This window comes from Erythranthe guttata, chromosome 6 (assembly GCF_056151865.1).
Source record: "Erythranthe guttata isolate IM_541 chromosome 6, IM_541, whole genome shotgun sequence".
Taxonomy (NCBI): domain Eukaryota; kingdom Viridiplantae; phylum Streptophyta; class Magnoliopsida; order Lamiales; family Phrymaceae; genus Erythranthe; species Erythranthe guttata.
In genome coordinates this window covers 17,888,077-17,960,165 of record NC_142538.1, presented here as the reverse complement: position 1 = coordinate 17,960,165, position 72,089 = coordinate 17,888,077, and the positions used below count along the sequence as shown (strand labels likewise).

Here is a 72,089-nt window from a genome sequence, read left to right as displayed (position 1 = left end):
AAGGTAAAAAGGGAAATCTCTACTTCTAAACCTCTTGAATTATTGCATCTTGATTTATTTGGTCCTACGAAAACAAGCACTATGGCAGGTGAAAAATATGTGCTTCTAATTGTTGAGGACTATTCTAGATTTACATGGACATTATTTCTTGCAAACAAAAACGATGCTTTAAACGCTTTTATCCCACTGTCTAAGAAGATTCAAAATACAAAGGGATATTTTATTTCATCTATCTGTAGTGATCATGGAACTGAATTTGATGAAAAAGAATTTGCTGCTTTTGTGATGAAAATGGATATGTGCATAATTTCCAGCTCCTTGGACTCCCCAACAAAACGGAGTTGTTGAACGTAAAAATCGTATACTGCAAGAAATGGCTAGAACCATGTTACATGAATATAACTTGCCTAAATCATTTTGGGGAGAAGCCGTAAACACTGCATGCTATGTATCAAATAGAGTTTTTCTTAGGCCAACGCTAGATAAAACTCCTTATGAATTATGACATGGTAGAAGTCCAAATCTTGCTTATTTTAAAGTATTTGGTTGTAAATGTTTTATTTTGAATGATCGTGATTATAGAACCAAATTTGATTCCAATTATTTGATTGTAGTTATATTGAACTAATTTTTTACCAATTATTTTGTTACTTTAATAAAATTATCTTAATATAAATTTGTCATAACAAATTAGTCATAATAAATTTCTAGGTTGATATATAATCTAATATAATATGGTATATTAAGAATAAGATGTAAAATTAAATTAATAAGTGTTACAATAATGGACAAACAAATTGTATTTGAAAATAAATGACAAAAGAAAAACAAAGGCACAGTTGAAGTAAAGAAAGTAATATATTTATTATTAAATTGTCAAATAAAACTCATTTTTCAACTGACAACATAATATAATAAATATGGCCAGACTATTCTATTTTAAATGAGTAAACTGCAAATACTACCCCTGTATTATCTCGAAATAGCGGAAACCCCCCTGTGATAAATAAACTAGCAAAAACCCCCCTGTGAAATTTAGTCAAAGGCAGAATCCCCCCTAGCTGATTTTTTAGACTTGAAATGACAAAATTGTCACTCAAAATGTATTTATATATATACATATTATATGTATATTTATTCTTTTTAATTTATTTGTTTAGAAATTAAAAAAAAAATAGTAAACAACTAAATTGATTATTTTTTAAATAAAATAATTAAAATATTTATAAAATATAAGAATTTATTAATTGCAAGACTCCAGGGGTATTTGTGTCTTTTTATATCAAGTCAACCCTAAAATAGTTCCATAGGGGGTTTTTGCTATTTAAATAATTTCACAGGGGAGGTTTTTGCTAGTTTATTTATTATAGGGGGGTTTTTGCTATTTCGTGATTACACAGGGGTATTTTTTGCAGTTTACTCTACTTTAAATTGGGTTCATCGTTCATGGGTGGCAAATGGGCTAGTGGGCCGTTGCTACTCTATTTCATGCTAAATATGGACACGTGTACGAATTTAAGTGGAGTCCGTCTCTCACCTATTAACGGAGCGTCCGTCTCAAATTCACACCCGAATTGAATTTGATGAGATTGCCTTTTCTTTTCCATAGATATCGAATAATTTTAATTCGTTAATATAATTTTGAATAAATAGAGCAAATTCCGTTTCTAGTGTATGATTGATTATCCATGTAATAATAAATTAAAGAAAAAATAAATTAATCTACAAAAGAATATGGCACTCTGTATCTAGAGTGTAGAAACTAATTTGTAACACAAGATTTGAATTTCTTAAAAAAAAAAAAAAAAAAAAAAAGGACTTAAATTTGAATTTCATGTACACCAAAATCTAAAATAACAACTTCATAAACACAAGAACTTTTACAGCAATTAGATACTTCACACGCATGCTCTAAATTGCATCCATGAACTAACCGTTTAGGAGTACGATAATCGGGCTTATAGCTGAGATTTAATTCATCAAAATCGTAATTAAAAATTTCTATCGACAGAGAGCTTTTTTATGTATAATTAGTATAGTTATTTTAGAAATATGAAGAATACTTTTAAAAAATATCAGTCTTTTCCTGGGACATTAACTATTTATATTTCAAGACACCACAACTGTTATATTAATCAAGGGCAAAATTAGAATAATTTTCCATTATAACAAAAATTAAAACTTAAAAATAACAAAAAATCATATCATCTTCATTTATATTTCTTCAAATTAACGCGCTCAAATATTAGAAAATTAAAACACAAACGGACTAGTGTTGCCAATCATACTTCTTCTGTCCTGCGAAATAAATACCATCTTGCCGTACTTCATAATAACACGAACGATCCGAACATTGGTCATTAGTCTGCGATGTATACACGTCGAAAGAGATGTGGTTATTTTTCCACGCAAGACTGCAAAAGAAGAGAGTATTGGACCAAAAACTGTCGCAAAAACTCCAATTAAAATCGTAGTTTTCGCTCGTAGTATGATATCCAAGATCGTCATTTTTAGACGCGCAGTGCAGGTTTAGTTGTGGAGATGGAAGCCTATTCACCACGTGAACGGTATACTTTTTTGTGACAAAACAACCCGTTGTGGTTGGCGACATCGTTAGGAAAACACATGCTAACAAAGTGACAAAATTGACGAGATTTTTCATTGTGGAAATGTTCGAGATTGAAAATTTTCGTGATATTTTTGTTTGAGGTCTCGTTGAATTCAATTTATAGAGCCACGTGTGGTAAGCACTTTAGATTTATCGATTTGACCGAAAGAAATATCGATTTCATTTGAGTCAATTTTGAGGGCAGGATTTCGAATCCTATTTTATGAATTTAGAAACTTTTTTGTAGACTGGTTTCATTCAAACAAGTTCAAATAATTCGTAATATGAATTTGCAATCCTCAAGATCGATTTCCATAATCGTCCATCCAACGCGTAGTAATTAAATATCACCTACTTAATGTGAACGAAAAATCGAATAATTTTGGCAATTTCAATTTGATTTAGGATATAGTCTTGTTTCTTCTTCAAATGGTCTGGTCCAAACTAAATTTGGAAACTCATTTTTAGTAGTCGCCATATATTTTTAATGGTTAATAGCATTTTTCCGTTGAATTTTGGACGTTTTTGCACTTTTACCCTTAAACATAAAAAAGTTGTACTGGCATACCTCTCAACTATATTAGTTTTAGCACCGGCGCGAATTTGTTTATTTTCAGCAAAAAAAAAAAAAGACCGAAAGCTACCACACGTGAGAAGCACGTGACTTGAACCGACATAAATTAGTTATTTCCTCATACACTTATTTTTCCCTTTACTGTACTAAATATAAATAAAACAAAATAAAAGCGAAAATCATCTTCCCCTCACTACCAGTCCACCACCACTAGGCCCTAACGAACGGCTTCCAACGAAATTCTTTCCGAACATTGCGCCGCCATAGTGGTGGTTGATTTGGTGTAACTATGGCCACTAGCGGAGACAAGATTTTAAGTTTGTAGGGGCTAAATGCATTAAAATTTTTATGAGAGGGGGTGATAATAATGCTAATTATACACGATTTTTTTTAGATCCTTATAAAAATGTAGGGATTCGAGAACTGTTGGGGGGCCATGGCCCCCTCTGGCCCTATGTTGGCTCCGCCACTGGCTATGGCAAGTGATCGGAGTTCTTTAAGAGATGGAACAGGGGAAAGGGGGCGCTTACCTTTGGCCTTATGGAATTTGTGAGATTTTGGCTAGTTGAGGGTGGTCGTAGATGGCGGGAGAGGTGACGAGGCGGGTGGCGAAGTGGAGGTGGTGGCAAAGCTGGGCGGCTAGTTCGGAGTTTTTTGAGTTAGCGGGCAATGGTGGTTTTGAGTGTGGTATAGGAGATGACTTTTTTTGAAACTCTAAGGGACCAAAATAAAAAAAAAAAAAATAAATAAATAAAAATAAATAAAAAAATAAAATTGAAAAGTTCATTTTGGTGCTTATAAAAAATTTAGGGTGAATATGCAATTTTTAGATTTGTGATGAAGGGTAATTGGGTCCTTTTAGGTAAAAAAAAAATGCACTCTCAATTGCAAAATTTGCGTGTGCGTACAAAATAACATATATTCATGTTGATTTAAAAATGGGAATGGTGCATCTGTATCAATCAAGGGAATAATTATAATTATTAAAAATATTATCTCCTAGAACATGATAATAGAGAATTAAACAATAATTTTACATGTTTATTCATTTTTATTTCTTCAAATTAACACACTCAAATATTGGAATACTAACACACGCATACGGACTACTGTTGCCAATCATACTTCTTCTGCAATATTCTCGGGGCGTCGCCTCCTGCGAAATAAATACCATCGTCCCATATTTCATAATAACACGTACCATCGAAACAGTCATCGCTCTTCTTTGATGTAAACACGTCAAATTTGACGTGATTATTTTTCCATGCAAGACTGCAAAAGAAGAGAGTATTTGACCAAAAACTTTCGCAAAACGTCCAATTATAATCATAGTTTTCGCTCGTAGTCTTATATCCAAGATCGTCATTTTTAGACGCACAATGCAGTTTTAGTTGTGGAGATGGGAGCTTATTGACCACGTGAATGGTAAACTTTGGTGTAATACAACCCGTTGTGGTTCGCGACATCGTTAGGAAAACGCATGCTAACAAAGTGAGAAAATTGATGAGATTTTTCATTGTGGAAATGTTCGAGATTGAAATTTTCGAAATATTTGGTTGAGGTCTCGTGAATTCAATTTATAGAGCTACGTGTGGCTAACGCTTTAGATTTATCGATTTGACCGAAAGAAATATCGGATTTCATTTGAGTCAATTTTGAGGGAAGGATTTCGAATCGTATTTTATGAATTAGAAACTTTTTTGTAGACTGGTTTAATTCATCCAAACAAGTTCAAAGAATTGGTAATATGAATTTGCGATCTATCTCCATAATCGCCCATCAAGTGTGTAGTAATAATTATCACCTACTAAAAGTGAACGAAAAGTCGAATAATTTTGGCAATTTCATCAATTTAATTTAGGATCTAGTCTCGTTTCTTTTTCAAATGGTCTGCTCCAAACGAAATTTGGAAATTCATTTTTAGTAGCACTCCATATATTTTTAAAGGGTAAATTACACCTACACCTCTGAAATATGCTAAATTAACTGTATGGTCCCTGTAGTATCGTTAATTACAATGACCCCCGAAACATTGTTAGAAGCATTAACGGAATAATGCATTGGATAAGTTATTTTATTAGAGTTCTAACGGACTATTAATTTTCAGGAAGTGGTCGAGACAACATAGAGCTAGGGGGTGAGATGGCTCCCCCATCATATCTTAAATCATTATTATTGTGTACATTATTTATAAATTTTCATCTATGGTATCATTAACTTCCCCGCGAAAAACAAATATAGTGCATATCGGTCCCCATGACATGAAACTTGGCTCGGATAATTGTTTCAGGGGTATGGTTATAAGTACCAATACCACAGGAACCTTAAAGTTATTTTAGTATATATCAGGGGTGTAGGTGTAATCTACCCTATTTTTAATGGTTAATAGCATTTTTCCCCTTCAACTTCAGACGTTTTTTGCACTTTACCCCTGAACAGAAAAAAGTTGTACGAGCATACCTCAACTCTATTAGTTTTAGCACCGATGCGGAATTTGTTAATTTTGAGCAAAAAAATGACCGAAAGCCACAACACATGAGAAAGCCGAGATAAATTAGTCATCTCCTCCTACACTTGTAGTGGTGGTTGATTTGGTGGAACTGTGGCATTTTCACCGGTTGAAGTGGGTCGGAGTCCATTGAGAGAGCTGGAACAAAGAAAAGGGGGCATTTGTGAGATTTTGACGTGTCGATGGTTTTGGTGATGTCGACGGTGGACAGGGTAGTCGTTGACTGCCAACGAGGTGGCGAGACGGGCGACGAACCGGAGGTGCTGGCAGAGCTAGGCGGCTAGTTCGGAGTTTTTTTAGTTGGCCGGCAATGGTGGTTTTGGGTGTGGTGTAAGAGAGAGCTTTTTTGAAAGTGTAAGGGACTGAAATAGGAAAAATAAAAAGTTCATTTTGATGCTGATAAAATTCAAGGTGAATCTGCAATTTTTAAATTTGTGATGAAGGGTAATTAGATCTCTTAAGGTAAAAAAAAAAAATACACTCTCAGTCGCAAAATTCGCGTGTGCCTGTGTAAACACAATTCGCGTGTGCATACAATATAACATATATTATTCGTGTCGATTTATAAATATGAATGGTGCATCTATTCAATCAAGGGAATAATTAAATGTGCAAATTACGGCCACCCTTGAGTTATGGTCAAATTACGAAAAACCCTCTCTTATTTGGGTAATTACAGCCACCCCTCAACTATGTATTATCTTACAAAAATACCCCTCAAGAGGTAAATTTAGGGATGTTAAATTGGGAAAACCAAACCAAAGTTTCGGTACGCAAACATTTCATACCGTTTACGGAACTGAATATACGATTTGGTTCGGTAAATAACCGAATTACATAAATTTTGTGTAAAAATATTTAAAAAGAGGGGTCGTTGTAATTACCCAAACAAAAAAGTTTTTTTCATAATTTGACCAATACTGCAGGAGTGGCCATAGTTTGCCCTAATTAAAATAATGTTCTCATATTAGGCAGGGAGAAAAGAAACAAAATAAAAATATTATCTCCTAGAACATGATTATAGAGAATTGAACAATAACACCAATAATTTTACATATTTATTTATTGATATTTCTTCCAAATAACACACTCAATTATTGGAATTAATATTACTACACGTGGACTAGTTGTTCCAATCATACTTCTTCTGCATTATTCGCTGGTTGTTGCCTCCCGCGAAATAAATACCATCTTCCCATATTTCATAATAGCATGTAGCGTCCGCACACTCATCGCTCTTCTTCGATCTAAACGCGTCGAAAGATGCTCTCTTGTTTTTCCATTGAACAGTGCAATAGAAGAGAGTATTGGACACAAAACTATCGCAGAAATGCCAAGTAAAATCCTCGTTTTCATTCATGTTATGATATCCCAGGTCGTCGTCTTTAGACGCACAGTGAAGCCTTAGCTGTGGAGATTTAAGCTTGTTGACCATGTGGACGTGGAATTTTGTTGTGATGAAACAAGCCGTTGTGGTCGACCACATCGTTATGAAAATGCACGCTAACAAAGTGAGATTTTTCATCGTGGGAATGTTGTGTGGTATTGAAATTTTCGAGATACTTTGGTCGAGCAATTGTTGCGATTCAATTTATAGAGGTGCATCGATTTGACCGAAATAAATATTCGACTTTATTTTAGGGGATTTGAGGGCGGGATTTCATATCTTATTATATGGAATTGGAAACCTTTTATCCAAACAAGTTCAGAATTCATTATCTTTTTTCATCCACGTGTAATTATCACCTACTAAATTTGAATGAAAAATAGAATAATTTTGGCCGTTAAATAATTCTTTATTACTACTTTGCCTTATATATATAAATTTGTTTTTCAGGAAATAAAAATGTATATTTCTTTAAAGGCCAAAATCACTCGAAAATTTCCTGCCAGCACGACTTCCTATTTCAGAAGGAGAATTTTGACTTAATTAAGGAGCAAAATAATCAATTATTATTGAATGTATCCACGTGTTTTAAATTCACTAGAATTAGATTTGGAAGTTCTTGTTTTATTTTTATTTTTTTCATTTTTTTTGGCCAATTTTTTTTATTATTCCATTATGGGCAAATTGCACATCACCCCCTGTAAATTTTTAATTTTCACACTTTACCCCCTATGTTTTTTAAAGTGAATGTCCCCTTCAAAATATTATTCTTGTTGCACACTACCCCGGCCAATAGCAAAACTGCGATGGATTATTCATCGGAATTGAGTATTTTTGTTGCACGTTGCCCCTTAAAAACATTATTTTTTTGCACATTGCCCCTTTAAAATGTTCTTTTTGTTGCACAATGCCCTCAAAAAATTGGCTTATGGGGCAAAGTGCATTCAATATAATATTTTGAAGAGGGAATATCCATTTTTTTTATTTTTAGGGAGGCAAGTGCGAAAAACAGAAATTTATAGGGGGCGAAGTGCATTTTGTCCTTCCATTATTGTAAAAAGTTTGGGGCCTCGTTTCACTACACAAAAGCCCCAAAATGGGGTAGAAAAGATAAAAAAAACTAAAACTGCCTACACTGTTAAGACTCTCTGAAAATGCTGTAGAGACCCCAGGCGGGGGTTAATTTGCAATTATGCAGAAATAGCAGGGTAAGCCAGCAGGATTCCATTAGAAATTTCGGACATTGCAGAAAAGACCCAAGCCAGGGGTGAAAGTGCAAATAAACACAGAAATGAGGGGCAGAAATGTAAATATCTAGAAATCATCCCATCTTCATCCCTGAACGTCTGCATCATGGACGGAAGCTAAAATTTCCCAGTTTCACTCTTCCGGTGGCAGACCCAATCTCCAGAACAAATGCGGCGATCGGCAGCGGCGATAATGCAAAGCAAGAGAAGAAACTGGAGGTGCCAGACGGCGGCAGTGTCTAGAGAGAGAGAAATTTGAAGAAGTGAGTCGGTGGCGGTGGTGTGAGACGGCGGCGGTGCTGAACTTCTTTTTCTGGTTGGGAGGTGTGCCGGCGGACTGGAACGAGGAAGAAGACGTGAATGAAAACTCGTTCTTTTCTCTCTTCTTTTTTTCATTATTTTGCAATTTTATAAATTACAGTTTGGTCCTCAAAATTTAGGTTATTCATAATTTAATCAAGCAGATTTTTTTTAAATTTATAAAGGGGTGTTTATGACATTTCAATAAAAATACATAAAAATTTGCACAACCCGCGAGTGAGTGAAATGATTTGTCTCCAGGGGTCTCGATGCACTGACTTTGTTAACATAGGAGATGTTGAAGAGTTTTTTTCTACAGGGGGTATTTGAGAATAAAGATAACACCATGGTAGTATTTGAAATTAACTCTCAAAATCTTATTTTATGGATTTGAAACCTTTATAAATTATCGCCCACAAAATTTGAATGAAAATTAACTTAATTTCCAGCAATTTGATTTTTTCTTTATTTTATTTTTTTATTAAATAAAATTGCATTAAAAAGAAATAATATAGAAAATAATATTTTTATCACCAATTATTTTCATCTATTTTTCTTCCAATTAACATTGATTAGCTTTTCCAGTCATACTTTTTCTTAAAGGGAGTTTGACCTTCCGCGAAATAAATACCATCGCTCCTCACTTCATAATAGCATACACGACCAATACACGGCTCACTCCCGAACCTCGCCTGGGAGTTAAACACGTCAAAAGCGGACTCCTTATTATTCCACCAAATATGACAAAAGAATAAAGTATTAGTAAGATAACTCTCGCAAAAGCTCCAATTAAAATCGAAGTTCTGACTCGTGTTATGATATCCAAGATCGTTATCTTTAGATGCACAGTGCAGCCTCAGTTGTGGAGATGGAAGTTTATTAGTCACGTGAACGTGAAATTTATGCGTGATGAAACAACTCGACGTCGTCGATGACATCATTAAGAAAGAAAATGATAGTAAAGTGAGAAAATGTATGATTCTTTCCATTGTTAAATTGTTAAATGTTGAGCTCTTGCCACACTCTATTATAGGGCATGCGGTATTAAACACTTCAGATTCTATTTGAACTAAATGGTTAGTGCTTAATCATATAATTTAAAGGAAATGTTTAAAATAATTTTATATAACCCCTTTTTCAATATTAGTCAAACCCCCTTTAATTATTAAATTTAATTATTTTTTTTAAAATTGCTATGAATAATATCTAATTTGCCCTTAATGCTATATTATTTCACATCTGCCCTAATTTTATTACCCCATTCAACCGCCTCCATCTTATTTTCTCTGATTTCTGTCATTCTCCATGCCCCATTCCGTCTCTTTTTCTCTCTCTTGAATAAATCCATGGTGAAGGAAAGAATCACTCCATCATAGCCTCCACCACCCACCATTGAAAAGCATAGCATGAGCCAATGACTTTAGGAACTGCCTCAAGGACGCGCTCGTATCGCTCTCCACTTCCTCAACATTGATGTCCAAGCCACCAGATCTGAAGTTCTCGTCCCGCCGCCGCTGCCATCGCCCCGATCTCGATTTAGTTGTAGAAGACGACATCAAAAACTCAAAAATCCCTCCCTACCTCCACCCCTCAACTCCACTGTACCGCCGATATAGAGACTTTGTTGCCCCCGCCTCTGCCCTGTCGTCGCCATAGTTCTGATTTTTTTCGATTTTTTTTTTATGCTTTTGATGTTAGGTATTTTTACAGCAAATAGTTGTTTTGTTATTCGGCTATTTTTTATAGTTGTTTCCGTTATCCTGCTATTTCTTTTAGTTGTTTTTGATAGTTTTAGTTGTTTTCGACTTTTTTGGTTGATTTCCAAGTTTTTGGTAGTTGATTTTAATTTTTTTTATTTTTTTCTCCAATTATATGACCTGCTGGAAAAATAAAAATCAAAAAATATGAATTAAAAAAATTAGTTGATGTATTTTTAGTTGTTTTCGACATTTTTAGTTGATTTTGTTTTTTTATAGTTATTTCAATAATATGTAGTAATTTGTCAATTTGGTAAATTAGTTGGGAAAAAAATCGTTTTGGATTCAAAATAAATGATATGAAAAAAAAACAAATCTTTTGGTTGATTTTCAGAAAAAATTTAGTTGATTTCGAAAATATTATAGTTGATTTTGGAGAAACGAAACTAAAAAAAATGTTGAAAATAATATTATTTTTTAGTTATTAAAACATATTTATAAAAATTATTTAAAAAACTATTTTTTTTAAATAAACAAAACGAAAATTAAAATAGAAAATAGAAAAGAAATAAAAAAAGGTATGTGCAACAAATAGCAGTGAAGGGTAAATTTGATAATAAATAAAAGTTGGGTTTATCACTAATAAAAAAAAAGTGACTAGATCCATCATTATTAAAAAAATGCTTGAGGGGGTTTTCACTAATAGTCCCTTTTATATTAAGTTGAATTTATATCCGTTACACTATAATTAAATTAATTCAAATATGAGATTGGAAAATGTTATAGAGTGAATTATCCACACAATTTAAAAGAATTTATTATTAATTTTCAGAATTCAGATTTCTTCAATTATTTAATATTTGTTAGTAAATGAAGCAAATTTAATTTATGGCTGAAAGTATTTAATTGATGATATTTCTTGTCGATGACGTCATTCATTTGATTGGGCTCTACCCTAGAGAAGGTTCAAACCCAAGTATATACTATTCCAAATAATCTAGGCTAGTCCAATTAGATTAACCCAAGCTTATATTGATAATTACATCGATTACTAATTAATCTCATTAAATTTGTTCAAATACATCCTCTGTCGTGCTAAATCCTACACTAAAATTTACTATATCCCACAAATAAATTAAAAAACATTCTCTCTCTACTAAAATTTTCTCTAACTTTTTTCTAAAATGATTTTATCCAAGTCACTCAAAATTTATTATTTTTTTTACGTGCATAATCATAAAAAATGAGTTATGTTTTATTTAATATTTATTCAATTTCATTAAGCATTTTTAATTATTCAAATTCATATGAATTCGATTTTTTTCCTCAAATCCAACTTTATTTTAATTTGAACATGTGAAGAGTTTTGTCAAATTGGAACTTTAAATGCTAAGAATGTTTTTAGTGTGTGATTTTGTGAAAAAATTAGGGAAAAAGAAGATGATGGGAAGAAGAAGAGAAGATTTTAGAGAAATAAATATTTTTTATTATGTGCATGATTTGGTAAAAATAGTGTGGGATTTAGCATTTCAGTAATAAAATATAGCCTTAGTGTTTTGTTTCAACTTTCAAGTCTTTAAAACATATAAAATCGGAAAAAAAAAAAAAAAAAAAAAAAAAGTCAACGCAAACCAGGCAAATGTGGACCAAATTATTGGAACGGAATTTTCAATATTTACGTCGGTCTTGATCCGACAAATTCAAATTTTGGAACAATATTTTCTTCCGATTTCCAAATTCTCCAAAACTTTTTATCGGCTTTGGAAATGTATATAAAATAAATGCAATTCTCTGTTGCCGGCCGATTATGATCCGAAAGTAATTCCGAAAAAATCTATTATTACCAAATATATTAGGAATTCGATGTCTAATCAAACCCTAAAATTAGACGGGTGACAAAAATATTTTTTTCTTTTTTGCAAAATTGTATAACACTAACCGTGATAAAGATAGAAATGAAAATTGTAATTATGATCTCTGACATTATTACCATTAAAAATAATACGAATTAACTATTATTATTACTTTTTATTTTGCCAGAATAATACTAATTAACTACCTATGCCTAAAACAAGGTAATTTAATTTAAAGTTGATATCGATAATAAGAGCAATATTAATACCCAAATTAATTCATTTTATTTTAATTCTTCTTAATTGATATGTTTATAGTACAAATTGTCCCGTATGATTCTTCCAAAAATACAACATCGTCATCGTAGGAGAAGCACCTCCAGAGAAATAGATACCATTGGTTCTCGCTTCAAAACGGCATATACCTTTAGAACATGGGTCGTTCTTTAAATGAGATGTAAATGCATTAAACGAGACTTCTTTATTACGCCATCTAAGTGTACAAAAGTATAAAGTACTTCCAGTAATATTCTCACAAAATTTCCAATTTAAATCGTAGTCTGGTTCGGCGTAGTGATATCCAAGATCGTTATCTGCAGATGCACAGTGCACTTTCATTCTGGGTAACGGCATCTTATTAACCACGTGAACCTCGTATTGCTTCGAAAGAACACAACCATATGTAGTCGTTAAAAAAATATTAGCTATTAAAATAAGATAAGGGGCAATATTATTCATGGTGAAAATACAAGTCATGATGAATTATTGCTTTTACAAAGTGAAATTGGTAAATAAATTCAAGTCATACTTATAAGGCTAAAATTATGCCCATGTAACTAATTGCAATGGGAAATAAAATGTAAATCGGCAATTTGAATTTGATGAAATGGCAAATTTCTTTGTTAGTGACACAAACTAGATATGTAATTTCATTTGTGTAATAAGATTTTTAATTGGTTGATATTTTGAAAGGTAAATGAAGCAAATTTCATTTATAGTGTTATGATTATCCTATGTATGTAATTAACCAATAGAATTTAAAAATTAATACAATAATCAATGCAATTCGTATGCATAAGTATATTTTACATCAAATTTCCAATTTTAACATAGTATTTTTAATTATTTGTTGGGATATTTTTTTCAGTCATACTTCTATTTCAAATAAATTCAACATATTGTGAAATGGAATTTTCAAGTATTTAAGTCCAATAACTTGTCATATTTAAAATGTCAAGAAAAATGTATATATAAGGGAACACATGTCCTTGATATCAATTATGGATAATTTTTTTTTTTTTTTTTTTTTTTTTTTTTTTTTTTTTGCCCGCATGGGTGTAGCTCAACTGGTTCCGGAGGTGGTAAATTGGAGCAAGGTCCTAGGATCGAATCCTGGCAGCCGCAGTGTGGGAATTTCAACTCCAATGAGATTGGTTCCTTGTGGACACCACGTCCGGGTCCGCTACCTTAACGGGCCGTTGAGTTACCATGATTTACAGGCAATTATGGATAATTTTAATGTCACATTTCTCATATTATAAGCTTTTATTGCACAAGTTGACCAAACATTTGATAATATACCTATGAACAAAAAATAAACACTAGAAGAAAGTAACTTTGAAATGGAAAATAGCTAACGATAGCACCAACACTCAAATTTTATTTATGTTATTTTATTTTTCTCACATACTAAATTTGGAATCTCACCATACCAGTACTAGACATTATTTTTCCAGTCATACATCTTCTTGAAATTTACTGGAGATACCGGAGGTATACCGCCAGCGAAATAAATACCATCTGGTCTAGCTTCCCAATTGCACATACCACGAAGACACAGCTCCCTATTTTTGGATGTATACACATCGAAAGCAACATTCTTATCACCCCACGTGAGATGGCAGAAGAATAACGTGACTCCAAGGTAACTATCACAAAATCTCCAGTGAAAATCGAAATTTTGAGTGGTGTTGTAATATCCCAGGTCGTTATCTTTGGACGCACAATGCAAAGTTAGTTCTGGAAATGGAAGATTATTTACGACGTGGACCTGAATATCGTCGGTAACAGAACATCTAGCCTTGTTGTTATAGGCATTACTTTGCAAAATGTTAATGCATAGAATGAGGCAATGTATGAGAATTATTTTCATTGTTCTATAAGTCATGAACATTGTTTATCTTTTGCTAATGAATTGAAATTCAAGATGTTTGGTTACACCTCTTATAAACTTATTTATAGGCGAAAATAATTGAACACTTGATTCTCATCTATAAAATTGGAATTGGAATTAAAGTATATTGGCAATTTAAATTTGATGCAATAGCCATGTGTCTTTGTGAGAGGTAGTAATTAGGATGTTCGTAATAATAGGGAAATTTGGGTAGGTAAATGAGGCAAATACTATATACTTAGACCTCGTTTGGTTGTCAAAATAAAATTAATCAAAATAATATTAAATAATGTAATGAAAATTCAATTATTTTATCGAACTTCGGGTCATCCAACCAAATTGTAATGAGAAATCAAATTTAAATCCGCAATTTGAGAATTTTATTAAAAAAAAAAAGCCGAAATGCTCAATCATCTGCTGCCAACTCAGCGCCAGCTCACCCATACCGCCACGTGGCGACACGTCAGCTGAGACTCTAACTTTTGAGTCACTGTTCCAAATTCGATATTGCCACGTATCGGCAGCTAAATTTGTTTCCAAATCACCCTCATTGATCCAAATCTGATTAAGCAGTAAGCCCAATGGGCTTTGGATACTCAAAACTCCTTACTAAAATAATTATTTAATTATTTAATCCCACAACTTTGTTTACTTATTTAATTTCACCTCGATGATTTTTTGTTTAATTTTTTTTGTAGGATAATTGTTTTAATGTGTTAAAAATTATACGAAGATGCAATTTATTTGTGGTGTATTTGAAACTTCCAAAAATTTCCAATTAGTTTTTTAAAAATTGTTCCAATTGTGATTTTTTGGGAATTTTTGATATTCGGAGCTGGAATCAGAAGTGTTAGATCCCAATTGAAACCAACGGCGAAAAAAATACCACTAGTTCTGCCTTCCCAATAACATATACCACCAACCGATCTGATACATTACTCTATGTTGGGATGTATAAACATCGAAAACAACTTTCCACATTACTCCACACGAAGATGGCAGAAGTATAAAGTGTTGCCGAGATATAACCATCGCAAAATCTCCAATAAGAATTCCTAATTTTAAGTAGTATTGGAATATCCAAGGTCGTCATTTTTCGATTATTTGATTGTTGAATTTTTTTTTTTTATTTATATTCGATTATTTATTATTTTTCAACAAAGGAAAACAATAAAGCAATTTATGTTTGCGTGCTAATAAAAAGGTATAATCAAACTTTAAAAAAATTAATAATAAACAAATAAATAAATAAAAAGATCCACATAATTCTCCTTTCATTCAAAACAAAAAAAAAAAGTCAACCTTGAAAATCGGCGAAAAAAAATCCAGAAGAAAAAAAAGTCAACGCCGGAGACCGGCGGTCAACGGCGGTTGACCGTCAGTCAACGGCGGTGACGAACGAAATTGTCCATAAAAATGTATTTTGGGTCAAAATTGAATAATTTGTTAAATTTGGAGTCAAATTGAGGTTAAATTAAATTAAAGGTAAACTCCACTTTACCCCCTTGTACTTTGGCTGGATATCATTTTACCCCCTTGTACTCTCAATTGCATCGATTTGCCTCCTCGTACTTTGGTTCGATACCACTTTACCCCTTTTACTCTCAATTCATTGATTTGCCCCCTTGTATTTTGGCTCAATATCACTTTACCCCCTTCTACTCTCAATTGCATCGATTTGCCCCCATGTACTTGAAAATTTATCTCAATATGGCCCTCGCCGTTAGTTTTCAGACCTTTGACCTAATTAACACCGTTTGATCTAAGTTTGAAAATTATAAAAAAACCACCCCTTCCGGTTTAAATAATTATTAATAAAAAAAAATTTGTGGCTGGCGTCGTGGACTATGTTTTCTCCTTGTCTTCAAATTTTTATTATTTTTTTTGTTGTTTTTTATTTTTTATTTTTAATAATTATTTAACCTGGAGAGGTGACATTTTAGTAATTTTCATACTTAAATCAAACGGTGTTAAAGTCAAAGGTATGAAAACTAACGGCGATGGTCACATTGAGACAATTTTTCAAGTAAGGGGGGGAAATTGAAGCAATTGAGAGTATAAGGAGGTAAAGTGATATCGAGCCAAAGTACAAGGGTGCAAATTGATAAATTGAGAATAGAAGGGGGTAAAGTGATATCGAACCAAAGTACAAGGGGGCAAATCGATGCAATTGAGAGTACAGGCGGTAAAGGGATATCCAACCAAAGTAGGAGGGGGTAAAGTGGAATTTACCTTAAATTAATGAATGAAATAGGAGCATATAAAAGTATGAGGGGCTATTTTAGTCTTTTACGAAAATCTGGACCATCTGTGGACTTATTTGTAAAGAGTTTATTGTCTGAATCTTTTTATGAATAAGTACTCATAAGGCTTATTATATTTGTAAAGAACCTTTTTTTTTTCATTTTGCCAGAATAATACTAATTAACTACCTATGCCTAAAACAAGGTAGCTTAAAGTTGATATGTGATAATAAGAGCAATATTAATACCGAACTTCAATTAATTTTATGTTAATTCTTCTTAATTGATATGTTTATAGTACAAATTGTCCCGTATGATTCTTCCAAAAATACAACATCGTCATCGTAGGAAAAGCACCTCCAAAGAAATAAATACCATTGATCCTCGCTTCAAAACGGCATATACCTTTAGAACATGGGTCGTTCTTTAAATGGGATGTAAATGCATTAAACGAGACTTCTTTATTACGCCATCTAAGAGTACAAAAGTATAAAGTATTGCCAGTAATATTCTCACAAAATTTCCAATTTAAATCGTAGTCTGGTTCAGCATAGTGATATCCAAGATCATTATCTGCAGATGCACAATGCACTTTCATTCTGGGTAACGGCATCTTATTAACCACGTGAACCTCGTATTGCTTCGAAAGAACACAACTGTATGTAGTCGTTACAAAAATATTAGCTAATAAAATAAGATAAGGGGCGATATTATTCTTGGTGATAATACAAGTCATGATGAAATATTGCTTTTGCAAAGTGAAATTGGTAAATAAAATTCAAGTCATATTTATAGGGCTAACATTATGCACATATAACTAATTACAATGGGAAATAAAATGTAAATCGGCAATTTGAATTTGATGAAATGGCAAATTTCTTTGCTAGGTGACACAAACTAGATATGTAATTTCATGTGTGTAGTGAGATTTTTAATTGGTTGAGATTTTAGAAGGTAAATGAAGAAAATTTCTTTTATAACGTTATGATTATCCTATGTATGTAATAAACCAATAGATTTTAAAATTAATATAATAACCAATGTAATTTGTATGCATAAGTATATTTTACATTAAATTTTCAATTTTAACATATGGGATATTTATATATCGATAACTATTTTTTTTCCAATCATACTTCTATTTCAAATAAATTGCACATGTTGTATAATGGAATTTTCAAGTATTTAAGCCGAATAATTTGTCATATTTAAAATGTTTAAAAAAATGTATACATAAGGGAACACGTGTGCTTGATATCAATTTTGGATAATTTTTAGTGTCACGTTTCTCATATTATAAGCTTTTATTGCACAATTTGACCAAACATTTGATAATATACCTATGAACAAAAAATAACCACTAGAAGAAAGTAATTTTGAAATGGAAAATAGCTAACAATAGCACCAACACTCGAATTTTATATATGTTATTTTATTTTTCTCACCCACTAAAATTGGAATCTCACCATACCACTAGACATTATTTTTCCAGTCATACATCTTCTTGAAATTTACTGGAGATACCGGAGGTATACCACCAGCGAAATAAATACCATCTGGTCTAGCTTCCCAATTGCACGTACCACGAAGACATTGATCCCTATTTTTGGATGTATACACATCGAAAGCAACATTTTTATCACCCCACGTGAGATGGCAGAAGAATAAAGTGACTTCGATGTAACAAAATTTCCAGTGAAAATTGGAATTTTTAGTGATGTTGTAATATCCCAAGTCGATAGCTATGGACGCACAACGCAAAGTTAGATCTGGAAATGGAAGACTATTTACGACTTGGACCTGAATATCGTCGGTATCAGAACACCTAGCCTTATTGTTATAAGCATTGCTTTGCAAAATGTTAATGAATAGAATGATGCAATGTATGAGAATTATTTTCATTGTTCTATAAGTCATGAACATTGTTTATCTTTTACTAATGAATTGAAATTCAAGATGTTTGGTTACACCTCTTATAAACTTATTTATAGGCTAAAATAATTGAACACTTGATTCTCATCTATAAAATTGGAATTGGAATTAAAGTATATTGGCAATTTAAATTTGATGTAATAGCCATAGAGTCTTTGTGAGAGGTAGTAATTAGGATGTTTGCAATAATAGGGAAATTTGGATAGGTAAATGAGGTAAATATTATATACTTAGAACTCGTTTGGTTGCCAAAACAAAATTAACCAGAATAATATTAAATAATTTAATAAAAATCCAATTATTTTATCGGATCACGGGGGGCATCCAACCAAGTTGTAATGAGAAATCAAATTTAAATCTGTAATTGAGAATTGATGAAAAACAGCCAAAATGCTCAATCATCTGCTGCCAACTCAGCGCCAGCTCACCCATATCGCAATGTGGCAACACGCCAGCTGCCATGTGCGGCCAAATTCCATATTGCCACGTGTCGGCCAGCTAAATTTTTTGGATACTCAAAATTCATTACTTTAAAGCCCAAAACGAAATGCAGGTTTTTTCTTTTGTTCCACAACTTTGTTGAATTATTTAATTTCACCTCGATGATTTTTTGTTTTATTTTTTTTGTAGGATAATTATTTTAATATGGTAAAAATTATACAAAGATGAAATTTATTTGAAAATTCCAAAAATTCAAATAAATTCCAATTAAATTTTTGAAATTTGTTCTAATTGTGATTTGTTTTTTTTTTTGAATTTTCGATATTCCGAATACTACGGAGTTGGAATAGAAGTGTCATTTGATTTAAAAAAAAAATGATTTTTTCGACAATTATACTATTTTTAACAAGAGCACTACAACACACAACATTTATTTATTTATAATACTATTTTTCTCACACATTAATATTTGGATCTTGTTACTATATTGTTGTATTTTCTGAATCATATATGCATCTTCGTTAAGTTCATTGGGGTAGATCGTCAGCAAAGCGAAATAAGTACAATCAATTCTCGTTTCCCAATAACATATACCATCAACAAGTCCAATACAGTAACCTCGATGTTTGAACGTATAAACATTGAAAACGATTTCAACATTATCCCACACGAAGATGAATCGATGCCAGAAGTATCAAGTGTTGCCAAGAAAACTATCACAAAATCTCCAATTAAAATCATAACTTTAAGTACTATATATTGAAATATCCAAGATCGTCACTTTTCGATTCTTTGATTATTGAATTTTTGTTTCCATATCATATTTGATTATTTATGAGCTAAAAAAGGTATAGTGAGAATATAAAAGATAAATAAATAAATAAAGATCCACATAATTCTCCTTATTTTTCTCCTTTCATCTAAAACAAAATTTCACCAAATTTCTAAAAAAAAGAAAAAAAAGAGAAATAATCTCAAATCTCCGTAAACATGGAAGAAGATGAAGAAATAATAAATTCATCCCCTGAAAAAGCCACCGCCGCCGCCGCCGCCGCTACCGCCACCACCCCCAGCAACCACAAACCCCACATAACATGGTCCGATTCTTACTCCAAAGCCCACCTGGCCATCGAAGCCCTCTCCGCCATCCTCCCCTCCCTCCCGCCGCATCTCTCCTCCTCCGAAACCCCCGCCACCTCCCTCCTCCACGACTCCGACGTCGCCGCCCAGATCTCCCTCCTCCTCCACCGCCCAGACTCCGGCGGCGCCAACGACAACCTCTGCGCCTGGCTCTACGACACCTTCCACTCCTCCGAGCCCGACCTCCAGCTCGTCGTCCTCCGCTTCCTCCCCGTCCTCGCCGGCGCGTACCTCACACGCGCCGCCCTGAACAAGCCCCTCGCCGGCTTCGAATCCGTCCTCCTCGCCATCTACGGCCACGAAACCGCCGCCCGCAACGGCCAGGCCGTCACCGTCAGCATCCCGGACCTCGCCCACTCCAGCATCTACCACGAGACCAAACAGACGGCGGCCAAGAACGGCTCCACCGAGCTCCACCTCGCCGTCATCTCCCCAACCCTCGAACCCCACGGCACCGTCCGATCCACGCGCCGCCCAAGAATCGTCGGAGTCGCCCTCGAGCTCTACTACACCAAAATCTCCCGAATCCCGATCGGTTCCAAGATCGAATTCTGCGAGTTCTGCAAGATCTGGTCCGGTCAATACTCCGACCAAACCCTAATCGAAAACAACCCCGAAAAAACGACGCCGTCGTCCTCCGCCGGAGGGAGAATAAATATGCCATGGGAGCTTCTTCAACCCGTTCTGAGAATTCTAGGGCACTGTTTAATGGGGGAGGAGAAGAACAACAACATCAACAACAACAACAACAACAACGACGAGCTTTTTCAGACAGCCATTTCTGCATGCAGATGTCTGAACGCAAGAGCTCTGCATGATATTAATCCAAAGGCAATTCTTGCAACCGGGAGCCTTGTCAAGCTCGCTGAAATGGCGGCCGCTGCAGCAGATCGTACGAACCCTGATTTCGTTGACCATACTGAGATTGCTATGACTAATATAATATCAATTTGATTTTTATGAAGTTTTGTTGCATGCATAATGGAAAAGTTTGCAAATATAAATTTGGTTGATCGGTTAGGGATTTAAATTAGTGTGATTTTGATATGCAATGATTTGCAGGTTTAGTATTCTTAAGTCATGTTTTAATTACTTGAATTTTTCAGTTTTGAGTGTAACTTTAAACGCTATTTTTGATCAATTTTTTTACTTTAAGATTTGCAAAATTCGAAACATAGAATTTGTAGAATTTTTAGTTAGTTTTCTAATCCAATTTGGATCATGGAAATTGGATGTTGATGCGGCTGGGTTGACCGCTTCAGGAAATTCGAATCTTGAAGCTCGTTCCATATTAGGTATGTTCGTCGCGGACCTGCAAAAGGAACCGGGAGAGGTGCTCCCGGCGTTAGCACTCCGACGCAAAAGTAAGAACACCTCAAAGATTCGAAGAGAAATATATTCGGGAGAAAATGGTGTGTCAAGATCAAGAAAATGCTTACCTTGAGAGTGATGAACCCTCTATTTATAGAAGAGGATTTTCGGATGGCATTCCTTTTATCCAATTCGGTTAATAGAGTCGTTTCATGTCCATGGCACTTTATGAGAGTCTTGGTGGTTAAGTAATGAAGATATTTCATATGCCTTAGTGTTTAAGTCATGAGGTGGCACCTTCAGCTCGTCATTGATCATCACTCGACGCTCGGTACTCGGCAGCTCGTCACTCGACACGTCTGTTACTTTCCGCTCGGCACTCGGCACTCGGCACTCGGCGCTCGGTACTTGGCATCACGGTAATCGACAACTCGTCGCTCGACACTCGACGCTCGGTAGCTTGTCACTCGTCATTCGACGCTCGGCACTCGTGAGCTACCTTCGGCTCCGTTAGAGGTCTCTAGCTCGTCGGGGGTCACCTAGTTCGTCTTACTGACAATGTATTATTATCTTTGGGCCTTACACCTGTGGGCTCAATGTTTTGGGCCATTTATAAAGATCCGATAAAATGGGCAAATAAACTCGGATCCCATGTGGGCCTATTTCCTCCTTCGGGCGTGGGCCAACTCTATTGGGCCTTGCCTATTTGGGCCCTGCAAATCAGTCCGGATCAACTAGTCCCCCACTCCAAGTTGAACGCGAGAATACGAATTGATCAGCTTGGAGTATGCGTTATTTTCTTAACCCACTGACTATGTTCTTAGCCGCTTTTCTTCGGGGTTGATTATATTAATGCTATGATTTCTCGTTGGTTCAGACTTCTTGTCAAAATGGTGAGTTCATGCTCGTTTGGCCAGATGAAGCTCTATCGTTTGATCGGGTAAATGAGCTGAAGAGCTCGGCCAACCATTTTCCTATCCCCTTTAGTTTCCCACTTGAATTATTTCAGCAAACTCAAGTGCATTATACAAAATCTTATATTTTAGTTCATGGAAAATCGAATAAAGAAAAGGTATGGAGATCTAAGATCTTCAATACCCTGTCATTTCTCGTGCTTCATTTTCTGTGTAATTTTTCTATGCTCGGTTATATCAATTTCATGTTTTTTTATTTCAGGTTTATTTCGATACATTTCGTTCTATAATAATCTTTCAATTAGGCTCGTGGTAGCTACCCAAATACTCGGACGATTTTCTCGGTGAAACGAGCTCGTGCTTGCTACCCGAATACTCGGATATATTTTCCTTTTAACGAGCTCGTGCTCGCTATCCGAATACTCTGATAGATTTTCTCTGTTTAACGAGCTCGTACTCGCTGCCCGAATACTCGGATATATTTTCTCAGTTAAACGAGCTCGTGCTCGATACTTGAATACTCAGATAGATTTTCCTTTTAACGAGCTCGTGCTCGCTACCCGAATACTCAGATAGATTTTCCTTTTAACGAGCTCGTGCTCGCTACCCGAATACTCGGATAGATTTTCTCTGTTTAACGAGCTCGTGCTCGCTACCCGAATACTCGGATAGATTTTCTCTGTTTAACGAGCTCGTGCTCGATACTCAAATATTCAGATAGATTTTTTATTTGCGAAATCATACAAATCCAAACCATATAGAAAATATATTTGTTGTACCATCTCAAATTATTTTCTCCAGCACTTACTGATTGATTAGATCATGAGACCTTTTCTCATTGCATAAATAAATATTCAGTTATTTATTATATTCGAATTTACCTCGCTGAAGAAATATGGGTTGTCAGAAATGTAGGATCGAGATCAATTCGAGCAATTATAAGCGAATGCCACTTTCAGAGATCCATTCTCGAGAGATGAGTCCAAACTTGTTCGGTAAACTCATAAGCTGGGGAAAATCAGATCAGCGTAGCTCCTTCAAGACCGAGCTCCGAGTATTTCTATCGAGGCTCCTCGCAACACCACGGAAAAGGAATTTGAGTTTCCACGAAGCCAATTTCGAGGGGTGCCTTCAAGCTCTACAAATAAACTTATTCAGAAATCTTCAAGGAATCCTCCGAGCTGTATGAGAGAAATGCGAGCTCCAAAAATCTCATCGTCGATGAGTAAATTCGAGGTTACGGAGTTCAACTTGAATTCCAACTTATGTAATCGAACATAGCTAGGATCAAATATTGCGGCAAATTAATCAGATAGAGTTATCTCAATAGTATCATTCTCTTCGTGTTATATTGAGGAAAAATATGAAACATTTTATGTAGAAAACTCCTCGGTGTCATGAGAGAAACTACGGAGCGGACCCCGCAAATCAGTTTCCTACAATTAAAATATATACCACTTCGTGTATCTCCCCGTCACTAGCTTTGTAGAGTAATTTGCGAGTTACTCTACTCTACACCCAATGAAAAACGAACAAAAAAGCAGAAATCAACTCGCAAACAAGAAACACATTAGGTGTAAAACCCTTCATCGGTAGTTATTCTCACATAAGACAGCCTCATTCGCAGTAAGAGAGCTCCTTCTAATGTTCAATTCAATAGTCAAGGTCATGATTGACTCACTTATCACACGAATTTGATAATAAATTTAACAGATAGCATGCGATATTCAAACAAAATCCACTTAATTGGTTACAACAACGAGCTAATAACAAAATAAATTCAAACCTCTTGCGAAATCATCACATGCACAAACTTATAGTTACTCGCAACATCCAAATCGAGCTACTATATACCTAATTCTGGTAGAAGAATATATCCAATTTTTCTGAGAAATCCAATTTTAGAAAAATCAATGCGAGTAGAATTGTTGGCCAGATCCTCTAACAAAAAATATCCATATTCTAACTCTTAAACGCACTCAAGGAATAAACATGTTATATAAGACCTCAAATTCATCCTCTTTCATAATGGTTCAAACTTCAGCGCTTATCGAGTAAATAATATTTTTCAACATATAAACAGTTATTCCTTTGAGATTCATGCACAAAATTAAATTAGAATTCACCTCGTAGTGTGACTAGGAGAAACCCGAGATTTCACGAATTCGTTCTCAAGAGGTAGGCGCGAGCTTCATAAGACCAATGCGGAAAGTATCGAGAAGATCAGCCGGGTAGACCAATACAGGGTTGTTTTGAAAAAGTCTAACAATAGCAAGCTACTCTGGACACTAAGGAATCTACATATTAATTGAAGATATAGGAGAATCCATCTTGCACAAGGAATCTCATTCGGTTATTTTTTGTTTTCGAGAGATAATGAAAAATAAAGTCGAGCTCTATTAAATCACAGAAGAAATCTAGTTCATAAAAATAATCTCAAATTCTAGCTCGAGCGAATTAGAGAATACCAACTTTGATAAATACAGACTTTTCCAAAAACTTGGTCACTATTTTTTAAAGAAGCATATTTTCAGAAACTCCAAATCCGTAACAGTCCGAGAATACCAATTCAATTTCGAGGGGTGGAAAGCCGGAATTTGAGGAAACCCAATTATAAAAAATATTACACAGATTCATTTGATTTGTAAACAAAAACTTCGGTGCTCATATATGATTAAAAATGCTCGAGACAATTTTCTAAATACTAAACTTGGATACATGTCTATAATTTCAAATATTTTACCTTACCAGGTGATTTAAGAGCAAACTTTGAGCTTTGAAGAATTTATGTTCGGTGAATGGCTGGATTTGAAAATCCAACCATAGATTTCGTCTCGGAATTCAGGCTCGGTGGGTGGCTCCACAAATCATTTTCCTCCAAGTGATTAGAGAGTCCGAGCCCCCAGAAAGCCGAGCTCCAATACATTCGCAAGTCTGAGAAATGTCCAATACCGTGAGTTCTTTCAAGAAATCCCATTAAAGCTCAGCTCATTCCGAGGAAAATCCATCTCGCCACGTCGCTATCTTTCTAGAATAATTCGCGAGTTATTGTACTCTACACCCAACGAAAAATGAACAAAAAGCAGGAATCAAATTGCAAACAAGAGGTACATTGACATAAAATAGCCTTACTCGCAGTAAGCACGCTGCTCCAAGAATTAAATTCGATAGTCATGCTCATGATAATCACTTATCATACGAAAATGACAAATTTAACAGACATTATACGATAATCAAGTAAAATTCACTCCGACGAGCTGACATTCTTGTACCAAATAGCAAGGTAAATCGAACCTCTAGCAAAATATATTCAAGTCACTCCCTTTACACTTTTACAGTTCATCAAAATCGACGGAAAATTGAGATTATGATTATCTTTTCATGTATAATCACACCTTTAGAGATTCATTTTAGAAATTATTGGCGAGCACCATAGCCTAGCTTGGTAATCGAGCTACAAAATATCTAACTTCAATAAACATATATCCAAGTATCAGCAAAATTCAATTTTCAGAAAAAAAACATAAATTACCCTAAAGGGAATTCAAAGGTTTGAGTTCATTGTACCATTAACATGCTCATGACATAAAAACTTGCACGCATATAGAGGATATCAATAAATCGTAATATTCATTGATAGAAAAGATATTATAAATTTCGAAAACTTCCCTGTTATGCGATTGCAATCGGATGTACCGGAGAATTAAATGCAAACAGTGAGCTGGGTGTATGGCAGGTAATAATTGCAATTTCGGGCTTTGAAGAATTTATGCTCGGTGAATGGCTGGAATTGAAAATCCAACCATAGATTTCGTCTCGGAATTCAGGCTCAGTGAGTGGCTTCATAAATCATTTTCCCCGTCAAGTGATAAGAAGAAGTTTGAGTCTTCATGAATTCAATTTCGAAAAGTGAATGCGAGCTCCGCAAAACAAACATGAGCAGGGTCTTTGGAAATATCCAATGGTGTCGAACCCTTTTGAAGAATATAATAAGTGTCGGTCTCCTCCGAAAAATTTCGAGCTTTACAAAATCAGCCATATCTCCCAGGAAGTCAAAACAAAGTTGAACATGATATATAGGATATCAATAAATCCAAATATTCATTGTTTCGCATCTCGCAAGAAGAATAATTTTGAAATACGAAAATTCCCCCTTTATGCCACTATAAGTGGAGAGCCAGCGGATAAGGTGCTAATGATGAGTCCGGGTGTACAGCTGCAAAAGTTTCCAGCCGAGAACCTCCTCTCTGAGACTTTTTATCGAATGGTTTCTCTACGTTGAGGGCTTCCATTTTGGTTAACCAATTTCGGATTCTGAACCTCCGTGCATCCTTAGCTATCCATCAGGTAACCAGTCGGTGAGTTCGCTTCGAAGAATGCCGTCAGTTCCAGCCTCAAGGAAACGTCGAGCGACGGCGGAGGTGTACTGGCGGGAGGCTTGAGGTGAATACGCATGGCTTCAAGTAATAAGTAAAATTTGAGCGACGAAGGGGGCGCTTGAGCAATGCGACGACGTCACTCGGTCATGAACAGATGATATGCCGTCATCGTCCTTCGTTTTGGAGGGATGATATCGGGTGAATGGCTGAAGAATGACGGAATGGAAAAATGGAAAGGATGTCTTCTTTCCAAAGTTAACAAATCAGGGGATTTTATTTTTGGGAACAAAATCCAAGAATTTTCCGAATAAAATGGGAAGGAGAATTTTGATGCAATTAATTTTGCCCTTGTGTACTCAATAATAAGTATTACGAAGCAGAGTTGCTCTGTATCTTTTAAATTCATCAAAGGAGAATAAGACCCACAGACAAATGATGAACTGACTAATAAGAACCTCATATATTGTATATGATTTGGAAATCGACGTCTTACAACTCGATGTTCCCACAGACGGCGCCAATTGATGTGGCTGGGTTGACCGCTTCAGGAAATTCGAATCTTGAAGCCCGTTCCATATTAGGTTTGTTCGTCGCGGACCTGCAAAAGGAACCGGGAGAGGTGCTCCCGGCGTTAGCACTCCGACGCCTAAGTTAGAACACCTCAAAGATTCGAAGAGAAATATATTCGGGAGAAAATGGTGTGTCAAGATCAAGAAAATGCTTACCTTGAGAGTGATGAACCCTCTATTTATAGAAGAGGATTTTCGGATGTCATTCCTTTTATCCAATTCGGTTAATAGAGTCGTTTCATGTCCATGGCACTTTATGAGAGTCTTAGTGGTTAAGTAATGAAGATATTTCATATGCCTTAGTGTTTAAGTCATGAGGTGGCACCTTCAGCTCGTCATTCATCACTCGACGCTCGGTACTCGGCAGCTCGTCACTCGACACGTCTGTTACTTTCCGCTCGGCACTCGGCACTCGGCACTCGGCGCTCGGTACTCGGCATCTCGGTAATCGACAACTCGTCGCTCGACACTCGGCGCTCGGTAGCTTGTCACTCGTCATTCGACGCTCGGCACTCGTGAGCTACCTTCGGCTCGCTTAGAGGTCTCTAGCTCGTCGGGGGTCACCTAGTTCGTCTTACTGACAATGTATTATTATCTTTAGGCCTTACACCTGTGGGCTCAATGTTTTGGGCCATTTACAAAGATCCGATAAAATGGGCAAATAAACTCGGATCCCATGTGGGCCTATTTCCTCCTTCGGGCGTGGGCCAACTCTATTGGGCCTTGCCTATTTGGGCCCTGCAAATCAGTCCGGATCAGATGTCGGATGAGAAACATATACATTAACCAAATGAACATTGTCCGTAAGTTTAATATTTTGAGTTATCTAAAATTCAAAATGTGACTTATTCATGAATAACTTTGTTAAACGTCATCCAATCTAGCTAATTTTGGTTCGGTAAATGTTAATGAAGAGAACGAGATTTTTTAGATTACAAATATTTTATTTTTGTTATATATATATATATATATATATATATATATATATATATATATATATATATATATATAATTTTTCACTCCCTGAGAAAGTATTTAACATTAATTTTCTTTAATTTTTTAGACTCCATTAAATATCTATGTGGATGCAAGATGTAGGATGAACCATGATTTGTTCGACCCTACACCCGGTGAAAAACACTGGGTGGGTCTTCTGCTGCCACGTGTCTCTTTTTTGTATTTTATAATAGATTCCCCGCTAGGGTTTACCTTTAGGGGTTTTAGAAAAATAAAAAATAAAGCACGTGGCAGCAGAAGACTCACCCGGTGTTTTTCACCGGGTGTAGAGTCGAAGGAACCGATGAACCATTTGGCAACGAGCGTAATAGCACTTTCCCAGGTTTGACCGTTTGACGTTCTAGTCCATATGGAAAGTTCCTATTATATACAAACCTTCGAATACAAAACTATTTACAATTGTGCCACTATTAACTTATCAATAACAAATTTATATTAATTGTAGGGAATACCGTTCTTTCATGCTATATATTGAAAAACAAAAATGAAATGTTATTTGCGGTTACAAAATTGCTATTCGCGGTTTATAATAAAACCTCCTAAAACTTTTAAAAATATTAAAAAACCCCCCAAAACTGCAAATAGCTAAAAAAAATTCGAAAATTCGAAATCAAGCTTGAAGAAGGGTTGGGCTTCGATTTTTCGATGTAATTTTGACCCTTTTATAATATGCATTGAATAGCAATTTTCAAACCGCAAAAAACAATTCCCCAAAACAAAAACAGAGACACAACATCTTACATGCTAAAACACTCGAAAAGAAACAAATAAATTTCTCATTTTATTTTATTTTATTTTATTCAATCAACCTCTAGCTTCAACCAAAACTCAGTACTTCATCAGCTGGTGCAGTTCCAGAAAACACATTTCCATATCTGAAAAAAAAGAGTATCAAGACCAGAGGAAATTAGTTTCAATAAAATAACGCTATATAAAGTTCAAGAAAGATTTACCTTAATCAATTTAGGCGCGCCTAAGTTTTCTGAAAAACACAATTGTAGTAGCATAGAACCAATCTCCGACACGACCCCAGAAGTTAAACAGGTAAACTCGTTTACACTGATTTAAATTTAAATTTAAATTCCCTGAATAAATTATTTAAAAATTGTATAATTATTTCGGTTTCGATACTTTTACGCTACAACTCGAATAATTGGGGCGTCGGTTTTCCTCCAAGAGAAAAGAACGAAAGACATTGGCCACTGTAAGCATCATTAATATTAAATTAAACGGTCACTATTTAATTATATTTCAAAAAAAAACCTGCTTTTACGTAATTATTTTGTAGTTCTATTATCTAACTTTTTTTTTTCTTTTTTTTTAATTTTTCTTTCTCAGAATGAAAACAATCTTGCAGCACTCGAACTACTTTATTTACCCTTTTTTTTTCTTTTTATATATATATATAATATATATATATATATATATATATATATATATATATATATATATATATATATATATATATATATATATTGGGAACGTAAAAAAACAATCCTACTTTCACAACAATTAGATGTCTATTTTTTCTCCTTATATATACAGACATATAGTTACAACGATCGGTCATATATATTCTGTCTACAACTCCCTCCCTGAAAAGTGAAATCGGTCATATATATTCTTTCTCCTTTCTCCATATATATATATATTTTTTCTCCCTCGATATATATTCTTTCTCCTTTCTCCATATATATATATTTTTTTTCTCCGCCGCCATGGATTCAAAGAAAAACATAAAAATCATATTCTTTCTCCTTTCTCTATATATATTTTTTCTCCCTCGATATATATTCTTTCTCCTCTCTCCATATATATATTTTTTCTCCGCCGCCGCCATGGATTCAAAGAAAAACATAAAAATCAACGACGACTTGTTGAGGGAGATACTCGTTCACCTGCCTCCAAAAACCCTTTTCAAGTTCATGACCGTCTCCAAGAGGTGGAAATTTATCATCAACGATCCTACATTTCTTAAGTTCCACAACAACAAACAACGCGGCCGTTCCTCCGCCGTCGTCGGAGATGACGGCGGCCGTCTGCTGGCACTGTTCCAATTAACGACCAAACACTTGTCCGGCAGATATCGCCGCCGTCCTTCGGAACCCGCAATGAACATACTCGCCGTTTTTCCCGACGGAAATCCCGAAATAATGTGCGTCGAAAAGGAACTAGGATACTTCATCAACTCCTCCGAGGGTTTAGTCCTCTGCGGCCGCCACCCGTCCAAGTACCACGTCATGAACCCGGTGACCAAAAAGTGGGTCCCACTGCCACCGCCGCCACTGCCACCGCCGCCACGTCATCGTCTAGACCAACAATACTACCGTGATTGGTCGATCGGACTGATGGTCACCGCGTGGGAGGAAAACAACAGCTTCATAGTCGTTCGAGCTGCCTTGACGGATGATCTCGACCAATCATTGCCCATCGAGACCTACTCGTCCAAGACGGGCGAGTGGGTCCCGTCGATGCTCGTTGGCACGGGGGGATTCGTCCTGCACCCCTTGCCTGGGGCCCCGTTGGTGGCGAACGGTGTTTTTCACTGGTACACGTACAATTGGCAAATTGCACTCTACGACCCTAGCGATGAAACGGGCCACGTCCAATTGATCAAGATCCCGTATTTGGATGGTGCGGTTTCACGAGCTATAACAAGGTCGTCGGTCGACAACACATTATGGTTTGGAATGTAAGAAACCTACCACAGCCCGTCACTATGAATGATCGTGAGAATGAACGGAGTAATAAGGAGACTAAACACTATTGGAGAGATAAGGATGAATATTCTCACGATCTAATCACAATTAGCGGAGAGAAGTTGGGTGATATTGGAGTTCCAACGACAATGAGTTTAAACCAAGATGATAATCCAAACGAGAGTCCAAATGTGTAAGGTAGTTCAACAAACCCAAAATATTAGAGATTCCTACGTAGAGCACTTTAACTAGAATTATATTTTGTGGGATTTATCTTTATCTTGTTAATTACCACAAAGTCTATATAAGAGACCACCACTTGTACCTAGTGTTCACGTGAGTTTTAATAATAAAAAAACAGAAGAGAATATCTTATTTCTTCTCCATGTTTGGCTATTGAATTTTCTTTTTGGTATCAGAGCCATTGTGAACACTAGCCAATTCATAACATCTCGTTTTTTTTTTTTTTTCTTAATTTTGTTTTCCCTTCTTCCCACCATGACTACTCTCTCTCTCAATGTTAGCAACTTCGTCACCCTTAGACTCACCCCAAATAATTATCCCTTGTGGCGTGAGCAAGCACTAGCTCTTGCCGAAAGTCAAGACATGGTCGGACATCTCACGAATCAAGACCCTGCACCAATCAAATACACAACTCCCACACCCTCAGAAAATTCAACTCCAAAATTAACAGATAGCTTTATAGCATGGCGAAAGACGGATCGTCTTCTTCGAGGATGGATCATCGGAACATTATCTGAAGAAGCTCTCGGGATTGTTGTTGGTCTCGACACAGCCCATGCTGTTTGGGAGGCTCTCAAGAATGCATACGCACAAGATTCACAAGAACGTGAATTTACACTCCGACAACAACTCACTTATCTTCGAAAGGAAGATAATACGACAATTACAGAACACATTCGTACTTTCAAAGGTCTATGTGACAATTTGTCCGCCATTGGCAAGCCTGTACCAGACCAAGAAAAAATATTCTGCCTCCTCACCAGTCTTGGCCCTCAATACGAGACATTCACAACAACCATGTTGAAGCCACCCAGACCATCATATTCTGAGTTAATTTCTCAACTCCAAAACTTCGATCAAAGGCGTAGTTGGTTCTCTAATCACACAGATGTATCACCTTATTCCATCACTCACTAAATGGCCTTCTATGGACAACAACGTCCACAATCGAATTTTTCAGGCCATCGAAAATCATCCCAAAGGTTCACTTCTAATGGTCGTGGATTTCAAGCTCAGCAACAAAGAGAGCTCCCGCCTGCAAACTCACAACGTCGACCCGCACCACCTGGTGAGCGCCGCATGACACCTGCTGAACGAGAAAAATATCGTAATCAACAATGTCAATATTGTGGAATAGTGGGTCACATTGCTAAGATCTGCTGGTGGTTGCCCAAAAAATCTGACCATCAAGATGAGATTCCACAGGCACTTGCAGCACTTACCCTGGACACCACCATCACCGACACCGAATGGACAACGGACACCGGGGCTTCCAATCATATGACAGGTAAGCCAGGTATGTTATCGAACATTCGTAAATATACCGGTAGTGACTCTGTGTTAATTGGAGATGGATCTTCTATGCCCATCGTTGCAATTGGAGATTCTTGCATAAAGCAAAAAATGTCTGCCTTACCTCTAAACGATGTTCTATTGGTTCCAAATTTAACAAAAAATCTACTTTCAGTTGGTCAGCTAACCAAACAATTCCCTGTTAATTGTGAATTTTCTAACGTGGATTTTTGTGTTAAGGAACGAGAAACAGGTCAAACAATGATAAAAGGGAGACGGAAGGGTGATCTCTATGTCCTACCAACATCAGCCGAATTATATTTCTCGCATCGGTTCAAATCAGGCAATGCAGAAGTTTGGCATCAACGCTTAGGCCACCCTCAATTTTCCGCTTTACAAATGTTAAAAAATAAGAGTCTTATTAATGTCGTCGGTACAACAAAATCACAACACCTCTGTGATAGTTGTCAATTAGGAAAACTTAGTCGTTTACCCTTCTTTGCTTCAGAACATTCAAGTACTAGTATCTTTGAAACGATTCATTGTGATTTATGGGGCCCTGCTCCTATCTCGTCCTTGGAAAAATTCAAGTATTATGCTTGTTTCGTTGACGATTTCTCTAAATATACTTGGATTATTCCCTTGCGCAATAAATCTGATTTTTTTAATGCATATATAGTTTTTGAAAATTATGTTGCAAGACAGTTCAATCGGCAAATTAAAAAGTTTCATTCAGATGGAGGTGGTGAGTTCATCAATTCAAAACTATCGACCCATTTTCTTTCGACAGGTATAGTTTATCAGGTATCGTCTCCATATACCCCTCAACAAAATGGCATAGTTGAAAGGCGTCATAGGACAATCCGAGAATTAGGAATGACTATGCTATTTCATTGTGGTGCACCTTTATCTCTATGGGTAGAAGCCTTCACTACGGCAGTTATCTTATGAATCGTCTACCATCATCCACTATAAAATTCGAGACCCCATATTTTATATTGCATGGCACACATCCAAATTATTCTGCTCTTAGAGTATTTGGTTCTAAATGTTTTCCTTACACTTGGGATACACGAAAGCACAAATTTGATCCAAAAACACTTTTATGTGTATTTACAGGTTACAGTGAGAAACATAAGGCTTATAAGTGTTACCATCCACCAAGTAAAAAATTCTTTATTTCTCGACACGTGGTATTTGATGAGTCGGATTTTCCATATAAACCAATACAAAAATCTTGTTTGGTGGAAAATCAACCACAGGTAACTGATATTTTCGATTCTTGGTTACCAGCTACTAACACATCTCTTTGTACAGGTACGACTTTGAACTCTTGTACAGCTCCATGTCAAAGCCCCTTACCGGCAATTGACACTTACCGCTCGCAGAATCTCTCTCAAACTCCGACATCTACTGAGTCGTCGGAACAACGTTGTACGATGGAGTCACAAACTACTGAAGAGAATTTAGTAGAAGAATTTCACCAGGCCCTTCCTAATACTGATTCATGTGACAATACCTCATTACACGAGTCTCTCGAGTCCCATGAGTCTCCCGAATTTCACAAGCTAGCTCAAGATTTATCTCCAATTACCGTCACCGAAAATGTCCAGCCTCCCACTCATAATCTTGAATCTTCTCCCACTCATAGCTCTGAACCTCGACCAACATCAGTTCACTCCATGGTGACTCGTTCTAAGATCGGAGTCGTCAAACCAAATCCAAAATATGCCTTAACCATTAGCCGATGCCCTACTGTACCTCGTGAGCCTCATAATATTAAAAATGCATTAGCACATTCTGGTTGGAGAGCTGCCATGGAAGAGGAGCTAGACGCTCTACGCAAAAACGATACTTGGAAATTGGTTCCTCGCGCACCAGACATGCATATTATTGGCTCTAAATGGGTGTTTAAGTCGAAACTCAAACCAGACGGTTCACTTGATCGCCTCAAAGCCCGCTTAGTTGCGAAGGGATATCACCAAGTTGATGGAGTGGACTATACCGAAACATTCTCTCCAGTAATCAAACCAGGAACTATACGCATGATAATTACCATCGCCCTTGTTCACAAGTGGTCCATTCGCCAATTAGACGTAAAAAATGCGTTCTTACATGGTTTGATTTCTGAAGAAATCTATATGCAACAACCACCAGGAATGGGGGATCCCCAATATCCGACACACGTTTGCAAACTTCAAAAAGCTCTTTACGGGCTAAAACAAGCACCTCGTGCTTGGTTCGATCGTTTTAGCATTTTTCTTCTTAAATATGGTTTTTTCTGTAGTCTAACTGATCCTTCATTGTTTATACTTCACTCTGATTATGGCTCACTAATTTTACTTCTTTATGTAGACGACATGCTGCTCACCGGGTCAAACTCAAGGCTTATATCCAATTTTATAAAGTTGCTCAGTAGTGAGTTTGCAATGAAAGATTTGGGACCCATTCACCATTTTCTTGGAATGGAAATAACTACGACACCGAGTGGTCTTCATTTATCCCAGACACATTATGCATTGACAATACTTGAACGCTCCAATATGGTTGACTGTAAGCCGATTAGTACGCCTCTCGAGGCCAAAACTAAATCAACTTCCAATGCTAGTCTCTTGGAAGACCCAAGTTACTATCGTGGAATTGTTGGAGCTTTACAGTATCTTACACTCACTCGCCCTGATCTTTCATTTAGCGTCAATTATTTATCTCAGTTCATGCATGCTCCATCACTAACACATTTAAAAATGGTTCGACGTGTTTTACGATATGTCAAAGGAACAATTGAAATGGGCTTAAGTTTCACTTCCCAAACTACACTTGATGGGCAATGATCTCGACCAATCATTGCCCATCGAGACCTACTCGTCCAAGACGGGCGAGTGGGTCCCGTCGATGCTCGTTGGCACGGGGGGATTCGTCCTGCACCCCTTGCCTGGGGCCCCGTTGGTGGCGAACGGTGTTTTTCACTGGTACACGTACAATTGGCAAATTGCACTCTACGACCCTAGCGATGAAACGGGCCACGTCCAATTGATCAAGATCCCGTATTTGGATGGTGCGGTTTCACGAGCTATAACAAGGTCGTCGGTCGACAACACATTATGGTTTGGAACAATCAACCCCGACAAAATCCAAATCTATAAACTGCCCAAGGGTGAAGAAGAAGGTGGTAGAATGACTTACAAGCGAAAAAAAACGATACCTTGTCGTGAATGGGAGCTGGTCCACGATATCGACATTGAATCATTGGGCGTGTTTTTTCATGTTCCGGATCCCGAGAAGAATCGGATGGATAGGATACGATTGGAGTGCTTCGTGCCGGATTGGTATCCACTTGTGCTTGTACTTCGACAAGCAGAAAAGATTTTTCTCTACAACTTGGGTAGTAATACTGTTGAATGGGTTCGATACTATGGATGTCCTTATAATCACCTCGTACATGAGGAGTACTTGTGTCCTTATCTCGAGTCTTCTTGTTTGTCTTCATATTTTCTTTGATTAGGATCTTAGTAGGTTTTGAATAATACAATTAGTTTTTCGCATTTTAATATACTACTAGAAAATTAGCTTTATTACCGTCCAAAAAACTACTCTATTGGGACGTCGGAAGTTAAGATCGTATAACAAGTGGAATATTATATTTTTTTATTTGTTTTATTAATTCCCAAAAAATATCAAATACGACGATTTAATATAAAATGCCACAATTGCTGTCAATGCCCTATTAAAATGTTAAAGAACTTATATATCAATTTATTTTTAAATTATTCATCTCTCTTCCGAGGCTTTGATGTTGAACAACTAAAGGTTAATTTTTCTGTAGTTTTATATGAAATTTCGAGGGTTTGATTAGTATGCCTTTGAAGAGCTTTTCTTTTTATTATATTGCTATATGGAATTTTGCCACGGTAAATTATTACTTTGTATGTATACTTATAACTAAGAATGGATAAATTGGTACTTATGTTTTTGTAGAGTAACTTACATTTATGTGTACGTGTTCTTATATCAAAATCTTGCATCTAAAGTGGGAAGTGTTGAAATTTTATACTTTTTTCTTTAAACAATTAATGTGTTATCAAATTATATGTATAACTTTTGATTATCCTTTTGAATTTGATAGGTCCCTTAGTGCAAAAGAAATATGAATATTTTGATATCCATTTAGAAAAGCTGCAAATCTTGAGCATTCTTGCCAAGTCGTAAACCACTTTCTTATGTTTATGATCTACTTGTTGGATTACCAACAACTTTCAATTGTAATTTACCTAAAGAACAATTTCTAGCTATTAGATGAAGTCGATCACCAGATATGTGGTAGGAAATATTTAAAGTGTACGTACTAGAGAATAGAGATGAAGTCGATCACCGTAAGGTGGAGTTGTATAATTAAGGATAGGACATTCATTTATAAATCATCTAAGAATCCATGATTGTTCTAACCTGAGTTCGTATTCTCTGATCTCCAACACAAAAGAATGTTTTTATCGTGGTATTATTTAAAAATTTAATTTCTATGGAACCATCAAATAACATTAGGATTTGTAATTAGTAAAAAGTTATATATATTTATTTAGTGCAAAATGTACGTACCAAATAACTCCTGGATTTATATATTTTCCAAAAGTGTACTCAAATTGAAAATAGAGGTGCCACACTTTCTGACAGAAAAATAAAAAGAGAGAAAAAACATGAGGATTCGATTGGAAGGTTCACTTGTTGTTGTACTTTGACAAGGCGGAAATGATTTTTCTCTACAATTTAGGGAGTAATATTGTTGAGTCGGTTCGATCGTTGGATGTCCTTATATGTAGGGGTGCAAGTTGGAACGGATTTTCCAATTTCCGCCGGTTCCGATCCGAAAATCTCCGATTTTGGAACAACTTTTTTCATTCCGACTTCCGAAATTCCAATTTCGAAATTTTCCGATTTTTTTTTATTGGAATTGGAATTATATAAAATTAATTTGGAATTTCCGATTTCCGATCCGATTTAATTCCGAAATTAATTCCGAAAAATTCCGATTTTTTTTCGAAAATACACCTATAAATAGTATATATTACATAACTTATAGGTGTATTTTTCGGAAAATAAGTCCGAAAAATACACCTATTAAGTTATGTTTTAGGATTTTGACATAATGAATTGTTGTTAGAAGTTTTATTGGATACTATGTTGTGTTTATTTTTTTGAACTGAATTTAGTAGTTATTAGTTTTACTTTTATCGACGTGGATGCTCTTATTTTCGAAAAATTATGAACATTTTAGAAAAGGCGGCCGTTATATGCAAGCCCATTTTTTTATTAGTTCAAAACCACATAAATGAGTTTATTTGTTCAAGCCCGTAAATTAATCTAATTTTATTACATCAAGACCAAAGATGACAAATATACCCTATCCATAAATAATACTCAAATACAAATAAATCTTATTTTTAATTTGTTCAAGACCAAAAATAAAAAATAAAAAAAAAAAACAAAAAAAAAAAAACAAAAAAGATATATCACGGCTGCCAAATATTAATCTATGCTAAATATGTATGAATGAACATTAATCTATGCTTATTTCTTGTTGGGTTGCAATGATTTGGCCGATTTTGGAAAAAAAATTGAGATTGAAATTTGTTTTTTTATTTTTTTTCGTTGGTTTCCCAAATCGGTTTATCCAGACCGATTTTGTACACGAAAATCGGCGTCATAATACCGATTTTTGTTAACCACATCGGCGACACAACGTCGACTTTACAAGTCAAAATCGGCGTTCTAATGTCGATTATTGAGTACAAAATCGGTTTTCGAATACCGATATTTTTTGAATTTTTTTTAAATAATACATTATATATTTGGTTAATTGATATTTTTTAAATATTTGAAACGAAAATGTTTATCACCATTCGGTGGCGTCTACCACTCCTTTAACCCAATCGAGTAGAGCTTTTCGTATCTCAAATATTTATTCGTTAGAATAATCCTCCATCAATCTCCTAGGTTGATGCACGAAAGTATGAGAAAACGGTCTTAAAAAAACACAGATACTAAAATCGGTATTTAAAAACCGAATTTTGTAGTACAAGTCGGCATGACAATACCGATAATACAAAAACAAATCGGTGTTGTCATGCCGATTTTACTACAAAAATCGGTTTTTAAGTACCGATTTTTATTAAAATAATCGGAATGTGGTTACCGACTTTAGTAAAAAAAATCGGTATTTGGAGACCGATTTTTGGTATCGTCGAATTTTTTTCGCAACAAAAAAAAACGATCCAAAAGTAAAAATAAACGGTTAAAACATATTTCATTGTGTTCTCCACCCTCGTAAACCACCATATCATTGTTTTCTGGTTCCATCGTGAATGTTTGGTATGTATTTGATAACTTTGGTGTGTATGATTTCTTGGTGGGTTTGTGAAGAAGAAAGGGAAGGAGGAGAGTTTTAAGTCGTGAAATAAGGAAGAGGGGTTTCTGATATGTATTTTATTTGGTCTTGCACAAAGGAAATGTTTATTTTTTATTTTTTAATGCTTTGTGTTTTTTATTTGATTTTAAATTTCATTAAGGGTAAATTAGTATTTTTATGTTGGAGGTCTTGAACTAATAAAAAAATGGGCTTGCATATAACCGCCGCCTTTAGAAAATTTCTGCTAAGTTTTGAAATTTTAAAGCTTATGTGATTTCCGATTTTTTTCCGAAATTCTGAAATTTCCGGGTCTTTTGGAATTGGAATGAATTATTAGATTACGAAAATTTTAGAATTGGAATTGATTTTGTACTTCCGAATTTTTTTTGAAATTTTCCGGAAAGGCTAATTCCGATCCGATCCATCCGACTTTCACCCCTACTTATATGGATAATACTAAGTTCTTGGAAAATTACAAACACCCCTCTTAACTATGGAAAATTACAAACACCCCTCGGTTCGATCGTTGGATGTCCTTATATGGATAATACTAAGTTCTTGGAAAATTACAAACACCCCTCTTAACTATGGAAAATTACAAACACCCCTCGGTTCGATCGTTGGATGTCCTTATATGGATAATACTAAGTTCTTGGAAAATTATAAACACCCCTCTTAACTATGGAAAATTACAAACACCCCTCGGTTCGATCGTTGGATGTCCTTATATGGATAATACTAAGTTCTTGGAAAATTACAAACACCCCTCTTAACTATGGAAAATTACAAACACCCCTCGGTTCGATCGTTGGATGTCCTTATATGGATAATACTAAGTTCTTGGAAAATTACAAACACCCCTCTTAACTATGGATAATATATGGTCAAATTACGAAATAATCACTAATGTTTAGTAATTACAAACACCACTCGTAACTATGAATCTTCTTATATATCCACGCATATAGTGTCAGAATTTTCACCCATATAATGTCAAATTTAGTAGAATCCTCTTGATTATATGCAATAAAATTCAAGGCTTCCTCTTCGTTGATTATGTCTGCCCAATACATTTAATTGAATTTTAAAACAAGAAAACTAATCTTCTCTCTTCGTTGAAAACAGGTTATGATGTAAAAATCGAGCTCGAACAAAGTATTGATTACATGTATAATATTATTGCTGTTGTTTTTGTTTCATAAACAATTTAATCAGATGAAACGTGATTACATGTATAATATTAATATGTGGTACGCTACGATTTTCCTAGAATAAATGTGATTGTATGTAATATCGAATTTATTGCATTTATACCTTATGTTGTATTGAATTGGAACAAAAATTCTGCGGTCTTAATATTAGCAAAGAATTCCCCTAAGATACACTTTTTTAAACACCCATTACATAATTGTTAATTTGTATATTAGATGGAGATTATATGAACTTAATTTCAATCGTGTATTATTTATTTTATAAAGTTAATGAATTATTAATTTAGTATATTATCCCCAACGAGTATTTTGTTATAAAAGTCAAAAGAATTGAATATAGGGTTTCTTTTGCTAATAATAATAAATTAATAACATGATATGAAGGGCTTTTTGACAATTACAATAAAACACAAGGGTGCTGAACGTAGATGTAGTTATTGCAATCTAATAGTAAGTAATATACCTATTTTGACGTAATCGTGACCTAGTCCTGTTACGATTAGAATAAGACGGCAATAATAATTAGTTATGTTTTCCTATTTTGACTAGAATTAGATATCTTCGCCTATATATATATATATATATATATATATATATATATATATATATATATATATATATACATACATACATACATACAAATACATATCGATCGCCATGGATTCGTCAGCAGCGATGAAAGTTGAAAGCAACGACCACTTGTTGACGGAGATACTCGGTCACTTGCCTCCAAAAAACCCTATTCAAGTTTATGACGGTGTCCAAATATAATCGTCGATCCTTTCTTTCATAAGCATCACCACAACGAAAGCAAAAACCGCCTGCTGGCCTTGTTCCAATCAACAACAAAATACCTGTTCCGCAAATACCATCGTCCTCGTTCGGAACACCCAATGAACATACTCGCCGTTATTCCCGCCGCAAACCCTAAAATAAGGTACGTCAGAAGGGAACTAGGCTACTTCATCAACTCCTCCGGCGGCTAATTAGTCCTCTGGGGTCGCCACCCTTTCACCTACCACATCATGAATCCAGTGACCAAAAAGTGGGTTTCGCTTCCACCGCCACCACCATGTCATCACGACCAACAATACCACGGATGGACGATCGGACTAATGATGACGACATGCGAGGACAATAGCTACATAGTCATTCGAGCTGCAATAACAACGGATCTCAAGAAACATTTGCCTATCCAGCGTACTCCTCTGAGACCCGCGAGTGGGTCCCGTCGACCCTCGTGGGCACGAAAAGATTCGCCATGTTCGGACTACCCGAGCCTCCGGTGGTGGCAAACGGGGTTTTCCACTGGTACACTTCCAATTGGGAGATTGCGGTTTACGACCCCATTAATAACGACGCTAATAAAAATAACGGCATTAACGTGCAATTGATCGAGATCCCGTATTTTGCCGGTGACACGGTTTCACGTGTTGTCACGAGATCTTCCAAAGACAACACATTATGGATGGGTACAATCAACCCAAACAAAATCCAATTATATACGCTTCCCAAGGGTGACGGTGGTTACATGCGAGAAACAACAATATCTCGCAATGAATGGGAGTTGTTCTACGATATCGACATTCTCTCGTTGGGCGTTTTTGTTCCTTACAGTGATCCGTTTAGAAATACGAGGAACAAGATTACGTTGGATGGCTTCATTCCTAATTCCAATCCATTCGTTCTTATGCTTAGACAGAGGGAAAAAGTTTTTCTTTACAACTTTGGGACTAATATTACCGAGTCTATTCAATACGCCGGTTGTCCTTATAGTTACGAGTTACACGAATACTCTCTGTGTCCTTCCTTACCTCATGTCTGATTGCTTTGCTTCATATTTTTCTGATTAGGGTTTCTCATATTTGCTCATATTTTTTATCCTTCGTTTCCTTAAATTACATTTTCCTTCTTGTTTATAGAATTGTTAACGCCAGTCAATTTTCTAATTATTTTCATTAAATTACATTTTCATGCTGTCAACTTATCCCCGTGCGATGCACGGGATATTACTTCAAAAGTGAAAAAAAAAATAATCAATTTAATACATAATAAAAAAATATAGTACACTAACATAGTAAAATTTAATAATTTAATATTATTTATATTTTATATAACATTAATTTTTTTAAATCTTACATATTAAGATATATAATCCATGTAAATAGATTATGATTTAACGAATCGAATTTCTATCTTTATCTTTTACGATTTGAGATATATTGATGAAAAATAAGAGATTAATAATTGTTAAAAATTATATAGTTAGAAAATTAATAGAGAAAAAATATTAAAAATAAATAATTATAGAGGAGTAGGATTCTTCACGGGTTAGTTTCAATTTTGATAATTGTTAAAAATTATAGTTAGAAATTAGTATAGAAAAAATATTAAAAATAAATAATTACAGAAATACCATTAGAGTTTATTAAGGTTGCCAGCTTTTCTTTTTTTTATATATAAGATTAATAAAATTACGAAACAATCCCTAATATTTGGATAATTACTAACACTCCTCTCAACTATGGATCTTCTTATATATCCACCCTTATAGTGTCAAATTTAATAGAATGTTGTCAATTATATGCAATAAATTATATTATTTAAATCAAATATAATACAATCCAAATTTCAGCCTGATTTTTCAATCACAAAACCGATTTTTTTCAAATGTCTCTTTTATGTTCGTCTCCTCCATTCATCTCCACTTTCACGAATTATCGGTCCCCTCTCCTTCCACTGCCGGCGATTCCGACTCAGCGCCAACTCGGTGGCGGCCGCCGCCGCCGCATGATCAAGCTCAGCGCTTCCTCTAAACTTCGGTGTTCCTCAGCTATGGTCATTGACGAGGGCTGCACTTCTTCCTCTTCTTATCTTCAGGTTTTCTCCCCATCCATTAATTTCAGCCTTTTGTGGTGCAATGTATATATATATATATGTGTGTATATATATTTGTTGAATTGCCATTTGTTATTATGTTAGCCTTAAAATGGTTAGAAAAATTGGATACTATGAAACAATATTAAAAAAAATTCAGAAATTAGAAAGGTTAATAAAGCTTAACTTTTCATGGGCATATGGAAAATGTAAAAGGAGCCCCAATTAATTTTGATGGGTATTTTTATTTTTAATTCTGAATTGCTGCAGGAAGAAATGTTGTACTCTCGAGCATTTTGGGTTAGCAAATTAAGAAATGATTGCTTGGAATGTGGATGCTGGAAACGGTTCGTATTTCCTCTTCGGCAGTAAAAACGCTAATTTTTCGGTGAAAAAAAAAATTTAATATTATTCGTTTGAATTTAATCGAGATTAAATTTTCAGTTTTAATGACCGGATTAGAGATGCAATGATCGGTGGATCTCCGTTTGGACATCCACTTCAACAAGGTTTCATTACAGGTTTGTCTTTGGAGGTAATCCTTAACTTTTTCGTCTAATTAAAAATTGCTATAATTTACTCTAGTTAAAATTTCCTAAAAAAAATTGAAGCATTTTTTAAAAATTAATTTTGATAATATACGAGTATTAAATTCAGTCGATTTAACTGTTACTTTACTTCTTCAGCCGAATGATCACGACCATGGGAGTAATTCCGATGTGGAGCATACTCTCGCCGTTTCAAACGATCATATTCAGGTACTTCTAGAATCATCCTCCAGTATTTTTTTTTTAATTTTAAATCAATAGCTTAAATAAAAATAAAATTTAATTACATGATACTCTAGACACAATTTTTCACTATTTAATGTGCAATGCAGGTTGCAATGGCTGCTAATCTGAAGGACTTTGTCCTAACCAACCACGAGGGTAAAGTGGTAATATTGACATGGAGCTAATTGCACATAACCCCCTGTGTAATCTTGAATAGCCAAAAAAGTCCTTGTGTTATAAAAATTAGCAAATACCCCCCTATGTTTTGTTTGACAAAGAACTTCGCCCCTTTTTCTGAAATTAGCTGCTAAGTTCTATGAAATCACTAAACTAACCCTGATAATATTTAATAATATTTCAATTTTAAATAAATAAAATGCATAAAATAAAATAATTAAAAAAAATGAAAAAAAAGAAAGAAAGAAGAACAAAAAATTTATCACGCACAGGGCATCATCTTGCTCCCCCAACCCTCCACCGCCGCACCACCACTGCCAACACACCCGCCGCCCCACTTCAAATAATTACTTCAAAACGTTTTTAATTCAAATCCACCATTAGAGAAACGGAGAAGGGACGGGCAATTCTTCCAATTCTCATCTGTCAATTCTTCAATGTGAAGTGCCTTCGTTTTCCGCTGGGTTTCGATGGAGAAAGCAATTTTTTTTTTGTTTTTCCTTCTTTTGCAAACGGGCTGGAATTCTGGAGAGAGGGTGGGGTGCTGGAATTTTTTGTCCCCTTTCTTTTTTAGCAAATGAGCAAGATCTGAAGTAGGAGAGGGAGAGGAAGCTGATTAGGTTTTAAGAAATTATGAAAATTGCAATTTGGTCCTATTCAATTTGGAGAGAGGGCTTTTTTGAAATTATTAGGGACTGAATCGAAAATTCTAAAAACTTCATTTCAGGCATGTGAAAAATCCGGGATAAATTTGTAATTTTCGAAAATGATGAGTTAGGGGTATTTTGGTCTTTTTAGGTCAAAAATCAGACTCCCAGTCGCACAAACCGCGAGTGTATCACACATTGAGCTCGGAGGGTCCTTTTTGGCTTTGACTAATTTTCACAGGGGGTTATGTGCTAATTTTTTTAACACGGGTGTTTTTTCGGCAATTCGAGATTATACAGGGGTGGTTTTTGCAAAAAACCCTATTGACATGCCACTCTAAATAACGAACATGTGATTTATCGATCATTTTCTTATTATTAATCAAAATATTAGTTTCAGACATTATTATATATGATATAAAATCACCAGGCTTTTATACATAATTAATAAATAATTAATATATATCTTTGGACAGGTAAAAGGAAGTGAAATTTCGATGCATGACTATTATATACAAACCTTCGAATACAAAACTATTTACAATGGTGCCACTATTAACTTAGTAATAACAAATTTAAATTAATTGTAGGGAATACCGTTCTTTCATGCTGGGGACGACGTTCTTCGATCAAAGTCATTAGATCGTGACTCGTACAATTCCGGTGATTGGTTCAACAGGTAAACTCGTTTACACTGATTTTAATTTAAATTTAAATCCCCTGAATAAATTATTTAAAAATTGTATAATTATTTCGGTTTCGATACTTTTACGCTACAACTCGAATAATTGGGGCGTCGGTCTTCCTCCAAGAGAAAAGAACGAAAGACATTGGCCACTGTAAGCATCATTAATATTAAATTAAACGGTCACTATTTAACTATATTTCAAAAAAACAATTATTTTGTAGTTCTATTTTCTAACTTTTTTTTTATTTTTTTATTTTTTCTTTCTCAGAATGAAAACAATCTTGCAGCACTCGAACTGTTGCTTTATTTACCTTTTTTTTTTTTTTCTTTTTATATATATATATATATATTGGGAACGTAAAAAAAAACAGTCCTACTTTCACTACAATTAGATATCTATTTTTTCTCCCTATATATACAGACATATAGTTACAACTATCGGTCATATATATTCTGTCTACAACTCCCTCCCTGAAAAGTGAAATCTCGATATATATTCTTTCTCCTTTCTCCATATATATATTTTTCTCCGCCGCCATGGATTCAAAGAAAAACATAAAAATCAACGACGACTTGCTCTTTCTCCTTTCTCCATATATATTTTTTCTCCTTTCTCCATATATATTTTTTCTCCCTCTATATACATTCTTTCTGCTTTCTCCATATATATTTTTTCTCCCTCGATATACATTCTTTCTCCTTTCTCCATATATATATTTTTTCTCCGCCGCCATGGATTCAAAGAAAAACATAAAAATCAACGACGACTTGTTGAAACGACGACTTGTTGAGGGAGATACTCGTCCATCTGCCTCCAAAAACCCTTTTCAAGTTCATGACCGTCTCCAAGAAGTGGAAATTTATCATCAACGATCCTACCTTTCTTGAGTTCCACAGCAACAAACAACGCGGCCGTTCCTCCGCCGTCGCCGGAGACGACGGCGGCCGTCTGCTGGCACTGTTCCAATTAACAACCAAACACTTGTCCGGTAGATACCGCCGCCGTCCTTCGGAACCCGCAATGAACATACTTGCCGTTTTTCCCGACGGAAACCCCGAAATAATGTGCGTCGAAAAGGAACTAGGATACTTCATCAACTCCTCCGAGGGTTTAGTCCTGTGCGGCCGCCACTCGTCCAAGTACCACGTCATGAACCCGGTGACCAAAAAGTGGGTCCCACTGCCACCGCCGCCACGTCATCGTCTAGACCAACAATACTACCGTGATTGGACAATCGGATTGATGGTCACCGCGTGGGAGGGGGACAACAGCTACATAGTCGTTCGAGCTGCCTTGACGGATGATCTCGACCAACTATTGCCCATCGAGACCTACTCGTCCAAGACGGGCGAGTGGGTCCCGTCGACGCTCGTTGGCACGGGGGAATTCGTCCTGCACCCCTTGCCCGGGGCCCCGTTGGTGGCGAATGGCGTTTTCCACTGGTACACGTACAATTGGCAGATTGCACTTTACGACCCTAGCGATGAAACGGGCCACGTCCAATTGATCAAGATCCCGTATTTGGATGGTGCGGTTTCACGAGCTATAACAAGGTCGTCTGTCGACAACACATTATGGTTTGGAACAATCAACCCCGACAAAATCCAAATCTATAAACTGCCCAAGCGTGAAGAAGAAGATGGTAGAATGAGTTACAAGCGAAAAAAAACGATACCTTGCCGTGAATGGGAGCTGGTCCACGATATCGACATTGAATCGTTGGGCGTGTTTTTTCATGTTCCGGATCCCGAGAAGAATCGGATGGATAGGATACGATTGGAGTGCTTCGTGCCGGATTGGTATCCACTTGTGCTTGTACTTCGACAAGCAGAAAAGATTTTTCTCTACAATTTGGGTAGTAATACTGTTGAGTGGGTTCCATATTATGGATGTCCCTATAATCACCTAGTACATGAGGAATACTTGTGTCCTTATCTCGAGTCTTCTTGCTTATCTTCATATTTTCTTTGAGATTTTGATTAGGATCTTAGGTTTTTTATCTTCATATTTTCTTTGAGATTTTGATTAGGATCTTAGGTTTTGAATAATACGAGTTTTTTCGCATTTCAATAATGAAAAAAAAGCAATTTTACTAAATTTATTCTTTTCGTCTTTTTTTTTTTTTTGTGGAAATTATCTATAAGGTCATAAGGACCAATTTATTAACGAACAAGTACATACAATAATGTTTGGATAATTACAAACATTCCTCTCAACTATAGGTTTTCTTATATATTCATCCTTATGGTGTGAGATTTAGTAGAATGTTCTAAATTGTAGACAATTTTTATAATGCTATTATAATTTCTGCTCATATGTAAAAGCAATGGTGCATGTAACTCATAATCGACTTGCAGTTTGTATGTTTTGTTATGTTATAGCCAGTAACTGCTCTATCTAAGCATTTTCTATTGTTGGACAGCTAATCTTGCGTTGTAACCATTTTCGTTTGAGCTTGATGTTGAGAGATGAAACAGCACGATGCCTCTTATTCAAGGTGTTCTTTGCTTATGGCTTCCAAAGGTTGAGTCGTGGTGCAGGTGACTCTCTTCTATTTTCCTGTAATTTTCTCTTTTTTGTGTTCACCCAATCTAATTTTATTACTTTCTTCATTCGCAACCACTGTTTCCTTTCTTTTTTTTTTTCTTCGTGTTTTCTATATTCAATTACAGGTTAGCCCTTTTTTGGTGTTTTGGCTTCGGTTTGCTGTTGCCCTCTCTGATCGTATACAGGTTTGCTGCTTGTTCAAGAATTATATTGATGTCTTCCATTGAAGTTTACTTCTTATAGCTGATTTTATTCGGCCGAGTGAATTCTCAGCTGGAGTTGAGTTCGTCCACGTCTGTAGACAGCGCCACTCTGACGAGTAGCTTTGCGCTTCCGACGACTTTGTTTGACGTTGGACTTCTCTATATTACTTTGATTTATGCCTCTTATATTTGTATTTTTCCTTACGATTTACTTCTTGTACATCATCCTTCAAAATTTTCGGTCCGTCTCTCCACCACAGCCTTAGTTCCCGGCCTCCGTCGACTGGACACACGAGGCTCAAATTCCGGCGGTTTTCGATTTGTGTTCTCATTATTTTCCAATTTTCTCTGCGCATATTGGTGCTTTAGGGAAGTGGATGAATCGCTGCTCGATCTCAAAAGGCCTTCCCTATTTCCTTCTATGATTGTTTCTTTTGTTGAGGAAAGCGGATGAAATCGCTGCTCGATCGCAAAAAGCCCTCCCTCTCTTCTATGAATATTTGTTTTCGTAGTTGGGGCTATTAGGTATTTAAGGAATCACACGTTCACCTCATATTCATTCTCTGTTTTCCCATTTATTATTTTCTTCTTGTTTTTCAATTTCCTATACATCAGATTACAAAAAGATTTCAAGCACTTGAAGGTATTCACAACTTTATGTATGCAGACACTTGTAATCCAATCTTTCTCGTATTTTCATACCTCTTGGTAAAATTGAAAACCAAAAATTTGATTGTACGTCGCATAATTTTTTGAATTGTCTATCATGTTCGTGGCGTACGTTTAAGTTTTGTTTTTAGGTTTGTACTGTTTCCGAGGCCAGGTTTCATGAATATGTATATATTTACATTTTTTTAGTGAAACTTAGGTTTTTTATAGTTAACGGCTTTTGAGATGTTTCACTCCACAGTAATTTTTTTTTTTTTTTGAGTAAATTCAAGTCCATTACAAGGGGAAGTAGGGGAGGGGGGACTCGAACCCTATACCGTTTACCCTATTGGTAAGGCACAAAATGCAGTATGAAACTGAACTATCCATGTGAGGAACTTAAGAATAGTCGATTCTTCCGTTCTTAAGGTCGGTATTATGTATGGTCAGTCACTACAGGTGTATTCTAATAATGCAGCCGTTTCCATTTAATATTCACGAATGAAGCCGTTTGTTATGATATTTGGCTATTTTCTTTGTGCAAATGAGATCCTTTTAGAAAGATAATTCAATGATAAGATAAAATCCTATCGAGAGATCTTCGACCACTAGATGATCATGTGCTGTAAGTCGGAGAACATTTTTGAAATTTCTATGTTCTTGCAGGAGTATTGATGCTATAGTGATTCTTAACTATCATATGCAGAAGAGAACTGGAACGTAACAGTACGATCTGATGTGAAACAACCATGTCTCTTCAAGAAATGTACTCTTGTTATTTCTTGGCCACTTATTTATCTGGTATTTTGTGTACGAGTATGAGTAATTTTTAGTTAATTGATAATTAAATAGAAAAACACTTGATTTATTACAATTTAACTGCCAATAAAAGTTGATTACTTAGAGGTTATTATAACTATACTTTGCTTGTCTCAGGCTATAAGAAAATAGGGAAATTACTTCTTATGCGCATAGGCCTTCTTCCAATGTTTTCCTTCAAATTTTGTTATGTGCATCCTAATTCTATGTATATTCCTCTTCTTTTAATGCCCAAAGAGGATTAAATTTTTTAACGACAGTATTTATGTTGGATTCAAATAGTCATTTATAAATAATTTGCGAGATCTACTTCTACATTATCGTGGTTACGAGGAGTATTCACATTCCAACTAATAAGTTATTAAGGTTTATTTGCTTCTAATTGTTTCAAAGTTTTGGGTACCACACAGTATTACATTGCGCATTCGCATCATCAACCCCGTAGAAATAACCAATCGACTCGTGCATATATGATGACTGGGCACCGCGCCTTGCGCGGTTGACCCCAAAGTGGATCTCTCTTGCAATATCCGAAATATCCGCCACCGACGCAACATGCTTCGACTTCTCCGCAGTTATAATCGCGTGTAACTCATTTACGAAAATACGAAATACCGAGCTTTAAATCTAATGATTTACGATTCAAATCTTACGATTCAATTCATTCATACCTAAGTCAATTCAAATGTTAAAATAAATCTTAAATATCAACAAATTGATTAAATTTTACGAGTAACGATTTAAGAAAATTTTAATTTATTATATTATTTATAATAAACTTGGGATAATTACAGATTTAGTTCCTATATTACATACCATTTTTTTTTTAATTTTGGTCCTTAAACAAGAAATGAACCCCAAGTGGGGGTCAATTTGTAATTTTTGGTAATCCACTGACACAGTTTTGAAAATTGCAAAGGGGGTCAATTTGTAATTTTTGGTAATCCACTGAAACAGTTTTGAAAATTGCAAAATCGCCGCTATACTTACTCCATCTTCCCAGCTGTTCCACCCAAATAAAAATTTTAACAACAAAGTATATCTCTTTTGTAATATCCGAAATATCCACCACCAATGCAATATCCTACGACCCCTCAGCTATAATTGCGTATGACTCATTTTCTTTTGATTTACGATTCAAATCTTACGATTTAATTCATTCATACCTAAGTCGATTCAAATGTTAAAATAAATCTTAAATATTGACAAAACGATCAAATTTTACAATTTACGATTTAAGAAACAATAATTTATTATATTATTTATAATAAACGTGTTATAATTACTATTTTGGTCCATATATTATATACCAATTTTAATATAGATCGTTAAACCGGAAATGCCCCCAAGTGGAGGTCAATTGGTAATTTCCGAAAATCCACCTCCCTAGCTGAAGCAGTTCTGAAAATTGCAGAATCACCCCTATACTTACTCAATCTTCCCAACCACTCCACGCAAATTGCAAATTTGACCCCAAAGTGGATCTCTCTTTCAATATCCAAAATATCCACCACATTTATGAAAATTCGCAATACCGAGCATAGAATCGTATGTTTTACGATTCAATTCATTCATATTTATGTCGATTCAAATGTTAAAATATCCGCCACATTTATGAAATTTTCTATAAGGTCATAAAGAACAATTTATTAACGAACAAGTACATACAAAAATCTCTTTTAGCTAAAAGTCCACACATTCAATAAAATATCACACTTTTTGATAGAAAGAAAAAGAAAATCTTTCAGAACGAAACCGCAATTGCCATAACTAGGGGTGAAAGTCGGAAGGATCGGATCGGAATTAGCCTTTTCGGAAAATTTCCAAAAAAAATCGGAAGTACAAAATCAATTCCAATTCCAATTCCAAAATTTTCGGAATCTAAAAATTCATTCCAATTCCAAAAGGCCCGGAAATTTCGGAATTTCGGAAAATAATCGGAAATCGCATAAGCTTTAAAATTTCAAAACTTAGCCGAAAATTTCTATAATGTTCATAATTTTTCAAAAATAAGAACATCCACGTCGATAAAAGTAAAACTGATAACTACTAAATTTCAATTCAAAAAAATAAATAAAAATAAACACAGTATAATATCCAATAAAACTTCTAATAACAATTCATTATGTCAAAATCCTAAAACAAAACTCAGTGGTGTATTTTTTGGAAAATAAGTATTATATAATATATATTATTTATAGGTGTATTTTTCGGAAAAAAATCGGATTTTTTCGGAATTAATTTCGGAATTAAATCGGATCGGAAATCGGAAATTCCAAATTTTTTTTATATAATTCCAATTCCAATCCAAAAAAATCGGAAAAATTCGGAAATCGGAATTTCGGAAGTTGGAATGAAAAAAGTTGTTCCAAAATCGGAACTTTTCGGATCGGAATCGGCGGAAATTGGAAATTCCGTTCCAACTTGCACCCCTAGCCATAACAACCTTATTTGAATGGGTTATATATATATATATATATATATATATATATATATATATATATATATATATATATATATATATATATATATATATATATATATATATATATATATATATATATATATATATATATATATATATATATATATATTAAAATAAAATTACGAAACAATCCCTAATGTTTTGATAATTGCAAACATCCCTCTAAACTATAGATTTTTTTATATATATTCATCCTTCCTGAAATTCAATCAAAAAACGATTTTCAAATGTCTCTTTTATGTTCGTCTCCTCCATTCATCTCCACTTCCACTAATTATCGGTCCCCTCTCCTTCCATTGCCAGCGATTCCGACTCAGCGCCAACTCGGTGGCGGCCGCCGCCGCCGCATGATCAAGCTCAGCGCTTCCTCTAAACTTCGGTGTTCCTCAGCTATGGTCATTGACGAGGGCTGCACTTCTTCCTCTTCTTATCTTCAGGTTTTCTCCCCATCCATTAATTTCAGCCTTTTGTGGTGCAATGTATATATATATATATATATATATATATATATATATATATATATATATATATATATATATATATATATATATATATATATATATATATATATATATATATATATATATATATATATATATATATATATATATATATATATATATATATATATATATGTATATATATTTGTTGAATTGCCATTTGTTATTATGTTAGGCTTATAATGGTTAGAAAAATTGGATACTATGAAACAAGATAAAAAAAAATTCAGAAATTAGAGATTATTAAAGCTTAACTTTTGATGGGCATATGGAAAATGTAAAAAGAGCCCCAATTAATTTTGATGGGTATTTTTATTTTTAATTATAAATTGGTGCAGGAAGAAATGTCGTATTCTCGAGCATTTTGGGTCAGCAAAGAAACGATTGCTTGGAATGTGGATGCTGGAAACGGTTCGTATTTCCTCTTCGGCAGTAAAAATGCTACTCTCGCCGTAGTAAATGGAGAAATTCAAGGTTTCCTCTTCGTTGATTTATGTCTGCCCATACATTTAATTGAACTTTTAAAGCAAGAAAACTAATCTTCTCTCTTTGTTGAAAACAGGCTATGATGTAAAAATCGAGCTCGAACAAAGTAGTGAAACGCTTCCAAAGCATGTGAGATACTTATTCGTGGAAACTTATATGATATTTATTTCGTTGAAAATTTTCAATTATTTTACGATCACCAAGTTTAATCCGAAATCTGATTTTTCGTGGCTTCTCTTTTGTGTTTAGGTGATTGAACGATTTCCTCATATTCGTGATTTTAAACCCCTCCAAGTTCCTCGGGATCTGGATGCCAAAAATTTATTGAAATACCGATTGGCTGTTGCTATTTTAGGCTGTAGGTGCAGCATTTACGCTTCGTATTTTATCATCTCTATGAAGGGACTTTGTTATTGGTCTATATATTGTTTGCATACATCTACGACTCAGTCAAGATTTTTTCTATTAAAACCGTGATTTTGACTTTTTGAAAGTTTGTTATTATTTCCTTCACACTGCATAATTGATCGGCTTAAGTTTGTGACATGTCATCCTGTGAATTTTTGGCAACTAACTAAAATGTGTCGTTGAATTTGTGGATCTCACGATAAATTTTTGCAACTTTGATAGAATGAAATAAATTTTCGAGCACTTTCTTTCTTTATTCGACTCTTTTATATATGCAGCTGGTGGAGAATGCACTAGTATTACTGGTTTGCAGTTACCTGGTATCCTAGACGAACTATTCTATTACAGCGGTCCACTAGGCGCAGTTTTTTCGTCTGAAGCTGTTTCTCTCTATCTTTGGGCACCCACTGCACAGGTTTTTCCAATATATTATTCGTATTTTTTTCATTTTTGGACTCTAATTCGATCTCATTTTGGTATCTTTTCATTATAATATTGAAATAAACAGAAAGTAAATGTGCTTATTTACGGAGAAGGTGAAGGTGGGGACCACTTGGAAATTGTCCCGCTCGAGGAGTCAAACGGAGTTTGGAGTGCGAAAGGGCCGCTGACTTGGGAAGGATGTTACTATGTTTACGAAGTCTATGTCTACCATCACAGCACCTCGAGAATTGAAAAATGTACTGCAAATGATCCATATGCAAGAGGGTACACTGGTCATTTTACACACAAATTGATCGGTGAAATAGTGAATTTTTATTTCTTATAATTTTTTTTTTTGGAGTTGTTCATATATGCTGTTGTTGTTGTTTGTGTTAGGCTGTCGGCCGATGGCAGGCGAACCCTTTTAGTGAACATTGATTCCGAGGCTTTGAAACCCGAATCATGGGATCGTTTGGTCGATGAAAAACGGGATCTTGTTTCGTTTTCAGACATCAGTATTTACGAGTTGCATGTAAGAGACTTCAGGTAGAATAAGTAACCAAGCTTTATCTTATGAAATACTTTTCATGTAAAACGGGATCTTGTTTATGTCTTATATTATTATTATTTTCTTTTTTTATAAGTTGTCTTATATTTATTTGCTTTCATCGAAAGTGCGACGGATGATACTGTTCCATCTGATTTTCGTGGAGGCTACCTCGCCTTTACTTCTGAGGTATGCGATCAGATTTTTTATATTATTGGCTCATGTTTTCGAATTAATTTAATTAGTTCCTTCGATTTATTTATTAAACCTTACTAATTATAGTTTCGAATTTTTGCTTTAAGGACTCAGCCGGAATTCTTCATCTTAAAAAGTTATCGAGTGCCGGGATCACACACATTCATCTCTTGCCGACGTACCAGTTTGCTGGCGTCGATGACAAAAAGGCTAAATGGCAGAGTGTAGGTAAGTGTCCGTTTATTTTTATTGCGCCAATATATTTAAGATAAAAATATTATTTTCAAGAACTTGTAAAAGTGTGAGCTTACGGAAATTTTCGACAGATTTTGAGATGCTCGAATCATTTCCACCCGACTCTGACGAACAACAAGCTAGTATTACCGCCATCCAGAATGAAGATGGATTTAATTGGGGGTGAGATCGTAATATTTCATCATTGTTTTTTAAAATTATTATTCTTATGTTTTTGTCTTGATTTTGTACACCCTCTTCATTGATAATACTTTCTCAACCATGTCTGAAAAAAGCTATAATCCTGTACTATGGGGTGTACCGAAAGGAAGCTATGCAACTAAGCCTAGTGGCTCGTCCCGAATAATTGAGTTCCGCAAAATGGTGCAGGTATATATACATATTCGATTCATCTTAGGAATTGTGTTGCTTGTAATAATTATTTAAGGTCTATTCAAGATTATGTAATTTATTTGATGGCAGGCACTGAACCGTATTGGTCTTCGTGTTGTACTGGACGTTGTTTACAACCATCTACACGCGAGCGGTCCAAATGGTGACGACTCTGTTTTGGACAAGGTCATCCGAAATTATTTTTTTTACATCAAAATTTATTACACTACTCTGCAATTAAAACAATGTATTCTAGAACCAAGAGCTACTAATTAGTATCGATGTAATTACTTATAACACCAAATTAATTGCAGATTGTTCCAGGTTATTACCTTAGAAGAAACCTTGATGGCTTAATCGAGAATAGTACATGTACAAACAATACCGCCAGTGAGCATTCCATGGTCGAAAGGTTGATTATTGACGATTTGTTACACTGGGCTATCAATTACAAGGTGACTATTTTCAGTTAAACTCTTTGAAATTATATATATATATATATATATATATATATATATATTCGGTTATTTATATTACTCTTTGGAATTATTGCAGGTTGATGGATTTCGGTTTGACCTCATGGGTCATTTAATGAAGCGCACAATGGTATGTCTTGCATTCCGTCACATGATTTTCTTTGTTCCAATTATTATTATTATTAAAATTAATTTTTTTTTATATTTATATATATATATATATATATATATATATATATATATATATATATATATATATATATATATATATATATATATATATATATATATATATATATATATATATATATATTTGAATATGATATGAATTTCTAACTCTAATCCCGATTGCAGGTAAAGGCTAGAAGTGTGCTCCAGAGTTTATCGAAACAGAACGACGGAGTAGATGGCTCTAGCATCTATATGTAAGCGTCGAAGATTCTTTTAATCCTTAATACTTGCATCATCATTGTGTTTTAATGTATCTTATTTACAATAATTTTTTTCTTTTATATTTTAGCAAAAATATTTAATAATTATAAAATTTTCGTTCTCAGTTACGGTGAAGGATGGGACTTTGCAGAAGTGGCTAATGACGGGCGTGGGGTAAATGCGTCACAATTCAATCTTTGTGGAACTGAAATCGGAAGGTACTTTCTCTACAGTAAAATATGCTAATTTTTCGGTGAAAAAAAATTAATATTATTCCTTTGAATTTAATCGAGATTAAATTTTCAGTTTTAATGACCGGATTAGAGATGCAATGATCGGTGGATCTCCGTTTGGACATCCACTTCAACAAGGTTTCATTACAGGTTTGTCTTTGGAGGTAATCCTTAACTTTTTCGTCTAATTAAAAATTGCTATAATTTACTCTACTTAAAATACCTTACGAATATTGAAACATTTTAAAAAAAAAATTACCTTTGATATACGAGTATTAAATTAAGTCGACTTAACTGTTACTTTACTTCTTCAGCCGAATGATCACGACCATGGAAGTAATTCCGATGTGGAGCATACGCTTGCCGTTTCAAAGGATCGTATTCAGGTACTTCTAAAGTCACCCCCCATTTCTTTTTTAATTTATTTTTATCGATAGCTAAAATAAAATAAAATTTAATTACATGATATTCTCGACACAAATTTTCACTATTTATTGTGTAATGCAGGTTGCAATGGCTGCTAACCTTAAGGACTTTGTCCTGACCAACCACGAGGGTAAAGAGGTAATATTGACACGTCACTCTCAATAACGAACATGTTATCGATCATTTTCTTATTATTAATCAAAATATTAGTTTCATGCATTATTATATGATATGAATTCAAGATTTTATACATAATTAATAATTAATATATATATCTTTGGACAGGTTAAAGGAAGTGAAATTTCGATGCATGACGGGGCACCCCTTGCTTATGCTTCATCCCCTATAGAAACAGTAAAAACTGCCATTTTATCTTAATTAATCACATTATTTTTCGTAAATCTATTATTTAAATTTTATTGGATTATTATTATATACAATTAATATCTTCTAATATTTTGCTTAATATTGGTGGAATTAGGTGAATTACGTCTCTGCTCATGATAACGAAACCTTGTTCGATATTGTCAGTTTAAAGGTAAATTCTGCTGTTATATATATATATATATATATATATATATATATATATATATGTATTGCAATAATTTCATTCCCTAAGAAAGTATTTAACATTAATTTTCTTTATTTTTTTAGACTCCATTAAATATCTCTGTGGATTCAAGATGTAGGATGAACCATTTGGCGACGAGCGTAATAGCACTTTCCCAGGTTTGACCGTTTGACTGTCTAGTCCATATCGAAAGTTCCTATTATATACAAACCTTCGAATACAAAACTATTTACAATTGTGCCACTATTAACTTAGTAATAACAAATTTAAATTAATTGTAGGGAATACCGTTCTTTCATGCTGGAGACGAGATTCTCCGCTCAAAGTCATTAGATCGTGACTCGTACAATTCTGGTGATTGGTTCAACAGGTAAACCCGTTTACACTGATTTAAATTTAAATGTAAATTCCCTGAATAATTTATTTAAAAACTGTATAATTATTTTACGCACTCCAAATTGATCGTTCAGATTAGACTTCAGCTACAACTTGAATAATTGGGGCGTTGGTCTTCCTCCAAGAGAAAAGAACGAAAGACATTGGCCACTGTAAGCATCATTAATATTAAATTAAATGGTCACTATTTAATTATATTTCAAAAAAACCTGCTTTTACGTAATTATTTTGTAGTTCTATGATCTATTATCTAACCTTTTTTTTTTTTTTTTTATTTCTTTCTCAGAATGAAAACAAGATTAGCGGATCCTTCGTTTAAGCCTCGAAGAAGTCACATTCTTGCAGCACTCGAAAGCTTCTGTTGCTTTATTAGTATCCGATACTCTTCCCCGCTTTTCCGTTTGTCTACAGCAAACGCAATTCAGGTTAGATATCTTAAATTTTATCACCGTTTTTCAGAAACTTTATTTACCGAAAATGCCCCTTACTAATTCTAGGTTGTAATAAAACCTCTGATTATATTATCCATATTTTCAGGAAAGAGTACGATTTCATAATACCGGTCCGTCGTGGGTCCCGGGTGTGATAGTCATGAGCATCGAAGATGGCCATGAAGGAGTTCCGGGACTTTCTCAACTGGACCCCACGTAAGTAACATTATTAGTGGGAAAATTACACTTTTCATCCCTCAACTTTGCACTGATTTCACTATTGGTCCCCCATGTTTACAAAAAACACATTTGGTCCCTCATATTTCAATAATTTAACACTTTTGGTATTTTTCATCAATTTACCATTAGTCCGTCAGTTAAGGTAGTGATGTACACACGCTTGATTCCGTTAGTGCTAACGGAAAATTGACGGAAAGGACTAAAAGTATTGAATTTTTGAAACATGAGGGACCAAATGTGTTTTTTTGTAAACATTGGGGACCAAATGTGAAATCAGTGCAAACTTGAGGGACAAAAACTGTATTTTTCCCATTATTAATTTATTTCTGCATTTTATATTTACCTAATCTAAACTATGTTAATTAACATTCGAAATATATATATGTATGTATACATCACAGATACTCGTACATTGTTGTTATAATTAACGCTAGCCCGAACGATATAACATTTACGAGCCCGTCTTTGAGGGGAAAACGTCTACAATTGCACCCGATACAGGTTATTACTCGTCACTCTTTTCACAATTTTATTACATACAATAGCTGAAATAATCATTTGAAAATAAAGAATGTTCCCTATTTTCTAATTTTGTACTTGTAATAAAATTTATTTCTTCAGATGAACTCAGGCGATGAAATTGTGAAGGGCTCGAATTACGATAACTCGTCTGGCTCTTTCAGCATACCCTTTAGGACAACCTCTGTTTTCGTCGAGCCTCGGCCAATCTGATGAGACTGCATTTTTTAGATTTTTTTTTTTGCTTAATTAATTTAAATAGTAAATCATATTTCATGCTCAGTGATTCTGCACTGTTTTGTAAGATTTTACAAGCCTGATACTGAATTAAGGTTTAATAATGTCGGTTAAACACAGGCTTTAACTCTAATTGGATATTAACACAACCACAAACTAAATCATTTGTGATCAAGATTGAATCAAAATTAATTGCCAAAAAAAAAGAATAGTATGGTAGTTTTTCTTATTCAAGTCCTAACATAGATTAGTGATTCCTCCTAATCATGTGATCTAAATTGGGAAAAATATAGTTTTCATCCCTCAAGTTTGCACTAATTTTACATTTGGTCCCTTATGTTTCAAAAATTCAGCAATATTAGTCATTTTGTCAATTTTCCGTTCGTACTAACGGAATCAAGCGTGTGCCCATGGCTACCTTAACTGGTGAAGTAAAGGTAAATTGACGGAAATGACTAAAAGTGTTAAATTATTGAAATATGAGGAATCAAATGTGAAATCAGTACAAACTTGAGGGATGCAAACTGTAAAATTTTCCGATATAATTTGTTGCATTGTTGACCTTCACAAGTGACCATGACATTTTCTCTAAATAGTACTTTAGTCGAGAAGATATATTATGAACTAATTAAATAAATTATCCTCTATTTGATTATTGCAAGAACTTTTTGGGTCATCTCATAATTATAGAAAAAATGAGCTCTTATCTCAGGTTATTAGGGGTCAAAATTACATAATTTTATCTTCATTAATCTTAGTAAATTCCACTTTACCCCCTCGTACTCGGCCCCGAGAATCACTTTACCCCCTCGTACTCTTAATTTCATAGATTTACCCCCTTGTACTTGTACAATTTCCAAATACAGCCCTCTCCGTCAACTTTTTTCGATTTTGACTGTGACGCCGTTTGGTTAACTCTGTAAATTACAAAATTGCCACTACCTATAACACGTCGTTTCTTCTCCGTCAATATTGTTGTTTCTTCTTCTCCCACCACTTCCTCTTCCAAGATATCCCCAAATTGAAGCCCTAACTTAGCAAAAATCAAGACCCAAAAATTGATCGATTCCACCCAGTGCAAAGAAAAAAAATATATGAATGTGTGAAACTTTCTCTTTTCTAAACTCGAGAGTCAAAATAAAAAAAATTCAATATTTACGTAAATATTTTGACTCTGACCAAACGGCGTCAGAGTCAAAATCGAAAAAAGTTGACGGAGAGGGTTGTATTGGGAAATTGTACAGTACATGGGGTAAATCGATGAAATTGAGAGTACGAGGGGGTAAATTGGAATTTACCCTTAATCTTATTGTGCAACCAAACCAGACCAAATAGAATAAATTAATAATAGGGCAAATGGCAAATAAGCCCATGACAAGGGGCACTTAAGTAAAAGAGGGAAATCCAACTTTTTTACCTTTCAAATAAATTCAGCTCATTCAAACTTATTTGCAAATAAGAAAAATCATTTATATATACCAAAATTACCTCCAATTCATTGAAACTTAATTCAACTCCAATTTCATAATTTACACCACAATTTAGCCAAATTTCATCAAGTAACAAATTTTAACCATAATTTTAATTTTGACCCGCCACCACCGGAGACCGTTGGTCTTCGGCTTTAACTTTTTTTTTTTTCTTTTGAAAACTTTTTTTTTCCGGTAGGTCAACCGCCGTGGATCGCCGGGTCTCCGGCGTAGACTTTTTTATATATATATAAATTTGTTTTTCCTTAAAAAAAATATTTTAATTAATATTACTGTATTGGCTACTAAATTACTGTCTCCAACGGTTATTTAACTGTCGAATACAATAATTTAACTCTTAATTGACTTTTTTTTTTCTTCAAAAATATTTTAATTAATATTACTGTATTGGCTACTAAATTACTGTCTCCAGCAGTTATGTAACTGTCTGAGACAATAATTTAACTGTTAATTGACTTTTTTTTTTAAATATTTTAATTAATATTATTGTATTCGTTGCTAAATTATTGTCTCCAGCAGTTATTTAACTGTTGGAGACAGTAATTTAACTGTTAATTGACTTTTTTTTTCTTAAAAAAAATATTTTTAATTAATATTACTGTTTTGGCTGCTAAATTACTGTCTCCAGCAGTTATTTAACTGTCGGAGACAGTAATTTAACAGTTAATTGACTCTTTTTTTTTTTTTGAAATTTTTTTTCTTAAAAAAATTATTTTAATTAATATTACTGTCTTGACTGCTAAATTACTGTCTCCGATAGTAATTTAATTGTCTAAGGCAGTAATATTAATAATATTACTGTTCGGGAAAATAATATTCATAATATTACTGTCACAAATAGAAATATTCATGTCTGAGACAATAATTTAGTAGCCAAGACAGTAATTTTAATTAAAATATTGTTTTCTAGGAAAAAAAATTCGAAAAAAAAAGATCAATGCCGGAGACCGGCAGTCAACGGTGGTTGACCGGCCGGAAAAAAATTTCAGAAAAAAAAAAGAGTTTTCACAAAAAAAAAAAAGTCAACTCGGAATCTTGCCGGAAAAAAAATTATTTTCTGAAAAAAAAATTCAAAATTATTATTTTGGAGGTTATTCGTTGCTAAATTATTGTTTCCAGCAGTTATTTAACTGTTGGAGACAGTAATTTAACTGTTAATTGACTTTTTTTTTCTTAAAAAAAATATTTTTAATTAATATTACTGTCTTGGCTGCTAAATTACTGTCTCCAGCAGTTATTTAACTGTCGGAGACAGTAATTTAACAGTTAATTGACTCTTTTTTTTTTTTTGAAATTTTTTTTCTTAAAAAAATTATTTTAATTAATATTACTGTCTTGACTGCTAAATTACTGTCTCCGATAGTAATTTAATTGTCTAAGGCAGTAATATTAATAATATTACTGTTCGGGAAAATAATATTCATAATATTACTGTCACAAATAGAAATATTCATGTCTGAGACAATAATTTAGTAGCCAAGACAGTAATTTTAATTAAAATATTGTTTTCTAGGAAAAAAAATTCGAAAAAAAAAGGTCAATGCCGGAGACCGGCAGTCAACGGTGGTTGACCGGCCGGAAAAAAATTTCAGAAAAAAAAAGAGTTTTCACAAAAAAAAAAAAGTCAACTCGGAATCTTGCCGGAAAAAAAATTATTTTCTGAAAAAAAAATTCAAAATTATTATTTTGGAGGTTATTCGTTGCTAAATTATTGTTTCCAGCAGTTATTTAACTGTTGGAGACAGTAATTTAACTGTTAATTGACTTTTTTTTTCTTAAAAAAAATATTTTTAATTAATATTACTGTCTTGGCTGCTAAATTACTGTCTCCAGCAGTTATTTAACTGTCGGAGACAGTAATTTAACAGTTAATTGACTCTTTTTTGTTTTTTTTGAAATTTTTTTTCTTAAAAAAATTATTTTAATTAATATTACTGTCTTGGCTGCTAAATTACCGTCTCCGATAGTAATTTAATTGTCTAAGGCAGTAATATTAATAATATTATTGTTCGGGAAAATAATATTCATAATATTACTGTCACAAATAGAAATATTCATGTCTGAGACAATAATTTAGTAGGCAAGACAGTAATTTTAATTAAAATATTGTTTTCTAGGAAAAAAAATTCGAAAAAAAAAGGTCAATGCCGGAGACCGGCAGTCAACGGTGGTTGACCGACCGGAAAAAAATTTCAGAAAAATAAAGAGTTTTCAAAAAAAAAAAAAAAAGTCAACTCGGAATCTTGCCGGAAAAAAAATTATTTTCTGAAAAAAAAATTCAAAATTATTATTTTGGGGGTTAATGTGATATATTTGTTTAAATCCGGGGTCAATGTGTAATATTAAAAAAGTTAGAGCATAATAGATGAAATGGATAAGAATTATATTATGGAGGATATCTTAGAGTAAAGACATGGAATGAGTCTATTTGAAACACTGTTTTTTTTTTTATGGACCTATGTGCATTTAAATCACATGTGATTGACGTATTTGTCATTCGCGTTGATAATAATAATAATGATAATAAATAAAAAATAATAATAATGGGGGTGTTGACTTGCTAGGCGCTCACATCCTCTGATTAAGATGTAAGTAAAACGAGGACCCCACACAACTCTTCATAAACTTTCATCAAACCTCCTATTTTCTCTCTCTCCCCCCTTTTTTTCTCTCTCTATCTCTGCCCTTTCTCTCTCTAAAAACTGAAAAACCAAAGCATTATTATTGTTCATAACGGTGATGGTGGTGGTGGTGGTGAAGGAGGAGGGACATGGAGGCTGTGGAGGAAGTGGCGGCGCCGCCTTGTCGGAATAACACCACCGACCTCTCCCCCATCGCCAAGGGCAAGCGCACCAAGAGACTCAGGACTCACTCCCCTATTCCCTTCACCATCACACCACCACCCCCCGCCGCCGACCACCACCCTCCCCGCCGCAGCCCCACCTCCTCCGAGGAGAGCACCACCACCGAGGAGGTCGAGACCGCCAGATGCCTCATCCTCCTTTCCCGCGGCCATTTTCCTCCACTCTCCCCCAAACCCACCAGGACCGGCGGCGGCGGCGCGTGCGTCTACACATGCAAGACGTGTAACCGCGCATTCCCGTCGTTCCAGGCCCTCGGCGGCCACCGCGCGAGCCACAAGAAACCCAGGAACGATAAGAGAGCCGCCATGTTTTCCGACGAGGAGGATTTTCCGTCGCCGTCGATGTCTTCATTCAGGAACAGAATTTCCCCCAACTCCCTCTCTCTCCAGCTGAGCAACATCTCCACCACCGCCGCCTTCTCCGCCGCCGTGAAGTCGTCGCCGTCGCCCAGGATCCACGAGTGCTCCTACTGCGGGGCGGAGTTCACCTCCGGCCAGGCCCTCGGCGGCCACATGAGGAAGCACCGCGGCGGTCCGATATTAAACAGGTCGCCGAACAACGTCCAGTTATTATTACCAGAAGCCTCCATTGAAGAGCTCGAGCTCGCACAATCCAAAAAAACCCGACCCGGACCCGGACCCGGATCCGGGCTCTCTTTGGATCTCAATCTTCCGGCGCCGGAAGATAATCATGATAAAGAGAAAGAGCGACCATTGATTAACTGCCATTATTAAAATTGAGAAGCTTTTTAAAAATTAATTTTATTATATATACATGTTCGGCACTACTCTTATTTACTACTAATATATTTTTTTATTATATTATTATTCAGACAATTATAATTTATTTATTTATTCGATATTCAATTTGTACATTCTATTTAATTAACAAGTTTTTTGAATATTGATACAATGGTAAATAAATAGACTTGAACATATCATTTAATTTTTTTTATTTAATTTAATGCAAGCTAATTACTTGAGTTATTGAGTGTTTAAACGATTAACAATTTTAGTTATATAAGCCTATAATTAATCGATTAAAAACTATGTTCCAATTTCGATTTTCGAACCCTAATTAAATTATAGTAACCATAATATCTTATAATAGTTTATTTACACATAAAAATACAAATATTTGAGTGATTAAGAATTAAATTACATGGCATATTTTCAATTGTTCCAATCATATTTTTTTATCGATCTAAATATGACGGAAGGGCGAGCGCATCGAAAGAGCTCGAGCTCGAATTACAAATGTATAAATGCATGGTTTTGTTTTTAAAGAAAATATATATATATATATCCAGAGTCTAATTGTCCCAATCATATCGTTCGATATGCCCTTCTGGAAGACCATTGTCAAAAAAATAAATACCATCACTTCTCGCTACCCAATAGGAGTGGTCCCGGACAACTGGTTCGAACCACGGTTGTTTAAAAGCATCGAAACTTTTATTCTTCGAACCCCACCAGAGTTGGCAGGTAAAAATAGTTCTCGGGATTAGAAAACTTTCGCAAAAGCTCCAATGAAATTCTTCGTCGGTGTGAAGTGTATGGAATCCAAGATCGTCATCTCTTGATACGCAGTGCAATTTCAATGGTTCCGAGTCGCGAGGGAGATGACTTATGATGTAAACCCTTTGTTTCGCCGTTATAAAACATCCGGCGGCGAATTCTCGAAGAACGATGAGATGTACAAAGAGAAATATCAAAAATGTTTTTATGATGATCATGGTATATCTCATTTTCTTTTTCTTTAATTTGATGTATTAATTTTCATATATCTTTGAAGTCCTTCTTATAAGCAATTTGACTAATTCTTATGCAGCCAAATGAAAGTTGTGAGGGACAAAAATCGAATTTAAAAAATGAAAATGTAAAGATTGTGGTTAGTTAGAAGTTATGAAATACTTTGTGCATGCAGTTTGTGAGAAGTATTCTTTAATTTTTTTTTTTTGGGTGTTAAAATGCATTTTGCCCTCAATACTTTTGGCATTTTTGCACTTTACCCCTAAACAAAAAAAAAATTGAGCGCGATCATATTTGGGACTTACTAATCTGCTACACCAACGCCTAAAAAGTCCAATTTTGGCAAAAAGAACTCCCTGAATTGCACACATGAGAATGGATGGGCAATGTTGTCAATTCACATGGTTTTAAAAAAAAAAAATTAACTGCCCAAAGTATGGGGGCAAAGTGCAAATACATCCAAAATACGGGGGCAAAGTGCAAAATGTCCAAAGTACGGGGGGCAAGGTGCAACAGCGTCCAAAGTTTGGGGGCAAAAGTGCATTTTCTTTTATTTTTCCCTTCCGGTATGCTATGTTCAATCCAATGAAAAACGAAGATATATAAATAGAACTTAACCCCTGTGTTTTGAACATTTTACACATGACCCCATTGTACTTTATATTAACACTTATCTCCAACCTCTTCTACAGATATTTCAGCTTATAATATCTTTTATTATTCCTTAGATTGTAGAGATTAGTTGTTATGTTAGTCTAAATAAATCCCTCGAAGATAGGAGATTTATAGCTTGATTGTTTAGGGTTTGTTATTTCTCCTCTGTATATATTCTTGTACACGATGGTTAATAGCATGTTTTTCAATAATCCTTTGTAATCTCTTCTATATGGTATCAGAGCCTTTCTCACTCTCACGAGTAATATCTATTTCTACCCACCACTCACCCATGGCTACCACAACTCCTGCAACTAATACCATTCAATTGGTTCAATTTAATCCGGCTTCCCAACTGCCTTTGAAACTCACAGGAGCTTCTAACTTTTCCAATTGGAAGGCTCAAGTCTCCTCGCTCATGTACGGACATGACATATTTTCTTACCTTGATGGCAGCACACCTGCTCCAGCCCCGACAACCACCACAAACAGTCAGGAGGTGCCCAATCCACTATATAAACTTTGGTTTCGGCAGGACCAACTTATTCGTAATGCGTTGATGGCCTCAGTAGATCCGACCATCACCTCCACCATTGTTGCCGCTGCCACTTCCAAACAAGCATGGGAAGCTCTTCACACACTCTACGCCAATAAATCTCATACAAGAATCTTCAGTCTCCGAAACTCCTTAACCAAAGTTTCGAAGGGTACAAAATCCATCGCTGAATATCTTCGAGATATTCGAAGCATTGCCGATGAACTTGCCACTGCTGGTGCGCCAACTACGACCGAAGAACTAGTCGTCAAAATTTTGAGTGGCCTTACTTCCGAATACGAAGCCATTTCCGCTGCGATTCAAGCACGTGACTCAGCCATATCCTATGAGGAGCTATTTGACAAACTCATTAATCATGAGATGTTTCTCAAACACAATGAAGCTCAGAAACCTGTACCTCCTATCACCGCTGTCGTCGCTCAAAGGGCCAACAACTCTTTCACATCTTCTCGTAATACTCGAAGAAGCTATCCACAACAACAAGCATGGCGCTCTCAGCCCAATCGTAACCAAACATGGAGAAATTCATCTTCTCAGTGGTCTCCATCATCTGCTCCACAACAATTCTCACAGGTACAATGCCAACTTTGTGAGAAACTTGGTCACACTGCACGTGTCTGTCGATCCCGCTCACACAATCATATGGAAGCAAAAGCCAATTTCGTCTCCAAATCTACCAATACTCCGACATCTCCATGGATCTTGGACTCCGGAGCATCTCATCATTTGACTTCCGAACCTCGAGGTTTCACCAATACCGACGAGTATCATGGAACGTCAGAAGTAGCAATGGGTGATGGTAACATGATCCCTATAACTCACACTGGTTCTACTCAATTAAGTGCATCTAATTTTACTTTCAAACTCTCTAACACATTATGTGCGCCTGCTATCAAACAAAATCTTATCTCTGTCTCAAAATTTTGCCAATACAATCTCACATCTATTGATTTTTTTCCTTTCAAATTTCTTGTGAAGGATCTGAGTACGGGAACCCCACTAGTGTGCGGCAGGAGTAACGATGGACTCTATGAGTGGCCCAATTTCAATAATCCAGTGTCTCTAAGTGCACTTACAACACATCCTCTTGACTTGTGGCACCGTCGATTGGGTCATCCCAACTCTCGAACATTGCATTTTATGTTGAATAAATTTTCCTTACCATTCTCAGCTAAGGAAAAATTTTATTTTTGTAATTCCTGTTCGTCGAATAAAGTCCATAGGCTTCCGTTTTATCAAAATACATTGTCCAGTGATGCCCCCCTTAAACGACTTTTCAGTAATTTATGGGGGCCATCTCCTGTCCTATCTATTGATAAAAAATTATACTACTGCATTTTCGTCGATCAATTTACAAAATATGTCTGGCTTTATACTCTCAAAACAAAAAATGAGGTTCAATCGATATTTCAAAAATTTCATCCCTTGGTTGAAAATTTTTTCAAGACCAAAATTGTGTCATTATATACAGATGGGGGTGGTGAGTTTCAAAGCCTAGGTCCTTATCTTCAATCTCATGGCATAGAACACCTTTTCTCTCCTCCTTATACCCCACAAAGAGTTGCAATTGCAGAACGCCGTCACCGGCATATTATTGAAACGGCCAAAACATTACTCTATCAAGCCTCGTTGCCTTCTAAATTTTGGTCGTTTGCCTGTCATCATGCAACCTTTCTAATTAATCGCCTACCTACCCCGAATCTGCAAAATCAATCTCCATATAAGAAATTATTTGGAGAAGATCCGAACTACCAATCATTGAGAGTTTTTGGTTGTCTTTGCTACCCGTGGTTGAAACCATACACGAAAAACAAACTTGAGCCTCGCTCTAAACCTTGCATATATCTCGGCTTCTCTGTTACTCACCATTGTCATCAATGTTTTGATCCAAAAACCTATAAGTTATTCTTGTCTCGAGATGTCAATTTTTTTGAAAATATTTTTCCGTATGAAAATATTTTTCAGAACTTGAAAGATGATATTTCAAACAAAGATTGGGATATTGTTTTTCTTCAAAATACACTCGAAAAAGAAATTCCATCTCCATCCTTGTCGCTTGACATACCACAGCCCATAATCATTTCACAAGACTATTTACGGCGCCACTCCGGAGCTCCGACATTGCCACCAGTCAACACTAGTTCGGGACTCTCTCTACCAGGTAATTCTACACCACCATCATCTAATATACCCCCACTCACAACCACCACAGCCACAAACCCATATATTCCCACTCATTTAATAACTCACCAGCACCTTGTTTCAGCCTCTTCTTCAGCATTACCCACAACCCATAATTCCAATCCCATCACCATTGCTCCACCTACAGCCGAAAATTCCAACCCACCCACCATTGCTCCTCCAACTTCTTCTTTATTACCCACAACCCAAAATCCCAAAGCCTCTACAGCTGAACCAAGCCGTATAACCACTCGATCCCGAAATAAAATATTTAAACCGAAACGAGTTTTTGACTTCACAACAAAACTTCCCCCCCTCAGCACTCCTAACACCCTTAAACAGGCTATTCAATTTCCTCAATGGAGCGATGCTATGAAAGTAGAGTTTGATGCATTATTGAACAATCAAACATGGGAGTTAGTACCACGGGATCCCACACAAAATATTATTGCTTGCAAATGGTTGTTTCGAGTCAAGCAAAAACAAGATGGTACAGTTGATCGCTTCAAAGCGAGGTTAGTAGCTAAGGGCTTCACTCAAAGGGCCGGCATCGATTATCACTCTACATTCAGCCCAGTAGTTAAAGCTACTACGGTACGTCTTGTTTTGTCCATTGCTGTCCAAAATAACTGGCCTCTGCATCAACTAGACATTAACAATGCATTCCTCCAAGGACACTTGGAAGAGGAAGTGTTCATGCAGCAGCCTCCTGGTTTTGAACATGAAGATTTGCCGAGCCATGTGTGTCGCTTAAAAAAAGCCATTTACGGTCTTAAACAAGCCCCGCGGGCATGGTATATTGAGTTGACCAACTCGTTACAGCAAATGGGGTTCAAAAAATCGAAATCTGATAGCTCGCTCTTTATTGCTCATAGAACAAATGTATCTCTCTACATTTTAGTCTATGTTGAAGATATTATTGTCACAGGGAGCAGCACAAAACTCATTCGAGAGGTTATCTCTACTCTCTCAAGTCGATTTTCTCTCAAAGATCTTGGTCTTCTTACGTATTTTTTGGGCATTGAAGTATTTCGTAAACCTGCCGGCATATTTCTCTCGCAATCTAAATATATTATGGATATTCTCCATGATTCCAATATGCAAGATAGCAAAGGCGTTCTCACTCCGATGAGTTCAAACCAAGTCCTCTTTGCCAATGATGGACATGAACCGACAGATGCCACCAACTACAGAAAAGTGATTGGCAAGTTGCAATACTTATCTTTCACTCGGCCCGACATCACGTATTCTGTAAATAAATTGTCCCAATTTATGCACTCTCCATCTGAAAATCATTGGAAAGCAGTGAAGCGAGTTCTCCGATATCTCCAACATACAGCTACTTATGGTCTTCAAATAAACACTCAGAATGACCGGAATCTTTATGTTTACTCAGACGCCGACTGGGCTGGTAACCCGAATGATCGCACATCAACAACGGGATTTCTTATATTTCTTGGATCAAACCCCATCAGCTGGTCTTCTAAAAAACAAAAAACGGTTGCCCGATCATCAACAGAGGCGGAGTATAGGGCTGTTGCTACGGCAGTCACGGAAACTAATTGGGTAATGAACTTGCTACAAGAGCTTCAAGTAACACTCTTTCGACCACCGAAGATTTTCTGTGATAATATTGGGGCTACCTATCACTGTCAAAATCCTGTGTTGCATAGTAAAATGAAGCATATAGAAGTTGATTTTTACTTTGTGCGAGATCAAGTAGCAAAGAATCAAGTCACTGTGACTCATATACATGCAGCAGACCAATTGGCAGATACACTTACGAAACCTCTTCCGAAGCCTGCTTTCCATCGTCATTTGTCCAAGTTAGGTGTCGTTCCTCAACACCCAACTTGAGGGGGGCGTATTAACACTTATCTCCAACCTCTTCTACAGATATTTCAGCTTATAATATCTTTTATTATTCCTTAGATTGTAGAGATTAGTTGTTATGTTAGTCTAAATAAATCCCTCGAAGATAGGAGATTTATAGCTTGATTGTTTAGGGTTTGTTATTTCTCCTCTGTATATATTCTTGTACACAGATGGTTAATAGCATGTTTTTCAATAATCCTTTGTAATCTCTTCTATACTTTAGAGTTTATGTTAACATAATAATATAATGATTTATCAATATAATCGATCAATGAAATTTTCCCAAATTTGAAACATAATATATTGAAATTTAATCTTTATTATATACAAAATAGATAAAGCTATTCACATTTACTTCTCATAAAGTACATGGCTTAGGGGTTTTTTTTAACCATTCCAATCATATTTCTTCATCAAGAAATTTGGGAATTTATCGTCGTAAGAAAAATAAATACCATCCCTCATTGCAATCCAATAATACGTATCGATATCATCTTCGATAAGTTTCGATCTGAAAGCATCGAAAGCTATATCTTTTGATCCCCACCAAAGGTGACAGAAGAACAGTGTATTGGGAATAATATTTTCGCAGAAACTCCAATGAAATTCTTGATTAGCATCGTAAAGCGTGTGATTACCAAGATCGTTATCTTTAGATGCACAGTGTAACTTCAATGGTTCGGAGTTTGGAGGCAGATAATGAATAATATAAACCTCGAGCTTCGGTGCCAAAAAACATCCACCCGCAAAATTTTGAAGAATATTAAGTTCGATAATAACGAAAAATAACAAGAGGATTTTCGCCATGGTGTACATATCTTATTTTTTTGTTCAATGTCTTATTATTCGTTTTCGGGGTTCCTTTTATTAACAAAATTTCATTTAATAGAAAAAATAACATTGGATTTACTGTAATCCGATAAATAAAAAGGTCGACCGGGTAGAAGATGGGTGGTTACAACAATCTATGGTGGACGAAAATTAAATTACATGCTACTTTTTTCTTTTTTAGGACAAAAAAAAAAGTTGTAAATTTTATTACATATTAACTAACAAACTTTTTATGTAATAGTGTTTTCTCATACAAGATTGTCGTAATAAAGGGCGATCTGGTAATCATATTGCCCGTAAGTTAGCTTGGAGAGTTTCGATATAACGAAGGAGTTCATCTTCCCGCGAGCTACGCAATTTAGCATTAATTGTATTATTTTCCCCTCAAAAAAAAAAAGTTGTTAACGAGCTCGTTAAATTCGATTTTTTCCATACAAAACAAAAAAAAGATAATAAAAAATAAGACTAATCGGTTTGTATAAATTGCAAATTTTAATTCTATTTAATCATAATTAAAAATTACTCTTCATTTATTTATCACGCGTATACATATATAGCTCGGGAATTACACAAATAATATTTCTAATTGTTCCAATCGTATTTCTTCTTCAAATCATCCGGGAAGTGATACGCATTAGCAAAATAAATACCGTCGGATTGTGGTACCCAATAAATAGAGGGGGTACCAAAATCGATCGGTTTTTGCACAAAAACGTCGAAAGCTCGATCTTTCAA

The 72,089-nt window shown here is 35.1% G+C and overlaps 7 protein-coding genes and 1 long non-coding RNA gene across 14 annotated transcripts; 5 read left to right on the top strand and 3 right to left on the bottom strand.

Moving 5' to 3' along the window:
* Positions 1-6,814: 6,814 nt before the first annotated feature.
* LOC105955330 (S-protein homolog 5) lies at positions 6,815-7,177 on the bottom strand. Its single transcript, XM_012979046.2, has one exon. It carries the CDS (start codon positions 7,175-7,177, stop codon positions 6,815-6,817), a length of 363 nt encoding a protein of 120 aa, XP_012834500.1.
* Positions 7,178-13,892: 6,715 nt separating this feature from the next.
* Positions 13,893-14,327, bottom strand: LOC148770320 (S-protein homolog 5-like). Its single transcript, XM_088819112.1, has one exon. The coding sequence runs from the start codon at positions 14,325-14,327 to the stop codon at positions 13,893-13,895; it is 435 nt and encodes a 144-aa protein (XP_088675238.1).
* A 5,608-nt stretch (positions 14,328-19,935) lies between these two features.
* Positions 19,936-21,242, top strand: LOC105955407 (hyccin). Its single transcript, XM_012979122.2, has one exon. It carries the CDS (start codon positions 19,955-19,957, stop codon positions 21,056-21,058), a length of 1,104 nt encoding a protein of 367 aa, XP_012834576.2. The 5' UTR covers positions 19,936-19,954; the 3' UTR covers positions 21,059-21,242.
* Positions 21,243-30,118: 8,876 nt separating this feature from the next.
* LOC148770319 (F-box protein At5g03970-like) lies at positions 30,119-30,990 on the top strand. Its single transcript, XM_088819111.1, has one exon. It carries the CDS (start codon positions 30,133-30,135, stop codon positions 30,988-30,990), a length of 858 nt encoding a protein of 285 aa, XP_088675237.1. The 5' UTR covers positions 30,119-30,132.
* Positions 30,991-42,786: 11,796 nt separating this feature from the next.
* On the top strand, positions 42,787-59,285 carry LDA (limit dextrinase). Of its 7 annotated transcripts, none has more exons than XM_088820080.1 (28): positions 42,787-43,020; positions 52,844-52,979; positions 53,068-53,120; positions 53,241-53,349; positions 53,678-53,814; positions 53,908-54,079; positions 54,219-54,368; positions 54,498-54,558; positions 54,672-54,792; positions 54,891-54,981; positions 55,095-55,188; positions 55,282-55,377; positions 55,506-55,646; positions 55,747-55,797; positions 56,022-56,092; positions 56,225-56,317; positions 56,406-56,496; positions 56,647-56,718; positions 56,840-56,896; positions 57,044-57,112; positions 57,240-57,296; positions 57,413-57,487; positions 57,611-57,699; positions 57,800-57,877; positions 58,012-58,150; positions 58,263-58,372; positions 58,798-58,897; positions 59,018-59,285. In XM_088820080.1, coding segments are annotated over exons 6-28 (2,019 nt in total). In that variant the 5' UTR covers positions 42,787-43,020; positions 52,844-52,979; positions 53,068-53,120; positions 53,241-53,349; positions 53,678-53,814; positions 53,908-54,077; the 3' UTR covers positions 59,129-59,285. The 7 variants fall into 7 exon arrangements, 4 of the variants coding, with proteins under 4 accessions (XP_088676206.1, XP_088676203.1, XP_088676202.1 ...); XM_088820077.1 differs by having other exon boundaries at positions 42,792-43,020; positions 53,908-54,107; XR_016031911.1 differs by lacking the exon at positions 42,787-43,020 and adding an exon at positions 52,222-52,442 and having other exon boundaries at positions 53,908-54,107; positions 56,406-56,482.
* LOC148770318 (uncharacterized) lies at positions 43,402-43,958 on the top strand. The gene is made up of 3 exons (XR_016031584.1): positions 43,402-43,552; positions 43,704-43,775; positions 43,898-43,958. It is a non-coding gene; the product is annotated as an uncharacterized LOC148770318 (long non-coding RNA).
* Positions 59,286-63,287: 4,002 nt separating the features above from the next.
* On the top strand, positions 63,288-64,407 carry LOC105955408 (zinc finger protein ZAT2). Its single transcript, XM_012979123.2, has one exon. The coding sequence runs from the start codon at positions 63,413-63,415 to the stop codon at positions 64,238-64,240; it is 828 nt and encodes a 275-aa protein (XP_012834577.1). The 5' UTR covers positions 63,288-63,412; the 3' UTR covers positions 64,241-64,407.
* A 6,503-nt stretch (positions 64,408-70,910) lies between these two features.
* Positions 70,911-71,330, bottom strand: LOC105955332 (S-protein homolog 5). The gene has a single exon (XM_012979048.1). It carries the CDS (start codon positions 71,328-71,330, stop codon positions 70,911-70,913), a length of 420 nt encoding a protein of 139 aa, XP_012834502.1.
* Between the last annotated feature and the right edge of the window lie 759 nt (positions 71,331-72,089).

Bases quoted from the DNA above. Each gene is read 5' to 3' on its own strand.
- LOC105955330 (XM_012979046.2), bottom strand. From the start codon at position 7,177: ATGTGGTCGACCACAACGGCTTGTTTCATCACAACAAAATTCCACGTC.
- LOC148770320 (XM_088819112.1), bottom strand. From the start codon at position 14,327: ATGAAAATAATTCTCATACATTGCCTCATTCTATGCATTAACATTTTG.
- LOC105955407 (XM_012979122.2), top strand. From the start codon at position 19,955: ATGGAAGAAGATGAAGAAATAATAAATTCATCCCCTGAAAAAGCCACC.
- LOC148770319 (XM_088819111.1), top strand. From the start codon at position 30,133: ATGGATTCAAAGAAAAACATAAAAATCAACGACGACTTGTTGAGGGAG.
- LDA (XM_088820077.1), top strand. From the start codon at position 42,811: ATGTCTCTTTTATGTTCGTCTCCTCCATTCATCTCCACTTTCACGAAT. The intron at 56,318-56,405 runs GTACTTTCTCTA...TTAAATTTTCAG, and splicing joins TGTGGAACTGAAATCGGAAG to TTTTAATGACCGGATTAGAG. The intron at 57,700-57,799 runs GTAAACCCGTTT...TTGATCGTTCAG, and splicing joins TCTGGTGATTGGTTCAACAG to ATTAGACTTCAGCTACAACT.
- LOC105955408 (XM_012979123.2), top strand. From the start codon at position 63,413: ATGGAGGCTGTGGAGGAAGTGGCGGCGCCGCCTTGTCGGAATAACACC.
- LOC105955332 (XM_012979048.1), bottom strand. From the start codon at position 71,330: ATGGCGAAAATCCTCTTGTTATTTTTCGTTATTATCGAACTTAATATT.